A 72089-nucleotide genomic window follows, 5' to 3' on the forward strand; every position below is an offset into this window, starting at 1 on the left:
AAATTCATTGTGAACAAAATTAACTAATAAAATTACCTATCTAGTGTTTTTTATCACCATCATGTGTCTATCCATTTTTGTCATACTTCTCTCTAATCCAACTTTCTAAAAGTCATCGTAAACAAATAACATGAATAATCACGGTGAGAGCACCTAGAGGGGGGGGTGAATAGGTGATCCTGTAAAAACTTGAAACTTAATGCCACAAAATTTGATTAGGAGTTAGCACGATAAAGCCAAGTGGCTAGAGAGGAGTTCTTGCAAAACACAATAACCACAAGAAGATCAACACAGATAGGCACAGTGGTTTATCCCATGGTTCGGCCAAGTCCAACACTTGCCTACTCCACGTTGTGGCGTCCCAACGGACGAGGGTTGCACTCAACCCCTCTCAAGCGGTCCAAAGACCCACTTGAATACCACGGTGTTTTGCTTTGTTTTACTATATCCCGCTTGCGAGGAATCTCCACAACTTGGAGCCTCTCGCCCTTACAATTTTATGTTCACAAAGAAGCACGGAAGTAAGGATGGGATGAGAAACGCACACAAGACACAAAATCAGAGCACAAACACGCACACAAGTCACAACTCGAGCTCTCAACACAACCCGGAGAGTTCTCTACTCAAATGGAGCTCTAGTTGCTATCACAAAGAATCAAATGCGCGGAATTGGAGTCTTGGTGCTTAGGAATGCTTAGAGAATGCTTGGTGTTCTCCTCCATGCGCCTAGGGGTCCCTTTTATAGACCCAAGGCAGCTAAGAGCCGTTGAGAGCATTCCAGGAAGGCAATTCTTGCGTTCTGTCGACTGGCGCACCGGACAGTCCGGTGCACCACCGGACACTGTCTGGTGCGGATTTCTTTCCTGTTTTGGCGCAGCCGACCGTTGGCGTTTTGGAGCCTTTGGTGCACACCGGACAGTCCGGTGCCCCCTTCAGACCGTTGGCCCGGCCACGCGTCACGCGCGGATTGCGCGGCCAACCGTTGGCTCGGCCGACTGTTGGCTCACCGGACAGTCCGGTGAATTTTAGCCGTACGCCGCCGACGAAACCCCGAGAGCGGATTTTTCACCAGAGCCAGCCTGGCGCACCGGACACTGTCTGGTGCACCACCAAACACTGTCCGGTGCACCACCGAACAGTCCGGTGCTCCCAGACTGAACTGTCTTCGGCTGAACAAAGCCATCTCTTTTCCAAATTGATTTCTCCTGTTTCCAGTACTTAGACACAATACATTAGTCCTTAAAACAAAGTACTAAGTTTTAGAAACATACCTTTATGTTGATTTTCACTTTGTCCATCATTTGGCATAGATTAACACATGACCACTTGTGTTGGCACTCAATCACTAATATACTTAGAAATGGCCCAAGGGCACATTTCCCTTTCACACGGTGCACTAATTTATCGCATATATCTACCAAAAATCCATAGCGCACATACACATGAATTCCGAATAACAAATTCTTATATTACAATACAATAATTATAAAATTCACAAACTAAATCAAAAAGTGATTTCGAAAATACATAAAAAATATTTTGGGTCGTTTTCCACCTTGAGCTTGCTCCTGTGAAGGGGAGAGCTCGACAGGGGGGTTCGGCCGAGTGGAGGAGAGCAGAGGTTCGGCGTCAGGCGGCTCCGGCGGGGCTACGTGGTCTACGGGCTCCAGCGATGGCGTGGGCGAACTCCAGCGACGGCGACGGTGGCTCGAACGGCGAGGAGAGTGAGAGAGAGAAGGGGGCGAGCTCGGGTAGAGAGGAGGGAGAGAGGAGCTCGGCGTCGGCTTTATAGAGGAGAAGGGAGAGAGGAAGAGACGCCAGTGGAGAGAGGGAGAGGCGGCCGGGTTCTTCAAGGCGCCATTGATGGCGTCGGCATCAATGGAGGGGAGACTGGGGAGGAGAAACTGAAAGCATCTAGGCCCCTGGTTGGTTTTAGTGATTAATGACAACGTAATATTATATGTGACTAACGTGTGTTTTGCAGAGACAAATGGTAAGTTAGGTCGCATGACAGGTAGAAGTACTACAACGGTGAAAACAATCCCGGAGATAAGAACTCGAAGCGACGGCTAAAACGACGGAACAAAAGGTGAAGGTCTACGGAGTCCGAGTGTCAAGGAGATGTGGACACTCGCGATTTAGTTAGGTCTTTTATTCTCTTTTAGCCGTACTATAAAGAGGGGTTGTCGATGAGTAGTTTGACCAAGAGAGTGCTAGTGTAGTGTTGGTGCACAATCACACTCATATACAGTGCTAGGTGTCACTCTAGAACTCACACACAAGTTAGAGCGAAAACCGATTTGAAAATCAGCTGAAAAACAAGAGTTAGTGTTTCTGGCTTTGGGGCACCGGACTGTCCGGTGTGCACCGGACTGTCCGGTGCACCCTCTGCCAGGTGGGGCCAGGCTGGTCCACGGCAGAGCTTTCCCCGTCGCAGAAACCCGAGAGCGCAGCCTTCGGAGATGAATCTTAGTGGCACACCGGACACCGCACCGGACTGTCCGGTGTGCACCGGACAGTGGACTGTTCACTGTCCGGTGCGCCATGAGTCCAACGGCTCTCTGTCAGAACTAGCCGTTGGAAGTGACCGTTGGCGCACCGGTGGCGCACAGTTGGCGCACCGGTGGCGCACCGGACTGTCCGGTGCGCCATCACGCAGTAAATTGCCTGTAACGGCTAGTTGGTGGGTGAGGGCTATTTATACCCCCTCCACCCACCATATTCAATGTCTTGCACTCCACATTTATTCCAGCACATTGGTAGAGCATTGCAAGCACCAAAAGCCTAGTGAGGAGATTAGAGAATCATAATCCGCGCTTGTTCCTCATTAGCGCTAGTGAGAGCCACCTAGAGCACACACCACTTGCATTAGGCTTCTCTTGGTCAAGCGAAAGTCTACGGCTTGTTACTCTTGGTGATCGGCATCACCTAGACGGCTTGGTGGCGTTGGGAGCTCGGTGATCACCGTGAAGATCTTGTTGGTGACCCGACTCAAGTTTGTAAGCGGTCTCGAGGGATCCACCGCGCCGGAGTGGCAAAGGATCATCTCGTAGTGAGCACTTGGTTCTTGCGAGGACCAAGGGGGAGCGATACCCTTGCGCGGGTGCTCCAACGAGGACTAGTGGAGAGTGCCGACTCTTCGATACCTCGGGAAAAATTGGAGGAGTCTTCTAAACTTTGCTTTACATTCCGCACTTAATTCAAGCACTTTACATTGTGTATTTGTTTAGCAAGTATTTGAAGTATTATCTTAGCTTTGTTACATTTCTAGTATTATATTCTTAGTGCTAGTTGTTGGGGTGAAGTTGGGCTCTTGTTTAGCTCTTGCTTAGGTTTTAATTAGTGTTGATTTTTAGAAAAGCCCAATTCACCCCCCCTCTTGGGCATCGTGATCCTTTCAATTGGTATCAGAGCCTTGTTGCTCATAGATTAGCTTAACCGCTAGAGTTACGATGTCCGGTGGGGATGGACCTCCTCCCGTTTTTGATGGTGACGATTTTCCTTATTGGAAAATTCGTATGGAAGCATACTTAGAGGCTATAGACATTGGTGTCTATAAAGCCGCCACACAAGGGTTCCCCGAACCTAGAGATCCCACAAATCTTGTAGGTGATGAGTTCAATTATGAGAAATGGAATGCTAAGGCCAAAAACACCCTTTTTAGAGGCCTTTGCAAAGATGTGTTCAATAGAGTAAGGAATCATAAAAATGCTCATGATTTGTGGATGGACATTTGTGCTCTACATGAAGGAACTAGAAGTGAACGTGAGGAAAGATATCACATAGCCATGCGAAAGTTAAATTCTTTTGAAATGCTTACGAATGAAAATGCAAATGCTATGTACTCACGACTTAATATTCTTGTAGAAGAAGTCAATGGATTGGGGCTTACTCAAATCACACAACCGGATGTTGTGAGGAAGATTCTCAGTGTCCTCCCAATAGACAAATATGGACACATTGTCACTGTGCTACATCAAATGGATCTTTCAGTTACCACACCCACACAAATTTTGGGAAAGATCAATGCCCATGAAATGTACATGCACATCAACGACAAAGAAGAATCATCTTCCAAAAGAAAAGATTTGGCTCTCAAAGTAAATCATGAAAGAAAAGGAAAAGCAAAAATACAAGTTGAGGAAGAATCCTCAAGTGATGATGACCTTGATGCAAACATTGCCTTGATGGTAAGGAAGACCACCAAGATGTTGAAGAAGCTAAATAGAGAAGGCATCAAATTTGATTCAAGAAAGAAGAAGTTCTTTTCCAACAAAAAAAAGCCCATTTCTGAGATGGACTGCTACAACTGTGGTGAGCTTGGTCATCTTGCTCATCAATGCAACAAGCCCAAGAAGAACAAGTTCAAGGGCAAGAAAGAAGATGACAGTGATGATGAAAAGAAGGAAAAGAAATTCTTCAAGAGGAAGGATGGAAAGCAAAAGAGGTTTCACAAGAATGGAAAGGCATATATTGTTGGCGACTGGCTAACCGACATCGAATCATCAAGTGGGTCTTCTTCAAGTGAAGAAGAGAATGATGAAAAAGTTGCTGCCATCGCCGGGGACTTCTCTTCACCACCACCATCGCCATCATCCACTTCTCACCTATGCCTCATGGCTAGGGGTGAACGGAAGGTACAAAATGATATTAATATTGATGATGATAGTGATAGTGATAGTGATGAAGAATTTGCTTCACCTTCATATGATGAGTTAGCTGACTTACTTAAAGAATATACTCAAATCATTAGAAAGTCAAAAGCTAAATGTGATAGGTTGAAAAATGAAAATGAATCTTTAAATGCCAAGTATGACATAGTTATAAAGGCTAGTGATGAAATAAAAGAAGAAAATAAAACTATGTCATCAACTGTAAATGAGCTCACAAACTCCCTAAAAGATGCTAAGGAAAAATATGACAAATTAAATGAAGCTAATAGGGAGTTGCAAAATAGACTAGTAAAGATCAAGGAAGACTATACTCAAATTAAATTTGATCATGACAATCTTCTTGTTGAAAATGAACTTTTATCTTGCAAAACACATGAGGCTATTAACCCTGTTATTAAGCTTGATGTAGCAACCTCATGTGATGATTTGATTCAAGAAGAGCAAACTAGTCTACATGCTGAATTGACTGAAAAAGTTGAAGTCCTGACTTTAGACAACCAAAAATTGAAGAATTACTTGACTGATGCAACTACTAGAGGAAAAGTTGCTATTGAGAACAATGATTTCAACAATGAGTTGGCAGTGGATAATCAAAGGCTTAAGAATGAGGTCAAGAAACTAAAAAGTGAAAATGAACATCTTGCAACAAGTGTGCAAAAGTTCAACAAGGGTCAATACCTCCAAAATGAGCTGCTTATGAACACTGTTATGAAAAATAACAAGAGTGGTATTGGATACAATGCTTTTGTGCAAAAGAAAGCTATCACTCAATACAAGCCAAAGCAGACTCACAAGCCTATCAAATGCTTTGAGTGTGGAAATGAAGGTCATTTTGCCCACAACTGCAAAGCTAAACCACCAACTCCCTTGCCTAAGCACTCAAGACCATTTGCTTTCAATGCTCACTATGTTCTAAGAAAGGTTGCAAATGGAAAGATTAAGGTTACATTCCTAGGTCCACCAAATAAGAGTAGACCTAGACAAATCTGGGTGGCAAAGTCCTTAATTGAGAGAGTCACTGGTCCTATGCAATATAGGGCCCTCAAAACTCAAGCTTGAATTGTCTGTGAATGTAGGTGAACTACAAGACCGGTGGGAGCCATTGGGTTATTGACAGTGGATGCACACAACATATGACAGGCAACCCACGGATGTTCACCTCACTAGATGAGAATGTTGATGGTCAAGATAAAATCACATTTGGAGACAATTCAAAAGGAAAAGTGCAAGGACTTGGCAAGGTGGCAATCTCAAATGATTTATCAATATCAAATGTTCTTTTAGTTGCACCCTTGAGCTTCAATTTATTATCAGTGGGACAACTCTGTGATCTTGGACTTCAATGCTTATTCACTCCATCAGAGGTTATTGTAACAAAAATGGAGGATGAATCAATGGTATTCAAGGGATTTAGATACAACAACCTCTACTTAGTGGATTTCACTTCAGAAGATGCAGACTTAAGAACTTGCCTCTTCACCAAAGCTTCTCTTGGATGGCTTTGGCATAGGAGGCTTGCACATGTTGGGATGAGCACACTCAAGAAGGTATTAAAGAAAGATATGGTTAGAGGATTAAAGGATGTGGTATTTGAAAAAGACAAGCCATGCAGTGCATGTCAAGCTGGAAAGCAGGTTGCTAATACACATCCCACTAAAGCCTTCATGTCAACATCAAGGCCACTGGAACTACTTCATATGGATTTATTTGGACCTACAAATTATGTCAGTGCCGGTGGCAACCTCTACTGTCTAGTCATTGTTGATGACTTCTCAAGATACACTTGGGTGTTCTTTCTCCATGACAAATCTGAAGTTGCATCTATATTCAAGAAGTTTGCCAAGAAAGCACAAAATGAATTTGATTGCAAGATTAAGAAGATTAGAAGTGACAATGGCAAAGAATTTGACAACACCAACATTCATGAGTACTGTGATGAAATTGGGATCAAGCATGAAGTATCTGCCACATATACACCACAACAAAATGGAGTTGTTGAAAGGAAAAATAGGACCTTGATCACCCTTGCAAGAACAATGATTGATGAGTATAACACACCGGAGAGGTTTTGGGCCGAAGCTGTCAACACTGCTTGCTATGCATCAAACAGGCTATTTCCTCACCGGCTACTTGCGAAGACTCCTTATGAACTGCTAAATGGGAAAAAGCCAGACGTCTCTTTCTTCCGGGTGTTTGGGTGCAAATGCTACATCTACAAAAAACGCCATCATCTAGGGAAGTTTCAAAGACGTTGTGATATTGGTTTTCTTTTGGGTTATTCATTAAAGTCCAAAGCATATCGAGTATTCAACCATGCCACTGGCGTGGTAGAAGAAACATATGATGTGGAATTTGATGAGACTAATGGCTCCCAAGGAGCACTTGAAAATCTTGATGATGTAGGTGATGAGCCACTTAGGGAAGCAATGAAGAACATGCCTATTGGAGCTATCAAACCAAAAGAAGATGAAGAAGAGGTGCAAATCATTGACAGGCCTTCTTCATCAAATGTACCACAAGATGATGAAAAAGATGAGAGGCATGCAAATGAAGATACATTTGTCTCTCATGAACAAGCAAGGATACAAGCTGAAGATGTTGATGCTCCAGGATCTTCTTCCCAAGTGGTTGACAGGAGAAACTCATCACTACTTCAAGCACATCCTCAAAACCAAATCATCGGGAGTCCTTCACAAGGGGTTATTACTCGATCACATAGACATGCTAATTTTATTGAACATCACTCTTTTGTTTCTTGTGTTGAGCCTACTTGTATAGATGAGGCGCTACAGGATCCGGACTGGGTGAATGCCATGCATGAAGAACTTAACAACTTCACCCGTAACGAAGTTTGGACCCTGGAGAAGCCCCCACAAGATGCAAGAATCATTGGAACAAAGTGGGTGTTCAGAAACAAACAAGATGATCAAGGTGTGATTGTAAGAAACAAGGCAAGACTTGTCGCAAAGGGATTCTCTCAAGTTGAAGGCTTAGATTTTGGAGAGACCTTTGCCCCGGTTGCTCGACTGGAAGCCATCCGTATCCTACTTGCATATGCATCATGTTATGATATAAAACTTTATCAAATGGATGTAAAAAGTGCATTTTTAAATGGCTTCATAAATGAACTTGTATATGTTGAGCAACCGCCTGGATTTGAAGACCCTAGATATCCTAACCATGCTTACAGGTTGTCCAAGGCGCTATATGGGCTAAAGCAAGCTCCAAGGGCTTGGTATGAGCGTCTTCGCGACTTCCTCATCGAAAAGGGCTTCAAAATCGGGACCGTCGACACAACTCTCTTCACAAAGAAACATAACGGTGATATTTTCATTTGTCAAGTATATGTTGATGATATAATCTTTGGCTCGACAAATGACTATCATTGCAAGGTATTTGGTGAGTTGATGTCGAAGGAGTTCGAGATGTCAATGATTGGTGAGCTAACATACTTCCTCGGCTTTCAAGTCAAGCAAATGAAAGATGGTAACTTTCTCTCACAAGAGAAGTATACCAAAGACTTGTTGAAAAGATTCAACATGGAGAAGTGCAAACCAATCAAGACCCCCATGCCTACAAATGGACATCTCGACTTAGATGAGGGAGGTAACCCGGTTAATCAAACTCTCTACCGTTCTATGATTGGTAGTTTATTATACCTTACCGCATCTAGGCCCGATATTATGTTTAGTGTCTGCATGTGTGCTAGATTTCAATCTAATCCTAAGAAAGCTCATCTTCGCGCTGTTAAGAGAATTCTTAGGTATCTCAAGCACACCACAAGCGTTGGTCTGTGGTATCCCAAAGGAGCTACTTTTGATTTAATTGGCTATTCCGATTCGGATTATGCCGGTTGCAAAATTGATAGGAAAAGTACTTCTGGGGGATGCCATCTACTTGGTAGATCACTAGTTTCATGGACATCCAAAAAGCAAAATAGTGTTGCCTTGTCAACTGCCGAAGCGGAATACATTGCCGCAGGTGCTTGTTGTACACAGATTTTATATATGAAACAAACTCTTCTAGACTATGGCGTAGTTCTAGAAAAGGTACCTTTGTTGTGTGATAATGAGAGTGCTGTTAAAATTGCTAATAATCCTGTACAACACTCTCGCACCAAGCACATTGATATCCGTCATCACTTCCTTAGAGATCATGTTGCTAAAGGAGATATCTTTTTAGAAGGAGTGAGGTCGGAAGATCAATTAGCGGATATTTTCACTAAGCCACTTGATAAGACCCGCTTTTGCATGTTGAGGAATGAACTAAATATTCTTGATCTCAGAAATTTTATGTGAAATGTCAAATAGTGTTGTCAAGCTTGCATTGCATATTTAAATTCCTTGTATTGCATCTAGGACTTGTCTAACCTAGTTGAGATAACCGCCAACAAAGCGAGTGAAAAAGCTTAACTCAGGTCAAACCTGACAAGTCTTAGTTTTTAAGCTTTTAGCACTTAAATCCTTACTTTTCATGCAATTATTGGTTCTTGAAATATGCATGAGGTACTGCACTTAGGGGGAGTATTCAAAACTCAAATCACTCTTGAAAACCCCTAGTGCAAACCAAAATGCAAATTTCATCATTTGCCTATTTTCTCTAAAAATTATCTAGCCTATGGCGAAATATTTTGAAAAATATATGAGGGTGCCAATACCTGTCCCAACAAGTGTTATTTTGTGTGATTATAACTTGGGATTTGGTTTGGTTTAGAGTTAGATAGAAAAATTCAAAATTTTCCAAACTCTCCTCTGTCTGGGCTCACCGGACAGTCCGGTGTGCACCGGACACTGCACTGTGCAATGTCCGGTGCACCGGCAGCCGCGCGCTAAAATCCAATTTTCCTGTGCGCTGTCCGGTGGTTCACCGGACAGCTACTGTGCGCTGTCCGGTGTGCACCGGACAGGCACTGTAGACTGTCCGGTGCGCCCATCTCGCGTTTTAAAAAACGGCCTCCAGCCCGACCGAGCCAGAGACCTCTGTTATTTCTCCCAGCCACCGGTGCTCTCTGTCCAGCGGCGATTTCCTCTTCCCCCGCCGGCGATCTCCAGCCACCGGCGGCCACCGTCCCCGCTGGGCTCCGGCGACCTCGCCCGTGCTCTTCCCCTCGCTTGGTGAGCTGCTCTTCTCTCCCTCTGTCATCTCTATCTCTCTATTTCTCTGACAGTGAGGCTGTTCACCACCCCTGTGTACCAATTCCAAATCTCTGTGAAATCCAATGAAACCATGTGGCCATTTGTGTTCCTATGTGTGCCTTAAACATCCTTGCAGGTTCCTAGCTCCTTCGGGAGGGTTTTCCCGCCCCAAATACGCTTTTCACCGAAACCCTAGAACTCCGCACACCACGTGTTCGGTAAAATGCCCAAACCAGCCAAACTTGCTCCAATTGAACCCAAATTTTACAGGCACCTTCACAACACTTCCAGCAACATCCTTGCCAAATTTCACGCCAATCCGAGATCCCAGACTTAAATTTCACCAAAATTCCCGTTTTGAGCGATCGTTTCCGAGCCGAGTGCCCAAATCTCTTTTTCTTCGACTAAATTCAAACCAAGCACACACTTCACTCATATTCACCTATATAAACCTATTCGTGAAGTCTCGGCTCAATTCCATATCATTTCGTGCCTCATTTCGAATTCCAAACCTCCTATGTCACTATTTATCTGTCAAACGTCGCTTTTACGTCTTTTGACCTCTTGAACGTCCCGTCTCGTGCCATATCTCTCTGTGTATGTATTTATTCACATTTCATATGCTTATGACTATGTGACTAATACGTGCTCACCTCTTCTGTCATTTCAGTGACCTTGTGTGACCGTGTGCCGTCTCCCGTCCTCCCTGGATCGTCACCTCTCGTGTGAGCTTTCCAGGTAGACATCTCACTCTTTGCTAAATCTATCGGTCACTTTTGCTCTGTGCTTAGTCTCTCTATCTCATTTGCAGACATTAGTTCAGGATGCCGCGCACGAAGAATGCGTCGGCGTCAGGGGGTGGCGATGATGAGGACCCTCGTCGCCCCTTCAGGCAGGTGAAGGGCAAGACTGTCTATTTGGAGCAGCAGGAAGGCCGCAAGAAGCGGCGTACGGACAGAGAGGCTCGTGCAGCGGCAGCAGCTGCAGCAGCCGCTGCGCAGGCCGCACTTGGAGATCAGCCGCATGTTCCATCCGATCAGATTGCATTCCGTGCTCGTCGTCTCACCTCCCGGTCTCGCTCCTCCACTCACACCTCCGCTTCCACTCCGCCACCCACCCTGCCTGCTCTCGTCACTCCTATTGCTCCATCCACCTCCACAGCCATACCCACTACCAGCACTACGCCAGCTTCCACTGCTACCCCTGCTCCCGCTCCCGCTTCAGCTCCTCCTGTTCCTCCACCTCGATTCCGGGAGCGTGATGAGACTGAGGTCCGTCCTCTGGTTTCGGATCCTCGTCTGTTTGATCTTCAGCGTGCTACTGCAGCACGGGTACGTCGGTTCAGGTACGTACCCATGGAGTCTTGGCTACCTGCTCAGAGAGACCCAGCAGCAGGTGTTCTTTTCAGCACACGGATTCAGGAGTCATTCTTTAGAGCTCAGATGTCTGCTCAGATAGCGCTGCGAGTGCACCGCCTCTTGGATCTTCCAGCTTTTCTGCTTGCAGCCGGTGCTGAGTCTGAGGCGCATCTCACCTATCTGCCTGGCCTCCTGACCCTTCTGACTATCAGCGGCAGATATGTTGAGGAGTGGGTCCGCGTCTTCTACGCCTCTGTTTGGATTGACCCGGATCATCACTGGATGAGGTTCCGCTTTGAGCGCGAGAATGTCACGATCACTGCCAGTCAGATCCGACAGCTATTTGGATTCCCTGAGTCGACGACTCGCCTTCACAGCCTCTGCTACGGCTCTTCTGACCCTCCTCGTCGCCCTCACGGCGGTGTGGCTCCAGGGACAGCTCACGTCGCGGCTCTGTTCCGCCCGCCTTTCACAGATGGGTCGCGACGTTCTCCAGCAGACTTTACTACAGCAGCGAAGTACTTATATGAGCTCATCAGACGGACACTCCTGCCGAGGATGGGATACAGGGAGGCTACCACTCATATTCAGCTTTGGCTCCTTGGTGCCCTGGTATCCCACTCTGAGTTTGATGTTGTGGACTTTCTGATCTGTGAGATCGAGGACACCGTTCTGGATGGGATTCGTGCTCGTCGGCAGCTACCTTATGCTCACTACTTGTGCCACATCTTTGCGCAGCTGATTCAGCCACCTCGTTTTTAGAGCACTCTTGAGGCCTCACGCCTTGTATTTGGATCTTACCGTCCTGCTCCTGAGATTCCAGTGCCAGCTTCTGCTTCTGTGTTTGACACTCAGGCCGAGGATGCAGCTCTTCGAAAGTTTGACACTCAGGGTACAGCCGCTGATGATGATGATGATGATGATGATGATGATTTTGGGGTTCCTCCTCCGCCTCCGCCTCCTATGCCTCCACGCTCACATGATCATGAGGCTGGGAGTTCTCGTGCTGCCCCTGCTCCTCCTCCGGCTATGGACCCTGCTCTTGTGGCGATTCTGGCCAACCTGGCAACCGAGCAGGCCCAGTTATCCGAGACGATGCTCTCGATGTTTCAGAGCATGCAGGACAGGCAGGATGCACTTCAGCAGCAGCTCATTCAGGATAGGGCAGAGAATAGGGCATTCATGGCTCTCATGCTTCAGCATTCTGGTATCTCAGCACCTCCGGTTCAGTCTGCTCCGCCTCCTCCGCTTCACGCTCCCGTGGTGCCATCGATCTTGTCTGGACCCCCTGTTGGTACCTCTCCGCTCCGGCCGGTCACTTTGGCGTTCACCTCTCCGGTTCTCAGCTCTGTCTGTCCGCAGCCGCCAGTGCCACCAGCATCTGCTATTACCACTACCGCTGTGGCAGTATCTGTGACCGCTTCTGTTCCGGTAGCTCCTGCTGTGCGACCGCAGTCCGAGTCAGTACTAGCTCCAGCTTCTACCGCAGATCCTGGATCCGAGACTGACTCTGACCCTCCGTCGGCGTTTGCTCTGCTACCTCGACCTCGACCGGATGCGCCCCCGCCGCCTCCTCCTGCTTCAGGTGTTTAGGTTCAAGTTCCTTTTGGTGTTTGACGCCAAAGGGGGAGAGATATGAGTTGTGAGAGCTAGGGGTGTTAGAGAGTTAGTAGAGAGTCAGAGTCATTTTGATGTAATATATGTGCTTGCTACTCTCTGTACTAGCTTGATGTTTTTGGCTCACAAACTCGTCATATACTCTCGTTGCGTATGATTGACTGTGTGTATTATGTTTTCACCTTATATTATATCACCAGTCTTCTAGCTCTTGTTTCATTAATTTAACTTCACTTTTATATGAACAAGAATCTTATGATGTGTATGCGCTCACTCTTATTATCATGGTACACATTCTTTCTGTCAAAGATTACTGAGTATAACTAACCATTCTTTCTATTGACAGAATCTTCAAAACAAACTACTCTCACAAAACTTGTAGGGTTGTCATCAATCACCAAAAAGGGGGAGATTGAAAGCATCTAGGCCCCTGGTTGGTTTTAGTGATTAATGACAACGTAATATTATATGTGACTAACGTGTGTTTTGCAGAGACAAATGGTAAGTTAGGTCGCATGACAGGTAGAACTACTACAACGGTGAAAACAATCCCGGAGATAAGAACTCGAAGCGACGGCTAAAACGACGGAACAAAAGGTGAAGGTCTACGGAGTCCGAGTGTCAAGGAGATGTGGACACTCGCGATTTAGTTAGGTCTTTTATTCTCTTTTAGCCGTACTATAAAGAGGGGTTGTCGATGAGTAGTTTGACCAAGAGAGTGCTAGTGTAGTGTTGGTGCACAATCACACTCATATACAGTGCTAGGTGTCACTCTAGAACTCACACACAAGTTAGAGCGAAAACCGATTTGAAAATCAGCTGGAAAACAAGAGTTAGTGTTTCTGGCTTTGGGGCACCGGACTGTCCGGTGTGCACCGGACTGTCCGGTGCACCCTCTGCCAGGTGGGGCCAGGCTGGTCCACGGCAGAGCTTTCCCCGTCACAGAAACCCGAGAGCGCAGCCTTCGGAGATGAATCTTAGTGGCACACCGGACACCGCACCGGACTGTCCGGTGTGCACCGGACAGTGGACTGTTCACTGTCCGGTGCGCCATGAGTCCAACGGCTCTCTGTCAGAACTAGCCGTTGGAAGTGACCGTTGGCGCACCGGTGGCGCACCGGTGGCGCACCGGACTGTCCGGTGCGCCATCACGCAGTAAATTGCCTGTAACGGCTAGTTGGTGGGTGAGGGCTATTTATACCCCCTCCACCCACCATATTCAATGTCTTGCACTCCACATTTATTCCAGCACATTGGTAGAGCATTGCAAGCACCAAAAGCCTAGTGAGGAGATTAGAGAATCATAATCCGCGCTTGTTCCTCATTAGCGCTAGTGAGAGCCACCTAGAGCACACACCACTTGCATTAGGCTTCTCTTGGTCAAGCGAAAGTCTACGGCTTGTTACTCTTGGTGATCGGCATCACCTAGACGGCTTGGTGGCGTTGGGAGCTCGGTGATCACCGTGAAGATCTTGTTGGTGACCCGACTCAAGTTTGTAAGCGGTCTCGAGGGATCCACCGCGCCGGAGTGGCAAAGGATCATCTCGTAGTGAGCACTTGGTTCTTGCGAGGACCAAGGGGGAGCGATACCCTTGCGCGGGTGCTCCAACGAGGACTAGTGGAGAGTGCCGACTCTTCGATACCTCGGGAAAAATTGGAGGAGTCTTCTAAACTTTGCTTTACATTCCGCACTTAATTCAAGCACTTTACATTGTGTATTTGTTTAGCAAGTATTTGAAGTATTATCTTAGCTTTGTTACATTTCTAGTATTATATTCTTAGTGCTAGTTGTTGGGGTGAAGTTGGGCTCTTGTTTAGCTCTTGCTTAGGTTTTAATTAGTGTTGATTTTTAGAAAAGCCCAATTCACCCCCCTCTTGGGCATCGTGATCCTTTCAGAAACGACCGCTTTGAAACTCCATAACGCGAGGGGACAAACGGACGGTGCGGGTGGCTCGGTCGCGGCCTAGGTGCGGTGCGTCGGGGTCGCGCGGTCGGCTGGCGGCTTGGGCGCGACGTCCTGGGCGCGGGATGCGACGGTGGCCTGGGCGCGACTCCTGGTGGCTGCGCGGGGAAGAAGAACGGAGAGGGGCTGGGTGGGGCACACGCGTAACAGAGAGGAGGGGGGAAATAAGGGAGGCGGCGGCTGGTTAGGGCAGGGAGGGGGCGCGGCGCTTATTGGGCCCCTAGTGGGCCGTTAGGGTTAGGGTTTCCCCTTTTTTCTATTTCTTTTCTAATTTCAAAATATATTTTTAAATAACCCTAAAATCCATAATAATTATACCAAAATTATTTATAAATAAAATATTTAGTTTTGGACTACTAATTATTATATTATTTATTTGGATTTTCATTTAAGAAGAAATGCTATTAAATATCCAAAATCAATTATGAGCAATCAAAATTTATTCCAAATGCAAATAAATAGCAAACACTTGAATGAAAAATTTATTACCATATTTACCATTAATAACTAAATGCATTATTTTTAGCTAATGGTTTTTATAGTGTTACAAGCAGCTGATCAAAATGCCATGACCTCATTCCCTCTAGTACACGGTGGCGGCCACACCATTAACACATTTGGTGTAATATAGCAAGACTACAATCCCCTCTGGTATAACTAATATAATGGTGTGCATAAGCACTAAGGTGTCAGAGGTGTTCAAACCTTATCCAAACACTAGACCTAACCTAGAGCAAGCTCTATAAGCAACAGTGTAACTAACTTAAGCCTTTCCAAAAGCACCTATGCTAATCAAAGAGTGATTCCTTGAGCACTTGACTATCCAAGGCTATTGAGACGAGCCTCAACTCCATTGAAATGTTATTTAGCTCCCAAACCTCTCAAATAGCTAGTTGGGTGGTAGCCTTAAGTCCAAAATTAGTCGTTGGAAGTGACACCACAAATCCACGTACTCTACGGACACTCTGGTGCTCGCACTGGACATGATAGTGCTTGTTCATTGCAGCTAGTCATTGGAACTAAATATTGCTAGTCGTCTGAGTTGGGGCATTCGATGCTCTGGCTGGTGTTACACAAGACACATCCTATGCATTACAGTCCTCTATGGTCACTTGTCATGGTAAAGATTGCAGGGTAACAAAAGTACCAGTGGAAAGATTGATTAGGGAAGTAGGGAGTGAGTCTTGACTTTGAAGGATATACCAACCAGGTCACGACATTATGAGCCTAATGGCACAAGAATTTTTATAGAGATCCCAACCATAGAGAGCGTAATATCCTATGTCTCGTCTCTAATGGTGGAATTATATGTGAAAGGTGAGTACATGATTACAAGCCCTGAGATAGAGAGGGAAGAACTACTCAGAGAACGAAAGGTGAAGGCAAACTAAACTACTCTTGCTACTAGCTTGGATGAGCTGCTTTCAAGTCTCTTGCCTTGTGTTTAATTGTGTGAATCTAAAATTGAATGTTGTTCTACTACCCCATTTGATAGTTCAAAGGGGTAGTAGTGTTACCGTAGGATCATAAGACACAAGGATAGATAATTAGAGGGTGAATGATTGTGAAAGCTCAAAAACAATTATATCATCTCCTCCTAATTGTAAAATCAATATTTGGATAGAACTTTGTTTTGTTAGTTAAAATGAGATTGTTTAAAATCAGTAACTCTAATTGACCTAAAATTTTAACAGACTAAACTAGATAAAATTACATAACTAACCCAATTGAAATCACGTCGATCACACTTCCATATCTATAGATATAAACGAAACAAGACTATTGTGATAGAGTCTAAAGAAAATTAATCAATCCCTAGTTTCATGACTAACCAAGAACTAGAAAAAGATCAATTAATCAAATTTTATATGTAATTAACATGATGCCTTAGAAACGATCTAGATGAACCAAATCAAGAGTAATAATGGAAATTACAAAGCAATCTAGAATCAAAACTAGACATTCAAATAATTTGCAAAGAAAGAGGAATAAGATTATCACGCTAATCTTTCATAAATATCACCTTAATCACCAAGATTGTGTATAAAAAGTACTCTCTAAAAGCATCAGGTGGGTTTCTCCTCGAAATACCCAAAAGTTGTAGATTAATCTAGTTTTTGCAGATCTAATCTATGACTAAATCCTCTCTAAAACTCATCTTTAGAAAAACGAATTCAATCCAATATTTATAAGAGAAAAGAGTCCAATTTTAGCCCGATCAGCCCCTCCCTCGACCACCATGATGTTGATGGCATGTCCGCATGTTGCACTTCCTCTATCCCTAGAACCATCAAGTTTTAGAATTGTTGAAAGTTAAATTACCTTAAGTTTGATCAATCTTATAGAAAAGGGTAACAATATTTATGACACCAAATAACATGCATTATGAAAATATATTTTATGATACTTAATAATATTAACTCGGTATCAAAGATATTGATGCTCTTTTATACAAATTAAATTTGAAATAATTTGACTTACTTGTGAGTTGTGTTAAATTTTAACTCTAATGTACCTAAGTTTGGTTGGGTTGGCTTACTTGTGAGTTGTGTTGAATTTTAGCTCTAATGTACCTCAGTTTGGTTGGGAGTAAAGGATTTTATTGTTGTTATTGTAGGATAACTCTATACTTATTTGTTCTACAATAATTCGCATAATAGTTGCACAACACCTTTGTTAAAATATAATATAAGTAAATTGTTCTCATCTTTATATCAGCTTAAGCTTTCGTGTTAAATTGGTTAGTGAATGCAACTTAATATGGTAATCAGATCCAGAGGTCATGGGTTTGAACCCTGTGAGGGAAGGTGTTAGGATATAATATAAGTAAATTATCCACCTCTTATTATGAACTTAGTCTGTTGGGTTGAATTTGTCGGTACATGCAACTTAATACCATGTTTCTTAAAGCAAGTTATTTTAAAGGCGTATTAAGCTAAATATTTTAACTTTGGCTGTAGCTTTGGGAGGGGGGGTTGAGTTTTAATACATGAAAGTGTCGTCAGTCAGCTCATCTAGAAGTATAGTTTCGTAAAACTATATATTGACTATATTTTACAAATATTTTTTGTAGCAAAAAATGCATGCAAAAGTCGTTTTTTAAGACCATATCGTTGTCAAAACGTCTCGCTTTAAAAAAATTAGAGGAGTATGATCTGATAAAAAATGTTTAGACCGTGGAAGTAGCGATTAGAGAATATTGGTTAGCCTATATGATCGTATATACGACCATGTAAAACATTATTTTACATTGTAGATTGTATTATTTACGAAGTGGAGTTTAAACTAAGAGATAAAAATAAGTAAGTTGTTAAAGATAGTCTTTTAAAAGGTGAAATAAACTAATTTCTTTCTCAATCCCTTCTAACACAAGCTCATAAAGTAAGTTTAATAATATAGCCCTAGCATGCTTTATGATGTTGATATGTTATATATATCCAATTTAAAGCATACTCATATAATAATCTCACATGATATAGGTTATATATTCAATACATGATTTATTTTTTTGTCTCACAAGGCGTGTCTTGTAGTCCGTGAGCGGTCCACTTCAGCTGAGTGTTAGTGGTAGTTCGTTTTTTTCTCTCTATTTTTTTTTCAAGTCACCATAAATCATATCTATGTTACCTTATTATACTTCTTAAAAGATGTTTGGAACTACTTTTCTCTATATTCTCAAATCCCAACCAAACAGGTTCAGATTCTTGTAATTTTGCTCCAGAAAAACAAAAAGTTCTATGAACTCTACGTCTACTGTAAAACTGCTTCTTTATTGGAGGAGGGTCAAACGTACTTGTTTTTACTACGACAACGTTTCAAAATTCTCAACTGGGTACTCCGGGCCGGTGCGATGGAAAAACAAAAACAAAGCTATTAGTATAAAAGCTGACAGTAGCACGGACCGGGTGATGTGATGTGATGACACGTGGCGAAGTGTCACGTCGGTGGTGGTGCTCCGTACTGGACGACGCGACAAGGAGAGAGACCGGCAGCGGCGCCAGCCCCTGTCCTTTCACTGCCCCCACGGCCCACCTCTCTTCGCTCGCCTCGGTTGGGCCACGCACCTTCCCACGTGCAAACTGTTATTATTAAAATGAAAACGAGTTTAAGGAATGACAACAACTCTTTATTCCATATGTGATTATATGTGATTATGAGCGGCGTAAGGGCCTGTTTGTTTCAGCTTATAGATTATATAATCTAGATTATAATCTAAATTATATAATCTAGATTATAATCTAGACATATTATAATCTACATGTAGTTGTTTGGTAGTCTAGATTATACAAATGTAGATTATTCATAAAGACAGCAGTAACCTTATTTGTTTATTTGAGGTGAGGAAAGAAGGATGACATATATTGTAATTTCTATTTACATAACCATGGGTGGTGGGTCTTTTGCCAACAATAATCTCAAATAAGCTACTCTTGAGAAGATTATGAGATTATCATAATCTAAGCTTTAGATTATATAATCTGAACCCATAATCTAGGTGTTTGTTTACCTGCTGGATTATTTGCGCTGGATTATATAATCTAGAGAGATTATAATCCGAAACAAACATGGCAATCTGGATTATTTTTGGAGGATTATATAATCTGGATTATATAATCTGAGTAGTCCTGTTTGTTTACCCAGATTATTTGAGTTGTTAATAGAATTCTTTTGTATGAGGAAGACAAGAATGCCCTCTATATTTGTACTAGGTTGAAACTCATATATGAGATGAATAATGTAACAAATGTTTCTAAGTATTCATAATTTATTACATAAATAATTTGAAAAAAAATAATTCAATTGACATTGGCAAATATTGCATTAGCAATATTATCACGGAAGGCATTCATGTCACCTTCTTCATCCCCAAATTGACTAGTACTAGGCTGAGATGATGGCATTGACATATAATCTTCATCTTCATCACAACGGTCAAATTCTTTATCTGCCAAAGAACTGTCACGAATAAAATTATGAAGAGCCATACATGCATGTATTATTTTGGATTGTTTGGCCATAGGATAATTGGGTAGGTGTAACAGAATTCTCCACTTCATCTTCAAAACACCAAATGAGCGTTCAATCACATTACGCACAGATGAATGCAAATAGTTAAATGTCTCCTTTTTCCGCTAGGTCGGGGACCCGCTCGATACTCAGGTAAATGATATTTTGTTCATTTGTATGGTGCTAGATATCCAGATCGATTAGGGTATCCTGAGTCAACAAGATAATATTTACCTAAAAATACACCAACATATGAGAGTAGACCATAATAATTTATAAATTGAAATTATATAATAAACAATATGATACCTGGTGGAGGATGTGGAAAAATAGTGGCATATTTTGTTAGAGCATTATTGAACACCCTCATATCATGTGTAGAACCCGGCCATCCCGCAACAATAAAAGTGAACCTCATGTCGAAATCACATATGGCCAATACATTTTGGGTGGGATATCCATGTCGACCAACATGTTGAACCAATTTAGAGGATGGCACAACTACCCTTATATGAGTTCCATCAATTGCACCAATACAATCATTGAAATGAGGGTGAAATCGGTCGCCTAGTAATCTTTCATGGACAGTAGTAAATTGAGGATCTCTTGGCTTCACAATATCTTTTGATAGGAGAAATATGCAATTCAACACTTCTGAGAACTTTCTACTAATAGTTTCTTTTGACCTCTGAAATCTATTTTTTACTTGAACGACAGATTGAGGGGCACCAATAGTCCATAAAAACATACAAAGTGCTTCCAAAGAACACATATTTTCAGTTGTCTTCAGTCCATATGATGAAATCAACTAGTCATGCAACTTTTCAATAAGTGGTCTACTCATCCGAAACATATCATAGCAATCGTTTGGATTACTAATTGTTGTCATCACCCAATCATAGCCAGTTGAACTAGGTTTTCTTCTCACTGACTTGTTAAGAAAAGTTTCACCATAATACGTACCAAATGCATTGAGCATAGATCCAACTCTTTTCAACATTTGGCCTCGATCTCGCGCAGCTACAAAAGCCTCGTCCTCCTCCTCATCCTCATTCACATCTACATCAAGCTACAAATAATATTCATGCAAATTAAGTAATAGAAAGTACCAGAAGCCACACATAAAAATAAATATATGTTCCACACATAAACAATAAATAGATGTTCCACACATGAAAGTAAATAGATGGTCCTAACACACGAAAATAAATAGATGTTCCTAACATAAGCCATCCTTAGCGCAGTGCCTCTTCAACCATAGAAGTCTTCCTTCATTTGTTTTGAATGACTTAAATACATCCCTGTGCTCCGCCTTAACAAAAAGCTGAGTAGCCATGAAATGCTCAAGTGATCCTTCAGTTGCTCCACACTCAACAGCCCATTCCATGCATTGCTTGATTGATTCATACCTATACTCACCAAGCATTACTTTGTTTGAAATATTGCAATTGATCTCCAAAGTATTATGAATCTTATTCATGACCTTAACCATGGTATTCTTTGAGCGCTTCAGTGGGCTATTAACAACAGTAGGACTAGCTCTTTTCTTTGACTGAGTTGAGACGCCTCTCTTCGACTGAGTTGACTTGCTGCCACTAGCAAAAGGAGACGCAAATTCATCATATTGAGCATCACAGTCTGCCTCAAATGTGCCAAAATCAACTCCATCAATACCATCAACATCAGTCTCATGATTTTCCACATCATAAAATTTACCTGGAGCGCATGATGTAGATCTATCCACTGCAATATGTTCAAACATTTGTGTCATGAAATCTTCATTTTCTGGAGGGCCATTGTAACGCCCCGAATTTTTTGCAGTTGAATTTTTTCTTTCTTTACTCGCCAAAATTCGGGCGTTACCTTTTCTCTTTCTTTTTCCCCTCGCTAAACCTTGACCTTTTTCAAAGTTTAGCGGGATTCGGTTTGGAATTCCCGTATGTATAAAAACCCTAAATACTTTATGTTGTTTGATGCACCATGCCGCCCTTGCATTTTTGGTTGTTTGAAAGTGCAATCGCATTCATCTAAAAGATCGGATTTTGAGAACAAGCGGAAAATCTTTTATCTTTCTTTCTCTCTCTTTCTCTCTCCCCTTTCTCTCTCTCTCCCGCGCCCTGGGCCGACCCCGGCCGGCCCAGCCGCCCCCTGGCGCCCCCCCCTTGGGCCCAATTGGCCCAAGCCGCCCCCCCCACCTCCCCTTTTTCCCCAAACCCTCTCCCTCTCCCTCTCATTTTCTCTCATTCTCTCCCTAGCGCCGCCCCTACCCCTGCCCTAAGCCGCCGCCGCCCCTGCTCCCTACCCTAGGCCGCCGCGCCGCCCCCTGCCGCCGGCCGCCCCTCGCCGTCGATCCCCGCCGGTGAGCCCCCTCCCCCTCCTCCCTCTCCTCCCTCCCCTCTTCTCTCCCCACCCCCGCGCGCCCCCTGGCCGCGCCGGCAGCCGCCCCAGCCCCGCCGTGGCCCCTGGCCGCCGCTGGCCGGCCCTCGGCCGCGCCCAGCCGGCCCCGGCCGCCGCTGGCCCGCCCCGGCCGCTCCCCTGGCCGCCCTGGCCCGGCCGCTGGCCGCCCCCAGCCGCGCCCCGCCCGGCCGCCAGCCGCCCCTAGCCCGCGCCCCGGCCGCCTGGCCCCCTGGCCGCGCCCCCCTGTCCCGGGCCGGTTCAGCCGGCCTCGGCCCCGGCTCAGCCGCCCCCGGCCCCAGCTCGGCCGCCCCCCGCGCTCGGCCGCCCCAGCTCGGCCGCCTGCCCCCGGGCCGGTTCAACCGCCCCTAGGGCCGGTTCAACCGCCCCCCCCCTCTGTTTTTTTATTTATTTTTTATTTTATTTTATTTACTTTCTGTGATTATAATTACTGTATTTTAAGTAGGCTAATCACTGTTCATGCTATGGGAAAATAGGAAGTTTAATTTAAAATTCCGTTATGATATTGATTCACGTAGTTAATTGTTTACCCTGTGCAATGTTGATCAACTAAAAGTGATTAGGTTTCCATTAGTATATATAAATATATATAACAGAATTATTTTGTTAAAAACCAATTGTGTCATTAGTGCATAAGATTTAACCCCCTGCGAGACCCTTTCCTGTTTCTTTCTAACCATAACAAATGCGATATCGAATGTCATACTTGATGCATATTCGCTTTATTTGTTATCTTGTATGGTGTACTGTTCTTTTGTATTAAATATGTGGATGGATGTATGTATGTTTGCGCTCGCATAGAGAACGATTCGGTCGAAGAGCCCGAGGAATTCGCAGGAGAAGCCCCTGAGCAGCAGTCGGTTGGTGGAGGCAAGTGTCCTTTGACCTATCTCTGTCCTATTCATTATTTAATTCACCTCCCGCTTACACATTTATGCCTAAGGATTGACTAGCTTTTGTTATCCATGTCCTTGTTTACCTATCTGGGTTGGATTATTACTGTTTAGCTTTATGCTATTGCTCAACTCTAATCAATGAACATGATGTGGTTATCTATGATACGCTGTTTTCCCGTTCTTCTTTATGATCATACTTGTGGTTTTCAAGGGGACTCGAGCGGTTTCTCGAGTGCCTCTCCGTAAGGACCTGTTCTATGGATGACCGCCCGGGAAAACAGTGCAACCATGAGGGTGGAATGGGGTGCCCTTAGCTGAATAATTAGAGGATCCGGGATGTAGTTCACTTAGCCGTCGTGCCGTCAATGGGGCTCGGTGTATGCGGCTCGCTCTGCCAAGTTTGGGTTCGCCCCTTGGGGAGGAGTGCGGTGCATTTAGGAAACCTAACGGGTGGCTACAGTCCCGGGGAATCTTTGTAAAGGCTACGTAGTGAAACCCTGCCTATTCACCTTGGTAGTGTTTAAGGGTTTGATCGGCCCGAGGCAAGAGGGAATCACGGCTTGTGGGTAAAGTGCACAACCTCTGCAGAGTGTTATGAAACTGATATATCAGCCGTGCTCGCGGTTATGAGCGGCCAAGGGAGCTCCAGTGATTAGTGGTACTTGATCAGAGACATTGTGGTACAGGTGGTTATGAGATTGATGGTTCTGGTTATGATTATGGTATTGGTAAGTGGTATTCTTTCCGTTTGGAAAGGGTACATCGGGTTAATAACTTGGGTTAATGCTAAAACTTGGCTTTCTACTAGTAAATAATAATCTGACCAACTAAAAGCAACTGCTTGACTTATCCCCACATAAAGCTAGTCCACTACAGCCAAACAGGATACTTGCTGAGTATGTTGATGTGTACTCACCCTTGCTCTACACACCAAACCCCCCCCCCCCCCCAGGTTGTCAGCATTGCAACCACTGCTCAGGCGAAGATGAAGCTGTGGAAGGAGACTTCCAGGAGTTCCAAGACTACGACGAGTTCTAGGTGTGGGTTAGCGGCAACCCCCACTCGGCTGCCTGTGAAGGCCGCGTTATCTACGTTTCTTTTCCGCACTTTGATTTATTGTAAGAACTATATGGACGTCTCAGACGTATGATGTAATCGACTATTTCCCTTATTAATACTATTTTGAGCACTGTGTGATGATGTCCATGTTATGTAACTGCTGTGTACGTGAATAACTGATCCTGGCACGTACATGGTTCGCATTCGGTTTGCCTTCTAAAACCGGGTGTGACATAAGTGGTATCAAAGCCGTGCTGACTGTAGGACCGCTAACCTAGAGTAGAATGGTCGTTCTAAGGACTATAGACCTCTGTCTCTTCCTTGACTTTGATATCCCTTCAAAAGTTGGTCCTACTGACCAAACCTATGTTCTACTACATATTATACCTTGCTGAAAATTATGTTTTATTCTGATCCTTCATTTATTTATGATTCATTACTTGCTGGTCATATTAATTCTATTCTCACCCCTTTTGCTTGCGATGTCTTTTGTAGATGGCTCGACTTAGACACACTGCACGTAAGTCAGTCATCCCCTTCTTACCCTCCCGCCTTGCTGAGCGTCCGCTTCGCCGTCCCGTGGCCGGACAGTCCAGCCACTTGGAGAGACTACACCACCGCCTGCGTGAGGAGCAAGAACGTCGACGACAGGAGCAGCAGAGCTCTTCCTTCTCGCTCCACCAGGAGATAGAGTCTGTGAGGAGCTGCTCCCCTGTGCTTCCTCTGGAGCCGCCCCCTGCACCACCACTGGGCGCCCCAGCTTCTGGAGTAGCTGCTGGAGGAGACCCAGACGACGGAGATGGCGACGACAGCTCGAGCCACGACACCGACTTCTCTGCTAACCTTGAGCCGGAAGGATGGGTTGCTCGACCCATCACTCGCGACGCTGCTCGCGGGTGTCACTTCCACGATGCGCTCGACACCCTGCTACGTCGGGCATTTGACCGGCATACTTGGTCCGTCGAGTATCGCTGTGTGGTCTACCAGCATAGTCGCGGGGTCTACCCGGATCGCTGGGAGGCAACTTGCTTGGTGCGCTGCCCGGAGAACAGTCTCCAGGGAGCGGAGGCTTGCTCAGAGCACTATTCTATCTCTGAGCGGGACTCAGCTGAGGCAGCCATGCAAGATGCTGCACGGCGTGCGCTTTCGCACTACTGCTCGGTTTTCGGTGGGGCAGCTGATGGTCTTGACCTGAAGTATTACCCCCGCCGTTCATCTGGCAGCACAGGAGGCGTGATTGTCTCACCTGTCGGTGAGGGCAATCCTAGGTTGAGCAGCACAGTCAACCTAGCCGCCGTGCTAAACACGGAGCTGGACCATGCATTAGATGAGCTGAGTAGGGCTCGTGCTGAGATCGCCCAGCTGCGGGCTGAGCGCGCGGAACGTCGTTATCTGGATGGTGGTTCCCCCGCTCCCGTCGGGACTCAGCACCCGTACCGCTCACCTCAGCGTGGACACCAGTCTTATGGCAATCCCGCCTGCAAGACCAAGATAACTCTAGAGCCATAGATCGTTAGAGTTGGATCTTGTAATTAATACGAAATATATACGTAGAAGCTTCAGTCTTAGCGTTAGTCTCGGTCTTAGTTAGTCTTAGTTAGACAGGGTAGTTTGCTATATCCTGTGCATTTATGTTTGTCATGATGAACTATGATTGGTTTGGATCTTTGTAATGATTGTCACCAGAGTGTGGGTATCCCCTGCATTTTGGTTTACCTATTATGTTAATAAAGTTAGTTATATAGTTGGGAAAACCTTTATTCTACTTTCCTCTTTTTCTGAGAAGCTGTGTGGCCTGTGTTGGAGATCAGTGAAGATGCTCATCTGTTCAGTGCTGTTGAGGAATTCTATTCTCTTTTCTTATGCTGCAAGATTTGCCAGATCAGTTCTGATGTGTGGTTGCGTTCTGCAGATGTCAGAGAACAGGCGCAGAGGAGGAAGGCGTGCTCAGCAGGAGCAAGCCGGTCAGCAAGATGAGGCGCCCCAGCAGCAGCAGCTGCCACCCCCGCCCCCGATGTCGATTGAGCAGATGTTTCTGATGCAGACTCAGGCAGTTCAAGCCATCGGTCAGACTTTGGCCGCCATTCAGCAGCAGCAGCAGCAGCAGCAGCAAGCACCACCCCAGCCTCAGATGCCTCAGATGCCCAGAGACAAGCGTGCTGAATTCATGAGAGGTCATCCATCAACGTTCGCTCATTCTTCTGACCCTATGGACGCTGAAGATTGGCTGCGCACTGTGGAGCGGGAGTTGCATACCGCTCAGTGCGATGACAGGGAGAAAGTTCTGTATGGTCCCCGTCTGTTGAGAGGAGCAGCCCAGTCATGGTGGGAGTCTTACCTCGCCACCCATGCCAACCCCGACACCATCACCTGGGAAGAATTCAGAGGTAGCTTTCGTCAGTACCATGTGCCTGCAGGTCTGATGACAGTGAAGAAGGAGGAGTTCCTGGCCCTTAAGCAAGGGTCATCGTCTGTCAGTGAGTACCGGGACAAGTTTCTGCAATTGTCTCGCTACGCTCCCGAAGATGTCAACACCGACGCCAAGCGACAATACCGTTTTCTGAGAGGCTTGGTTGACCCTCTGCAGTATCAGCTGATGAATCACACCTTCCCAACATTCCAGCACCTGATTGACAGAGCAATCATGACAGAGAGAAAGCGCAAGGAGATGGAAGATCGTAAGCGCAAGATCAGTGGACCCCAGCCTGGAAGCAGCAGCCGTCCCCGTTTCTCAGGCAATCAACCTCAGCAGTTCAGGCAGAACCAGCGTCCACCTCAGCAGCATCAGCAGCGTCAGCAGTATCAGCAGTTCCAAAGGCAGTATCCTCAGCATCAGTACCAGAATCGTCAGAGCAATCAGTCAGGAGGAGGTCAGTTTCAGAGGCAGAATCAACAGACACCTCGTCTTCCTGCCCCAGCAAATCAGCAGAACAGTCAGGCAGCACCAGCTCAGGTTGGAAACAGGGCATGTTTCCACTGTGGAGAGCAAGGCCATTGGGTGATGCAATGTCCGAAGAAGGCAGCCCAGCAGCAGTCAGGCCCCAATGCCCCAGCAAAGCAGAATGTGTCTCAGCCTGGAGCAGGCAACCGCTCTCAGCAGCGCTATAATCATGGAAGACTGAACCACTTGGAGGCTGAAGCAGTTCAGGAGACCCCCGACATGACAGTAGGTATGTTCCCAGTCGATTCCCATATTGCAGAAGTGTTATTTGATACTGGAGCAACACATTCTTTCATTACTGCATCATGGGTAGAAGCACATAATCTTCCAATTACCACCATGTCAACCCCTATTCAAATTGACTCAGCTGGTGGTAGAATTCGAGCTGATAGCATTTGTTTGAATATAAGTGTGGAAATAAGGGGGATAGCGTTTCCCGCCAACCTTATAGTAATGGGTACTCAGGGAATAGATGTCATCCTAGGGATGAATTGGCTAGATAAGTATCAGGCAGTTATCAGTTGTGATAAAAGGACCATCAAGTTGGTGTCCCCACTAGGAGAGGAAGTGGTGACCGAGTTAGTCTTGCCTGAGCCAAAGAAAGGAAGTTGTTATCAGATGGCTGTCGATAGCAGTGAAGCAGACCCAATTGAGAGTATCAAGGTAGTGTCTGAGTTCCCGGATGTGTTTCCAAAGGACTTACCGGGTATGCCACCAGAGCGGAAAGTTGAATTTGCTATAGAGCTTCTTCCTGGAACCGCCCCTATCTCTAAGAGAGCTTACAGAATATCTGGACCAGAGTTGGTTGAGCTTAAGAAGCAGATTGATGAGCTGTCAGAGAAAGGTTACATCCGGCCAAGCACCTCGCCTTGGGCCGCCCCTGTCTTGTTTGTGGAGAAGAAAGATGGCACCAAGAGGATGTGTATCGATTATCGAGCTTTGAATGAAGTCACGATCAAGAACAAGTATCCTTTGCCCAGAATAGAAGATCTGTTCGACCAGTTGAGAGGAGCCAGTGTGTTCTCCAAGATCGATCTGAGGTCAGGTTATCATCAGCTCAGGATCCGACCTTCGGACATTCCGAAGACGGCATTCATTACCAAGTATGGTTTATATGAGTTCACAGTGATGTCTTTTGGTTTGACCAATGCACCAGCGTTCTTTATGAACTTGATGAACAGTGTATTCATGGATTATCTTGATAAGTTCGTGGTGGTATTCATTGATGACATTCTGGTTTATTCTCAAAGTGAAGAAGAGCATGCAGATCATTTGAGGATGGTATTGCAGAGATTGCGAGAGCACCAGTTGTATGCAAAGTTGAGCAAGTGTGAGTTCTGGATCAGTGAAGTCCTGTTCTTGGGTCACATAATCAACAAAGAAGGATTGGCTGTGGATCCGAAGAAAGTGGCAGACATTCTAAACTGGAAAGCGCCAACAGATGCTAGAGGAATCAAGAGCTTCATTGGAATGGCCGGATATTATCGGCGATTCATTGAAGGGTTTTCGAAGATTGCGAAACCAATGACAGCGTTGCTAGGCAACAAGGTTGAGTTCAAGTGGACCCAGAAATGCCAAGAGGCCTTTGAAGCGCTGAAAGAGAAGTTGACAACAGCGCCTGTCCTAGTCTTGCCTGATGTGCACAAGCCCTTCTCTGTGTATTGTGATGCTTGTTACACAGGTTTGGGATGCGTGTTGATGCAAGAGGGAAGAGTTGTGGCTTACTCGTCCCGACAGCTGAAGGTTCATGAGAAGAACTACCCAATCCATGATCTAGAGTTGGCAGCAGTGGTTCACGCACTGAAGACATGGAGGCACTATCTGTATGGACAGAAATGCGATGTTTACACAGACCACAAGAGTCTGAAGTACATATTCACTCAGTCGGAGTTGAACATGAGGCAACGAAGATGGTTAGAGTTGATCAAAGATTATGAGTTGGAGATCCATTACCATCCAGGAAAAGCGAACGTAGTGGCAGATGCTTTGAGCAGAAAGAGTCAAGTCAATCTGATGGTCGCTCGTCCGATGCCTTATGAGTTGGCCAAGGAGTTTGACAGGTTGAGTCTCGGATTTCTGAACAATTCGCGAGGAGTCACAGTTGAATTGGAACCTACCTTGGAGCGCGAAATCAAAGGAGCGCAGAAAAATGATGAGAAGATCAGTGAGATTCGGCGATTGATTCTAGATGGCAGAGGCAAAGACTTTCGAGAAGATGCAGAAGGTGTGGTATGGTTCAAAGACCGCTTGTGTGTTCCCAATGTCCAGTCTATTCGGGAGTTGATTCTCAAGGAAGCTCATGAGACAGCTTATTCGATTCACCCTGGCAGTGAGAAGATGTATCAGGATCTGAAGAAGAAATTCTGGTGGTACGGAATGAAAAGAGAAATCGCAGAGCATGTGGCTATGTGCGATAGTTGTCGAAGAATTAAGGCAGAACACCAGAGACCAGCTGGATTGTTGCAACCGTTGCAGATCCCTCAGTGGAAATGGGATGAAATTGGTATGGATTTCATAGTCGGATTGCCTCGCACTCGAGCCGGCTACGATTCTATTTGGGTAGTGGTGGACCGTTTGACCAAGTCAGCCCACTTCATACCTGTCAAGACCAACTACAACAGTGCAGTATTGGCAGAATTGTATATGTCTCGGATCGTTTGTCTTCATGGTGTGCCAAAGAAGATAGTGTCAGACAGAGGAACGCAGTTCACCTCTCATTTCTGGCAGCAGTTGCATGAAGCCTTGGGCACGCATCTGAATTTCAGTTCAGCTTATCACCCGCAGACAGATGGTCAGACTGAAAGAACCAATCAAATTCTTGAAGATATGTTGAGAGCCTGTGCGTTGCAAGATCAGTCCGGATGGGACAAGCGATTGCCTTATGCAGAGTTTTCCTATAACAACAGTTACCAGGCCAGTTTGAAGATGTCACCGTTTCAAGCGCTGTATGGAAGGAGTTGCAGAACTCCGTTGCAATGGGATCAGCCTGGAGAGAAGCAGGTGTTTGGGCCAGATATTTTGCTTGAAGCCGAAGAGAACATCAAGATGGTTCGAGAGAATCTGAAGATAGCGCAATCGAGGCAGCGAAGCTATGCAGACACAAGAAGAAGAGAGCTGAGTTTTGAAGTCGGAGACTTTGTCTATCTGAAAGTGTCACCGATCAGAGGAGTCAGAAGATTCGGAGTCAAAGGCAAGCTAGCACCCCGCTACATTGGTCCGTATCAAATTCTCTCAAAGCGTGGAGAAGTGGCTTATCAGCTCAGCCTGCCAGAGAATTTGTCTGCTGTGCATGATGTCTTTCATGTGTCTCAGTTGAAGAAGTGTTTGCGTGTGCCAGAAGAGCAGTTGCCAGTGGAAGGTCTTGAAGTCCAGGAGGACTTGACCTATATTGAGAAGCCAGCTCAGATCCTTGAGGTTGCAGATAGAGTCACCCGAAGGAAGACCATTAGAATGTGCAAAGTCAGATGGAATCACCACTCTGAGGAAGAAGCAACCTGGGAGCGTGAAGATGATCTAGTGGCTAAGTACCCAGAGCTCTTTGCTAGCCAGCCCTGAATCTCGAGGGCAAGATTCTTTTAAGGGGGATAGGTTTGTAACGCCCCGAATTTTTTGCAGTTGAATTTTTTCTTTCTTTACTCGCCAAAATTCGGGCGTTACCTTTTCTCTTTCTTTTTCCCCTCGCTAAACCTTGACCTTTTTCAAAGTTTAGCGGGATTCGGTTTGGAATTCCCGTATGTATAAAAACCCTAAATACTTTATGTTGTTTGATGCACCATGCCGCCCTTGCATTTTTGGTTGTTTGAAAGTGCAATCGCATTCATCTAAAAGATCGGATTTCGAGAACAAGCGGAAAATCTTTTATCTTTCTTTCTCTCTCTTTCTCTCTCCCCTTTCTCTCTCTCTCCCGCGCCCTGGGCCGACCCCGGCCGGCCCAGCCGCCCCCTGGCGCCCCCCCCCTTGGGCCCAATTGGCCCAAGCCGCCCCCCACCTCCCCTTTTTCCCCAAACCCTCTCCCTCTCCCTCTCATTTTCTCTCATTCTCTCCCTAGCGCCGCCCCTACCCCTGCCCTAAGCCGCCGCCGCCCCTGCCCCCTACCCTAGGCCGCCGCGCCGCCCCCTGCCGCCGGCCGCCCCTCGCCGTCGATCCCCGCCGGTGAGCCCCCTCCCCCTCCTCCCTCTCCTCCCTCCCCTCTTCTCTCCCCACCCCCGCGCGCCCCCTGGCCGCGCCGGCAGCCGCCCCAGCCCCGCCGTGGCCCCTGGCCGCCGCTGGCCGGCCCTCGGCCGCGCCCAGCCGGCCCCGGCCGCCGCTGGCCCGCCCCGGCCGCTCCCCTGGCCGCCCTGGCCCGGCCGCTGGCCGCCCCCAGCCGCGCCCCGCCCGGCCGCCAGCCGCCCCTAGCCCGCGCCCCGGCCGCCTGGCCCCCTGGCCGCGCCCCCCTGTCCCGGGCCGGTTCAGCCGGCCTCGGCCCCGGCTCAGCCGCCCCCGGCCCCAGCTCGGCCGCCCCCCGCGCTCGGCCGCCCCAGCTCGGCCGCCTGCCCCCGGGCCGGTTCAACCGCCCCTAGGGCCGGTTCAACCGCCACCCCCCTCTGTTTTTTTATTTATTTTTTATTTTATTTTATTTACTTTCTGTGATTATAATTACTGTATTTTAAGTAGGCTAATCACTGTTCATGCTATGGGAAAATAGGAAGTTTAATTTAAAATTCCGTTATGATATTGATTCACGTAGTTAATTGTTTACCCTGTGCAATGTTGATCAACTAAAAGTGATTAGGTTTCCATTAGTATATATAAATATATATAACAGAATTATTTTGTTAAAAACCAATTGTGTCATTAGTGCATAAGATTTAACCCCCTGCGAGACCCTTTCCTGTTTCTTTCTAACCATAACAAATGCGATATCGAATGTCATACTTGATGCATATTCGCTTTATTTGTTATCTTGTATGGTGTACTGTTCTTTTGTATTAAATATGTGGATGGATGTATGTATGTTTGCGCTCGCATAGAGAACGATTCGGTCGAAGAGCCCGAGGAATTCGCAGGAGAAGCCCCTGAGCAGCAGTCGGTTGGTGGAGGCAAGTGTCCTTTGACCTATCTCTGTCCTATTCATTATTTAATTCACCTCCCGCTTACACATTTATGCCTAAGGATTGACTAGCTTTTGTTATCCATGTCCTTGTTTACCTATCTGGGTTGGATTATTACTGTTTAGCTTTATGCTATTGCTCAACTCTAATCAATGAACATGATGTGGTTATCTATGATACGTTGTTTTCCCGTTCTTCTTTATGATCATACTTGTGGTTTTCAAGGGGACTCGAGCGGTTTCTCGAGTGCCTCTCCGTAAGGACCTGTTCTATGGATGACCGCCCGGGAAAACAGTGCAACCATGAGGGTGGAATGGGGTGCCCTTAGCTGAATAATTAGAGGATCCGGGATGTAGTTCACTTAGCCGTCGTGCCGTCAATGGGGCTCGGTGTATGCGGCTCGCTCTGCCAAGTTTGGGTTCGCCCCTTGGGGAGGAGTGCGGTGCATTTAGGAAACCTAACGGGTGGCTACAGTCCCGGGGAATCTTTGTAAAGGCTACGTAGTGAAACCCTGCCTATTCACCTTGGTAGTGTTTAAGGGTTTGATCGGCCCGAGGCAAGAGGGAATCACGGCTTGTGGGTAAAGTGCACAACCTCTGCAGAGTGTTATGAAACTGATATATCAGCCGTGCTCGCGGTTATGAGCGGCCAAGGGAGCTCCAGTGATTAGTGGTACTTGATCAGAGACATTGTGGTACAGGTGGTTATGAGATTGATGGTTCTGGTTATGATTATGGTATTGGTAAGTGGTATTCTTTCCGTTTGGAAAGGGTACATCGGGTTAATAACTTGGGTTAATGCTAAAACTTGGCTTTCTACTAGTAAATAATAATCTGACCAACTAAAAGCAACTGCTTGACTTATCCCCACATAAAGCTAGTCCACTACAGCCAAACAGGATACTTGCTGAGTATGTTGATGTGTACTCACCCTTGCTCTACACACCAAACCCCCCCCCCCCCCAGGTTGTCAGCATTGCAACCACTGCTCAGGCGAAGATGAAGCTGTGGAAGGAGACTTCCAGGAGTTCCAAGACTACGACGAGTTCTAGGTGTGGGTTAGCGGCAACCCCCAGTCGACTGCCTGTGAAGGCCGCGTTATCTACGTTTCTTTTCCGCACTTTGATTTATTGTAAGAACTATATGGACGTCTCAGACGTATGATGTAATCGACTATTTCCCTTATTAATACTATTTTGAGCACTGTGTGATGATGTCCATGTTATGTAACTGCTGTGTACGTGAATAACTGATCCTGGCACGTACATGGTTCGCATTCGGTTTGCCTTCTAAAACCGGGTGTGACAGCCATATTTCAGTTTCTTCCAATCAGGATGCCTCTGCATAACAATTACAATATTTAGTACTACATCATAGATGAAAGAAATTAAAACAAGTACAATATAACTTTAACTAATATGTTATTACCTTTGTATTTTTCTTCCAGTATTCATCACTTGCAATCACAGTCCCTAGCTTAGAATCCCATCCAAGTCATGTATCTTTGTTTAGACCAAGCCAAAAACTGTAAAGCCCTTTCAGTAAATCCCACTTATTCTTCAATTGAGTTTTGCTGTGAAGCAAACCAGTTCTTTGTCGATACTTAGCACAAATATTTTTATACGCTGCAGTAGTTAGTGTTCCATTTGGTCTGTTACCAGCTTCAACCTCTTCAACACATATTTCACAAAAAGTTCTAGTATTCATGGATGACCAATCTGCCTTGTCATATTTCTCCTTCTATACGAAAATATATGTACAAGCATATCACATATGAACATTACAAATGTCTACTAATTAGCAATGGCCATGTGTTAGAAAATTACTCATCGAATTATTTGCAGTAATTTCAGCTTCAACTTCAATTGGTTCATCATCTTCCCGACCTTGAGCATTTAAATCGATGTCAATACCAACACTTCGGCCACCACGAATGCTCCTTCCGGCACTCCTACTACCGCGTATCACACAACTAGTGCCACGACCGGCACTACGCCCTACCAGTGTAAATCCTGCGCCACGACGACCTGCCGTCATGGAACCACGTACCATGGTTGGTCTGCCTCGTTCAGGTGACGTAACATCACCAACTCCTGATTCAATGTCTGCTGGTTCCGACGGAGGATCCATCACCACGACGATGGCGCGGAGGCTTCTAGCGGCGGGATCCTGTGCCGGGCGCGGGACGCGTCCCCGTCGACCGCGCGGAGGCTTCTGGCGGCGGGATCCTGTGCCGGGCGGGAATCTGCTGCGCGCGGGACGCGTCGGAGTGCCAGGCGACGGGATCCTGTGCCAGGCGGCGGAGGCTTCTAGCGGCGGGATTCGGTAGATTATAATGGCAATGGTGGGTAATTTCTAGGAAACTTGAAAGGGTAGTGGGGAAGTGGGAAAAAAATAATATGAAATAAGCACCTCCTCACTTGCTTATGGATTATCATAATCCAAGGGGTTAGATTATATAATCTGGGCAAATAAGTTGGACTGTTTGTTTGCCTCTTAGGATTATTTAATCGAGAATATATAATCTGGGGGGGTAAACAAACAGGCCCTAAGTCAAATGGCAGTGCCTTGACAGAATAATTGTCGCACCTCTTGGAAAATTGATCACATGTCTTTTTTCTAACACTCTCCCTTGATCAATTTCAACTTCATTTGATCATTCTTTAGCTGTTCTTCCAAAATATCATTCTCTTTAAAACCCTGTGAGAAAAATAAGGAGTATACCATTTTTTGGATTATGAGTAAAACTCACATTGACTTCCAAAAGAAAAAAATATGTCTGTAATCAACATTCCTAAAATCCTCCATGGGAAAGAATAAATGATGAAGCATATAGCTTAGTTGATATTATCTCGTTAAAAACTTTGGATGAGAAAACCTCAACAAGGCAAAACTCATAAAAAGAAAAGAGTGTAATATGATGGTTCAAAAGAGGCATCACGGAGAATTACTCCCCCTGATCCTTGCAAGTCTTTAAGTCTTCTCATACCAATTCTCTCAACACATTTCTGAAATATGGAGTATAGTAGAGATTTTGTGAATAAATCAGCAAGATTATCACAAGACTTTGTCTGCAAGATGTTTATATCTACATTTTTCTGAAGTTCATGGGGATAAAACAGTTTAGGAGCAATATGTTTATTAATGTTGCTCTTGATATAACATGTTTCCATCTGAACAACACAAGTTGAATTATCCTCATAGATAATAGTTGGTGATTCAATTGAACCAATACCACAAGTTGTGAATATATGGTTCACCATTCTACGAAACCGTACACACTCACGCGATGCTTCAAAAATGCAATTATTTCAGAATGGTTAGTGGACACAGTCACCAATGTCTATTTAGAAGACTTTCATGAAATGGCAGTTCCACCTTGTAAAAAGACAAATCTTGTTATCTAACATTGTGGGGATCAAATAAATAGCCAGCATTAGTATACCCAATTAAACTAGGATCATCATTCCTTTTGTAAAAGAGTCCTAAATCCTTTATGTCATTTAGATATTGAAAAATATTCTTAATACCAACCCAATAGCATTTGGTAGGAATAGAACAATATCTTGCTAGCAAATTTACTGCAAAAGCAATATCCGGCTGGGTATTGTTAGCAAGGTACATTAATGCACCAACGACACTAAAATATGGGAACTCTGGTCCCAATATCTTCTCCTTATCATCACTTGGTCTGAATGGATCTTTCTCTAAGTCTAGAGATCTGACCACCATATGGGTCTTTGAAGGATAAGACATATTCATATTGAATTTTTCCAATATCTTTTGGGTATATGTACTTTGATGTACAAGGATTTAAGAAGGTAAATGCTCAAGTTGAAGACCTAAGCAAAATTTGGTTTTACCCAAATCCTTCATCTCAAATTCTGTCGTCAAATGATGACGCGCTTCATCCATATCAAGTTTATTTACTATGATGTTAAGATCATCAACATAAACTAATATGACACAACATCCCACCTTGGATCTTTTGATGAAGACACACGTGCAATCATCATTTTTTTGTATCCCTTGCGTAGAAGGAATTCACTCAATCGGTTGTACCACATTCTGCCCGATTGTTTTATGTCATACAATGACTTCTGCAACTTTATGCAATGCATGTTGTGTTTTGCCTTTGGATCGGGTACATCTATTCCATCTGGAACTTTCATGTATATATCAGAATCCAGTGACCCATAGAGATATGTGGTCACTATGTCCATCAACTGCATAGATAAACGATTTGTACTGCCAATGATATTAAATATCAAAAAGTTATTGCACTCATAACTGGTGAATAAGTTTTGTTGAAATCAACACCAGGTCTTTGTGTAAACCCTTGTGCTACTAGCCTTGCTTTGTATCTCACTATCTCACCATTTTCATTTCATTTTCGAATGAAAACCCACTTGTATCCCACAGGGAAGATACCACGTGGTGTAGGCATTACAACCGTGAAAACTTCTCTTTTGTAAAGCGAGGCTAACTCCGCTTCAGTTGCATCCTTCCACTTGATACAATCCAAGCACTTTGTGAACTCATCCATGGTCTTAGGATCTATATCATTCTGAAGGTCCTCAGCAATTTTCTCAGAGAAATATATGTCGACAATGGTAGCTTTTCTATCATAGGTTTCACCAGTTTCAACATAGTTGACGACAATCTCATCTCCCTTTAAAGACTCATTAGGATTTCCCAAATTGATGTGTCTAGGGTTTTCCGATGTCCCAGCTTTGGCAATGTGCACATCCAAGCTAGGTCGTGGAACATAACAATCCACTGGATACAGTGTATCCTCTTGGTGTCTGCCTGCATTCACTAGTTTTCTTTACTTCTTAGCAACATAATAACACTTAGTCACCATACTTCTCCTCTTCGGGAGTTAGTGGTTTTATTCGGTACTTCCACTCTTTCTGGTGCATTGCTAGCAGGAATGAAAGGTTTTGTGATACCTTTATAATTAGTGAATGCATCTGGCAGTTCATTTGCAAGCCTCTGCAAATGTATAATCTTTTGAACATGTAGTTCAGTTTCTGTAGTACGTGGATCAGTACCTGGAACACCTTGAGTATTCCAATTTATTTCACTGCATTCATTTTGGTACTTAAAGTCTCCCCTAATGCTGGTAAATGTTCCTCATCAAAAATAGAATCAGCAAACCAGGCCATAAATAGATCCCCTATCAAGGGTTCTAAGTACTTTATGATCGACGAAGATTGAAACCCCACATAGATCTCCACTTTCCTGTGTGGGACCAAGGTTGTTCTTTGAGGTGGTGAGATTGGGATGTATACACAACATCCATGTCACACCCGGATTTAAGGGGCAAACCCAAGCGCAAATCAAATGTGTGCTAGGATCAAGTCTCACACATATGACTCAGGGTACAGAAACGAATGCCACCTCATTAATATATAAAGGAGTTCTATACAAAATAGTTAAATAATTATATGATACGAAGACAATGATCCAGCAACCCAAAGTTGACTGGGAGACGACGGCCTAGACCACTCACGAACTCATCACAACATCCTTCGTGCGCCTCATCCTCTGGTACTGAAAGGGAAATGGGCTTAATTATTTCCTATAATCGATTTTGGTGGTTGACGTCCATCACAAACCATGTGAACTAATTAGTTTGCTTAGATGTCATTTATCTCAGTTGCATAAGGTTCTGAAAAGGAAATGTGCCCTTGGGCCATTTCTATAAATGTTTTGGTGATTAGATGTCCAATACATATTGTTTTGAGGTTATATGTGCCAAATGATAAAGAAGTTAAAATCAAGAATCAAGGTATGTTTCTAGCCTTGGTGAATTGTTTTTGATACTAACGTATTTCCCTAAGTGCTAGAAACAGTATCAAAGCAAATGAAAATGGAGCGGAGAAGTTTGGCTCAGTCTAGCCAAACCTGCAACAGCCTTCGGTGCACTGAACTATCCGGTGGTGCAGGCTGGTTCAGCAGCAAAGTCGCTGCTCTCGAGAATCGGCGAGGGCGACGTGGCTAAAAATCACCGGACTATCCGGTGGTGCACCGGAGTGTCCAGTGAGCCATGAGCGCCCACGCTCAATGCTCGACGATGAACTCGTCGCTCTCGGGAATTCACCGAGGGCGCCACGCCTAAAATTCACCGGACTGTCCGGTGTGCACCGGACTATTCGGTGAGCCAACGACGCCCGTGACCAACGGTCGGCAGCGCGATCAACAGGCGACACGTGGCCCTAGCCAACGGTCACTTCGTCGCACCGGACTGTCCGGTGCGCCAAGGGGACCGAGGGCGCAATGGTCGGCTTCGCTAGAAAAGGAAGGAGATCGGGCACCAGACAAGGACTGTTCATGTCCGGTGGTGCACCGAATAGGCCAGTGCGCCACCCGACAGAAGGCAAGAATTGCCTTCCAAATGGAACTCCAACGGCTCCTAGCTGCCTTGGGGCTATAAAAGGGACCCCTAGGCGCATGGAGCACTACACCAAGCATCCATTGAACATTCTAAGACGCCTAGACTCCGCAACCACGCAATCGGATCATCGTGTTTGAGATTTGAGCACCTTTTGAGTTGTAAACTCCCTGCGCCGTGTTTGTGTGCTCACGTCTTGACTTGTGTGCGTGTGCTTGCTGTGATTCTTGCGTGTGTTCCTTTCCCTCCCTTACTCTTGTGCTTTTGTGTGATCAACTTTGTAAGGGTGATAGGCTCCAACTTGTGGATATTCCTCACAAACAGGAAAACAACAATAAGTAAGAAAATTGTGGTATTCAAGTTGATAATTGGATCACTTGAAAGGGGTTGAGTGCAACCTGAAAGGGAAATGGCCCCATTTCTATAATGTTTTGGTGATTAAGTGTCCAACACATAGTAAGTGAGTAGCTATGTGCCAAACAAGCAAGAAGTGCAAATCATGTAACAAGGTACGTTTCTAGCCTTAGTCATTGTTTTAAGTACTAACATATTTTGTTTTAGTGCTAGAAACAGGAAGAAAAGAAATCGAAAAGACTTGGCTCGGTGAAGCCAAAACTCAGCTCAGTTTGGCACACCGGACTGTCCGGTGCGCCAGGCTAGTCTCCGGTGAAAAGGCCGCTCTTGGGAAAAGTTTGGCGGCGTACGACTATATTTCATCGGACTGTCCGGTGGTGCACCGGACTATCCGGTGAGCCAACGGTCGCTAGCGCAACGGTCGGCCGCGCAATCCGTGGGTGACACGTGGCCCGCACCAACGGTCGGCATGGGGCACCGGACAGTGTCCGATGCGCCAATGGGCTCGAAACTGCAACGGTCGGGTGCGCCAGAAAAGGAAGGAGATCGCGCACCGGACAGCTACAGTGACTGTCCGGTGGTGCACCGGACTGTCCGGTGCACCACCCGACAGAAGGCAAGTTTGGCCTTCCTTGTTGGCCTCCAACGGCTCCTAGCTGCCTTGGGGCTATAAAAGGGACCCCTAGGCGCATGGAGGAGACACATAAGCATTCACTAAGCATTCTAAGGCATCCAGACTTGTTCCCGCGCATTCGTTTCATTGTGTTAGAGATTTGAGCTCTATTCGAGTCAAGGACTCCCTGTGTTGTCATTTGAGCTCAAGTCTTCTCTTGTGTGCGTGGGTGTGCTGTGATTTATGTCTTGTGTGTGTTGCTCATCCCAACCTTACTCCATGCTTTCATTGTGATCTTTGTTGTAAGGGCGAGAGACTCCAATTTTGTGGAGATTCCTCGCAAACGGGAATAATCATCTAAAGGAAAAACTGTGGTATTCAAGTTAATCATCGGATCACTTGAAAGGGGTTGAGTGCAACCCTCGTCCATTAGGACGCCACAATGTGGAAGTAGGCAAGTGTTACTTGGCCGAACCACGGGATAAAAATCGTGTGTCTTGTGTTGATCTCTCTATGATTATTTGTGTTCACAAGAACCCGCTTCAAGTTATTTAGCCGTACTAACACTCACAACTAAGTTTTGTGGCTATTAGTGTTTGAATTTTACAGGATCACCTATTCACCCCCCCTCTACGTGCTCTCAATTGGTATCAGAGCCGTACTCTTCACGTAAGGGACTAATCGCCCGAAGAGATGGATCCTAAGGGTAAGGGGATGGTGATTAATGACAAGGAGAAGGAGTCCCTCCTAAATGAGCCATGAGACGACAAGCCTACCGACTCAGGCTCAAGTCACAAGAAGAGGGATGGGAAGAAGAAGAGGCGCATCAAGAAAATCATCTACTACGACAGCGATGCCTCTTCATCTTCACCAAGAGACAACGATGACGACGACCCTTCATCGAAAAAGAAAATAGTTAATCAAAATTATTCATTTGATTATTCTTGTATTCCATTCAATTCCAATGCTCATTTGCTATCAATTCCACTTGGGAAACCTCAACACTTTGATGGAGAAGACTACTCGTTTTGGAGTCACAAAATGCGTAGTCACTTATTTTCTCTCCATCCTAGTATTTGGGAGATTGTTGAAAACGTAATGCATTTTGATAGTACTGACAATCCCTTTTTCATAAATGATCAAATCCATAAGAATGCACAAGCTACCATTGTTTTGCTAGCATCTTTGTGCAGGGATGAATACAACAAGGTGAGCGGCTTGGACAACGCCAAGCAAATCTAGGATACCCTCAAGATATCTCATGAGGGAAACGACGCCACCATGATCACCAAAATGGAGTTGGTGGAAGGCGAGCTAGGGAGATTTGCGATGATCAGGGGAGAGGAGCCAACGCAAACCTACAATAGGCTCAAGACCCTAGTCAACAAGATTAGGAGCTATGGAAGCACAAGATGGACGGACCACAACGTCGTTCGACTCATGCTCAGGTCCTTTATTGTAATTGACCCCCATCTTGTAAACCTTATTCGTGAAAATCCCAGGTACACCAAAATGATGCCCGAGGAGATTCTTGGAAAATTCGTGAGTGGGCGCATGATGGTGAAAGAAGCACGATATGTAGACGACGCGCTTAATGGTCCACTACCCGTCTACGAGCCACAACCCGTTGCTCTCAAAGCAACAAGCAGCAGGGAGGCGCTACCAAGCAAGGTGGCACAAGTTGAGGCTGCCGGGCTAAACGAAGATGAGATGGCCCTAAACATCAAGCGCTTCAAGACCGCATTGAAAGGACGCAAGGAGTACCCCAACAAGAACAAAGCAAGGGGAAAGCGCTCCTGTTTCAAATGCGGTAAGACTGATCATTTCATAACTCAATGCCCCGATAATGATAATGACCAGGAATAAGAAAAGTATGGGAAGAAAGAGAAGAAGAAGAGCTACAGGAAGGCAAAGGGTGAGGCGCACCTTGGAAAGGAATGAGACTCGGACTGCTCCTCTTCCGACTCTGATGACGAAGGACTCGCTGCCACGGCCTTCAACAAGTCTTCTCTCTTCCCCAACGAAAGCCATACATGTCTTATGGCCAAGGAGAAAAAGGTACGTATTTGGGACACTCCCAAGTATACTTCTTCTAGTGATGAAGAGTCATCTCATGATGAAGTAGACTATACTTATTTATTTAAGGGTTTAGATAGAGCTAAAGTAGATAAAATCAATGAGTTAATTGATGATCTAAATGAAAAAGATAGATTGATAGAAAGGCAAGAGGATATTTTGTATGAGGAACATGACAAATTTGTTAGTGTTCAAAAGTCTCTTGCCTTAGAACTTAAAAGAAATGAAATTTTGTCTTCCGAATTGTCTGCCTATCAGGAATCTGTCTCTAGTTTAAAGAATTTGAATGATGAATTAAATGTTAAGCTAGAGGAGGCAAATGCAACTAGATCCTGTGTAGAACATGTAGCTATTTGCAATAGATGCAAGGACTTTGATGTTAATTCTTGTGATGAACACCTTATTTCTATTGCTAAACTAAATGATGAGGTGGCAAGTCTTAATGCTCAACTTAAGACTTGCAAAATTGATTTTGATAAGTTAAAATTTGCTAGGGATGCCTACACTATTGGTAGACACCCCTCTATTAAGGATGGACTTGGTTTTCGAAAGGAAACCAAGAACTTAACAAGCCAAAAGGCTCCCGTTCTCAACAAGGAGAAAGGGAAGGCTCCTATGGCTAATAGTTCTCAAAAGTGTCATGCCTACATTTATGATAGAAAATTTTCTAGGAATGCTCATAGGAGTTATGATCATGATGTTTTTAATTCACATGTTATGTTTGCCTCTAGCTCTACTTTTGTTCATGATAGAAGTAGGCCTAGGAGAAATCATGTTGTGCATCATATGCCTAGGAAAGTGTGTAATGAATCCACTATCATTTACCATGCTTGCAATACTTCATTTGTGCTTTTATGTAAGAATGAAAAAGTAGTTGCTAGAAAGTTGGAATCCAAATGCAAGGGAGACAAGACTTGTATTTGGGTTCCAAAGGCTATTGTAACTAACGTTGTAGGACTCAACAAGAGTTGGGTACCTAAAACCCAAGCATAAATTGTCTTGCAGGTTTATGCATCCGGGGGCTCAAGCTAGATTATCGACAGCGGATGCACAAACCACATGACGGGGGAGAAGAAGATGTTCACCTCCTACGTCAATAACAAGGATTCCCAAGATACGAAGGCAAGGTCAAAGGTTTGGGAAAGATAGCCATCACAAGCGAGCACTCTATTTCCAATGTATTTTTAGTAGAGTCTTTAGGGTACAACCTCCTGTCTGTAAGTCAATTGTGCCACATGGGCTACAATTGTTTGTTTACAAATGTTGATGTTTCTGTCTTTAGAAGGATTGATGGTTCATTAGCGTTTAAGGGTGTATTAGACGGCAAACTCTACTTAGTTGATTTTTCGAAAGAGGAGGTTGATCTAGATGCATGCTTAATAGCTAAGACTAGTATGGGCTTGCTGTGGCATCGCCGTCTAGCACATGTTGGGATGAAGAACCTTCATAAACTTCTAAAGGGAGAACATGTGTTAGGACTAACCAATGTATGTTTCGAAAAAGATAGACCTTGTGCAGCTTGTCAGGCAGGGAAACAGATGGGAAGCACTCATCACAGCAAGAATGTGATGACAACATCAAGACCACTGGAGCTTCTTCACATGGACCTCTTCGGACCCGTCGCCTACCTTAGCATCGGGGGAAGTAAGTATGGTCTTGTAATTGTTGATGACTTTTCCCGCTTCACTTGGGTGTTCTTTTTGCAGGATAAATCAGAAACCCAAGGGACCCTAAAGCGCTTTCTAAGGAGGGCTCAAAACGAATTTGAGCTAAAAGTGAAAAAGATAAAGAGCAACAACGGGTCCGAGTTCAAGAACCTACAAGTTAGGGAGTATCTTGAGGAGGAAGGCGTCAAGCACGAGTTCTCAGCTCCCTACACACCACAGCAAAATGGTGTGGTAGAGAGGAAGAACAGGACGCTTATCGACATGGTGAGGACGATGCTTGGAGAGTTCAAGATGCCCGAGCGGTTTTGGTCGGAAGCTGTGAACACAGCTTGCCACGCCATAAACCGGCTCTATCTATATCGCCTCCTCAAGAAGACCTCGTACGAACTTCTTACCGGTAACAAACCCAACGTCTCTTACTTTCGTGTATTTGGGAGCAAATGTTACATTCTAGTGAAGAAAGTTAGAAATTCTAAATTTGCTCCCAAGGCTGTAGAAGGGTTTTTACTAGGGTATGACTCAAATACAAAGGCGAATAGGGTCTTCAACAAATCATCGGGTTTGGTTGAAGTCTCTAGCGACGTTGTATTTGATGAGACTAATGGCTCTCCAAGAGAGCAAGTTGATCTTGATGACATAGATGAAGATGATGTTCCGATGGCTGCAATGCGCACGATGGCGATAGGTGATGTGCGACCTTAGGAACAACAAGAGCAAGATCAGCCATCTTCCTCTATAATGGTGTATCCCCCAACTCAAGATGATGAACATGATCATCAAGAAGAGGCGCGTGATCAAGGGGGAGCACAAGAAGAACAAGTTATGGAGGAAGAAGCACCACGGGACCCTCCAACTCAAGTCCGAGCAACGATCCAAAGAAATCACCCCGTCGATCAGATTCTGGGTGACATAAGCAAGGGAGTAACGACTCACTCAAGATTAGCTAATTTTTGTGAGCATTACTCGTTTGTCAATTCTATTGAGCCTTTTAGGGTAGAAGAGGCCTTGCAGGATCCGGATTGGGTGTTGGCCATGCAGGAAGAGCTCAACAACTTCAAGAGGAATGAAGTTTGGAGCCTGGTGCCACGTCCAAAGCAAAATATTGTGGGAACCAAGTGGGTGTTCCGCAACAAGCAAGACGAGCACGGGGTGGTGACAAGAAACAAGGCTCGACTTGTGGCAAAAGGTTATGCCCAAGTCGCAGGTTTGGATTTCGAGGAGACTTTTGCTCCTGTGGCTAGGCTAGAGTCTATCCGAATATTATTAGCCTATGCCGCTCACCACTCTTTCAGGTTGTTTCAAATGGATGTGAAGAGTGCTTTCCTCAATGGGCCAATCCAGGAGGAGGTGTACGTGGAACAACCCCCTGGCTTTGAGGATGACAGGTATCCCGACCATGTGTTCAAACTCTCTAAGGCGCTCTATGAACTTAAGCAAGCCCCAAGAGCATGGTATGAATGCCTTAGAGATTTCTTAATTGCTAATGCTTTCAAGGTTGGGAAAGCCGATCCCACTCTTCTCACTAAGACTTGTGATGGTGATCTTTTTGTGTGCCAAATTTATGTCAATGACATAATATTTGGTTCTACTAACCAAAAGTCTTGTGAGGAGTTTAGCAGGGTGATGACTCAAAAATTTGAGATGTCAATGATGGGCGAGTTGAACTACTTCCTCGGATTCCAAGTGAAGCAACTCAAGGACGGCACCTTCATCTCCCAAACGAAGTACACTCAAGATCTTCTCAAGCGGTTTGGGATGAAGGACGCCAAGCCCGCGAAGACAACGATGGGAACCGACGGGCATGTCGACCTCAACACAGGAGGTAAGTCTGTTGATCAAAAGGCATACCGGTCTATGATAAGGTCATTACTATATTTATGTGCTAGTAGACCGGATATTATGCTTATTGTATGCATGTGTGCTAGATATCAATCCGACCCTAGGGAATGTCACCTTGTGGCCATTAAGTGAATTCTTAGATATTTAGTTTCTACGCCTTGCTTCGGGATCTGGTATCCAAAGGGGTCTACCTTTGACTTGATTGGATATTCAGACTCCGATTATGCTGGATGAAAGGTTCATAGGAAGAGTACATCAAGGATGTGCCAATTCCTAGGAAGGTCCCTCGTGTCTTGGAGTTCAAAGAAACAAACCTCCGTAGCCCTATCCATCGCTGAGGCCGAGTATGTTGCCGCGGGACAGTGTTGTGCACAACTACTTTGGATGAGGCAAACCCTTAGGGACTTTGGCTACAATCTGAGCAAAGTCCCACTCCTATGTGACAATGAGAGTGCAATCCGCATGGCGGATAATCCTATTGAACACAGCCGCACTAAGCACATAGACATCCGACATCACTTTCTGAGAGACCACCAGCAAAAGGGAGATATCGAGGTGTACCACATTAGCACCGAGAACCAGCTAGCCGATATCTTTACCAAGCCGTTAGATGAGAAAACCTTTTGCAGGTTGCGTAGTGAGCTAAATGTCTTAGATTCGCGTAACTTGGATTGATCTATAGCATACATGTGTTTTATGCCTTTGATCATGTTACTTTATGCATTTATGTGATTTATGGTGCTCAAGTTGTGCAAGGGATCCCCGGACCTCACAAGTCCATGCGTGAATGATCCACATATTTAGGGGGAGATGTGCTACAACTTGACCCTTTGAGACTAACCTTTGTGTTTGAGTATACTTGATTTAGTCTCAAAGGTGAATTGAAAGGGAAAGGTGAACTTGGACCATGCAAAGACTTCCACTACACTCCGGTATTAGTGTACTCACTTCTAAGTTCATATGCTCCCATTGCCTTTTCGCTCTTAATTAACATTTTTTGTGAGGCAATGGGGTTATTGGGCCAAGAATGATCCTGTTTTGGTGATTAATGCCAAAGGGGGAGAAATTAAGGACAAAGCAAATGGATCAGCTACCACTTGTGTATTTTGAAAACAATAGAGTTAGAACTTTTGATTTGTCCAAAATACTCTTATTGCAAAATTCAGTCTCTTGTGGGGAGAATTTATGATTATGGGAAAAGGGGGAGTTTTTGGCACTTGATCAATTTCACTCTTAGATTATCTCTCTTTATGCCCAAACAAGCGTGTTTGACTTAGAGATAGGAAAATGAATTGATTTGCAAAAACAAACCAAGTAGTGGCAAAGAGCGATCCAAATATGCCAAATTATAGTCAAAAACAATTTGGTTCTCAATTGCATCGATGTTGCATGTTCTGTGTTGCTTTTTGATGTGTTGGCATAAATCACCAAAAAGGGGGAGATTGAAAGGGAAATGTGCCCTTGGGCCATTTCTATAATGTTTTGGTGATTAAGTATCCAACACATAGTAAGTGAGTAGCTATGTGCCAAACAAGCAAGAAGTGCAAATCATGTAACAAGGTACGTTTCTAGCCTTAGTCATTGTTTTAAGTACTAACATATTTTGTCTAATTGCTAGAAACAGGAAGAAAAGAAACCGAAAAGACTTGGCTCGGTGAAGCCAAAACTCAGCCTAGTCTGGCACACCGGACTGTCCGGTGGTGCACCAGACAGTGTCCGGTGCGCAAGACTGGTCTCCGGTGAAAAGGCCGCTCTCAGGAAAACTTTGGCAGTGTACGTTTATAATTCACCGGACTGTCCGGTGGTGCACCGGACTGTCCGGTGAGCCAATGGTTGCTAGTGCAACGGTCGGCCGCTCAAACCGTGGGCGATGTGTGGCCCGCACCAACAGTCGGCAGGGGGCACCGGACTGTCCGGTGTGCACCGGACTGTCCGGTGCGCCAACGGGCCCGAAGCTGCAACGGTCGGATGCACCAAAAAAGGAAGGAGATCGCGCACCGGACAGCTACAGTGACTGTCCGGTGGTGCACTGGACTGTCCGGTGCACCACCTGACAGAAGGCAAGTTTGGCCATCCTTGTTGGCCTCCAACGGCTCCTAGCTGCCTTGGGGCTATAAAAGAGATCCCTATGCGCATGGAGGAGACACATAAGCATTCACTAAGCATCCTAATGCATCCAGACTCTGTTCCCGCGCATTTGTTTCGTTGTGTTAGAGATTTGAGCTCTATTCGAGTCGAGGACTCCCTGTGTTGTCATTTGAGCTCAAGTCTTATCTTGTGTGAGTGGGTGTGCTGCGATTTGTGTCTTGTGTGTGTTGCTCATCCCAACCTTACTCCGTGCTTTCATTGTGATCTTTGTTGTAAGGGCGAGAGACTCCAATTTTGTGAAGATTCCTCGCAAATGGGAATAATCATCTAAAGGAAAAACTGTGGTATTCAAGTTGATCATCGGATCACTTGAAAGGGGTTTAGTGAAACCCTCGTCCATTGGGACGCCACAACGTGGAAGTAGGCAAGTGTTACTTGGCCGAACCACGGGATAAAAATCATGTGTCTTGTGTTGATCTCTCTGTGATTATTTGTGTTCACAAGAACCCGCTCCAAGTTATTTAGCCGTACTAACACTCACAACTAAGTATTGTGGCTATTAGTATTTGAATTTTACAGGATCACCTATTCACCTCCCCTCTAGGTGCTCTCACAACCCTCGTCCATTGGGATGCCACAACGTGGAAGTAGGCAAGTGTTATACTTGGCCGAACCACGGGATAAAAACATCATGTCTCTTGTGTCGCTTTTCTCTATGATTGATTTCTTCTCAAGAGCTCTCTCTATAGCAATTTGGTTTAATCTAACTAACATTTTATAAACCGAGTTTGTGCTATTAGTGTTGAATTTTGCAGGAGCACCTATTCACCCCCTCTCTAGGTGCTCTCACGTTCAACACAAACCAAGAAAGAATTTCAGTTGGGGACTCAAATAAATTTGGAGCTAAGACTTGAGAGTGTGCTGCAATTGGGGCACCGAACAGTGTCCGGTGCCCCAGGCCGAGCTTCACTCGAACTAGCCACTCTCAGGTTTTCCTAGGGCGCGCTCCGCTATAATTCACCAGACTGTCCCATGTGCACCGGACATGTCCAATGAGTAAACGGAGCAACGGTCACTGCACGCAATGGTCGACTGCAAAAGTAAACAGTGAAGTGAACAGTGCATGGTCAGAAGTAAGAGCAGCAAGTCAGAACGCACCGGACATGTCCGGATGCCACTAGACTGTCCGGTGCAGCTACAGGACAAAAGGGTTCCAACGGTCAACCGCTCCAAACCCCAACAGGTGTGCTGACATGGCATGCACCGGGCAATGAACAGTACCTGTCCGGTGCACTACTGGACTGTCCAGTGTGCCCATTGACAGCAAAACCAGTCAACGGCTAGGAAGTGGTTGGAGGTTATAAATACCCCCAACCACCTCCTTCAATGGCATCCAAGTTTTCTGAACTCAACATTCAATACAAGAGCAATAGCATTCACTCCAAGACACATTCGAAAGATCAAATCCTCTCCAAGCCTCAAAATCAACTCAATTGCTTAGTGGCTTGAGAGAGGGTGTTTTGTGTTCTTTTTGTTGCTCTTGTTACTTGGATTGCTTTCTCCTTCCCATTCCCTTTTCTTTAAGTGCTTTTGTAAAGCTTGCAAGAGACACCAAAGTGTGTAGTGATCCTTGCTGGGTCTTAGTGACCCAAGTGAAGGCTCATCCGGTCTAAGTGACCGTTTGAGAGAGGAAAGGGTTGAAATAGACCCGGCCTTTGTGGCCTCCTCTACGGGGACTAGGTTCTTTGGATCCGAAGCTCGGTAAAACAAATCACCGTGTTCACTTGTGTTGATTTCCACTTGATTTGTTTTCATCTCTCCTCTCTCTAAAGTTTCCTTGCTAATATTGATCTGAGTTTGCTCCCGAAGTTATCCGCATCAATTTGAGCAACTCATAGGAAGAGAAACAATCTTTCGCACTCCGATTTAATTCTAACACTAACCCCGGCCTTAGTGCAAGTTTAAATTTATAAATTTCAGGTTTTGCCTATTTCACCCCCCCCTCTAGGAGACTTTCTGGTACTTGCTCTTGACCTAGGGGGATGTGAGTACAACAAGGGTGAGCTCACACAACAAGTTTTGGGGAATAATGTGCATGAACTCACCAAATGTGGGAGCTCATGTGAAGTGTAAGGCTTACGAAAGGAGATGGTTAAAGCTGAGCATTACTTTTAAAGTTGGTCAAAATTTTATTAGCAGTTACTAGGTGTAAGTAGATACCAACCCAATGAAGTAAGAGATCACAATTAATAATAACACCCACAATGCAATGCAAATGACAAATTGAGTTGAATTCCATAAGTTAATCATGTGAGTGTTCGAGCCATTCATGACCGTGAGCACGGCTGATATACCAGTTTTACACTTTGCAAAGGTTGCACATCTTTACCCACAAGTCGTGTTACTGAAAAGGAAATGTGCCCTTGGGCCATTTCTATAAATGTTTTGGTGATTAGATGCCCAACGCATATTGTTTTAGTTCATATGTGCTAAATGTCAAGGAAGTGCAAATCAAGAATCAAGGTATGTCTCAAGCCTTAGTAAATTGTCTTTTTGGATACTAACATATGTCTTTTTGGATACTAACATATTGTCTAGTTAGCCAACGGCGCCCATGGCCAACAGTCGGTAGCGTGATCAACGGGCGACAGGTGGCCGAGCCAACGGTCACTTGGTCGCACCGGACTGTCCGGTGTGCACCGGACAGTGTCCGGTGCACACTAGACAGTCCGGTGCGACCAAGTGTCAGGTGTACACTGGACAGTCCGGTGCGACCAAGTGACCGTTGGCTCGGCCACCTGTCGCCCGTTGATCATGCTACCGACCGTTGGCCACGGGCACCGTTGGCTAACCGGACAGTCCGGTACACACCGGACAGTCCAGTGAATTTTAGTCGCGGCGTCCTCGGCGAATTCCCGAGAGTGACGAGTTCGTCGCTGAGCATTGAGCTCGGGCACGGATGGCTCACCGGACAGTCCGGTGCACCATCGGATAGTCCAGTGATTTATAGCCACGTCGCCCCCACCGGTTCCCGAGAGCAGTGACTTCACTGTCGATCCAGCCTGTGCACCGGACACTGTCCGGTGCACCACAGGCTAATGCAATTCTTGGCTAGACTTAGCCAACCTTCTCCAATCCATTTTCTTTTGATTGGGCAAGATCCCTAGTACTTAAGAGACATATGTTAGTATCCAAAAAGACAATTTACTAAGGCTTGAGACATACCTTGATTCTTGATTTGCACTTCCTTAACATTTAGCACATATGAACTAAAACAATATGTGTTGGGCATCTAATCACCAAAACATTTATAGAAATGGCCCAAGGGCACATTTCCTTTTCAGTAACACGACTTGTGGGTAAAGATGTGCAACCTTTGCAAAGTGTAAAATTGGTATATCAGTCGTGCTCACGGTCATGAATGGTGTTGGAACTTGCTCTCGGTCGCAAGGAGGCCAACAAGAGTGAATAGTGATGACAACAGGGTTACGTGCTAGAAGGCAATAGCTCTGTTAATCTGGCCTCCCACGGGCACTGTGCAGGGGTATTTATAGGTACCTGAGCGCCCAGCGCCTTGTGCTAAGGACGCATGTGCCCTCAGCTACCTAGGTTATCCCCAGAATATTCCCATAAAGCGGGGTTACAGACTGTAATTGCAGGGATGCCTTTACAAATTAGGCCCGTAACGCGCGGCGGCCACGCAGGGCCCGTTACAATGGGCCGGATCGCACGTGGGCCTCTGAGCTGGACGAGGCCGCACTGTGGGATGACTTCGTCGCCGGTCTTCGTCTGGTGCCGATCAAGCGAAGGGTGTCCCTGCCTGTTTTGCCTCTGTCAGACCAGCGGCTGCAGCGAAGACTTCGAGCGAAGGGTGGCGTCTTTGCCTTCGCCCCAACATTTGCCCTCCGAGGGACCAGTTCGACAAAGTCACCTAGTGCCGAAGACGTCGCTAGATGGTGGAGACGCTGCCCTCGCTCGAAGTGGTTCCGCGGGGGTTTTTGATGTGACCGTTGAATGACGGTGTACTGTTGGATTGCGGGTTTCCCGAAGCGCCGCGCCCTGTTGGATTGCGGGTTTCCCGAAGAGCCGCGCCCTGCCTATAAAAGGGGGCGGGGGTCGGCGCTTTTTGAACTTCACTTTCCGCGCTCCGTGAAAACCCTAGCCGCCCGCCGTCTTGTTGCTCGTTTGCCTGCCGTGCTCTTGTTCGTCGGAGATCTGGCTTGAGTGAAGCAGACCGCCCGCCGCCGCCAACGGTACGTAGCGATGCCGACCTCCTCTTCTTCCGCTGCCGCTACGCCACCGGCCGATTCCTCGCCGCCGGCCACCGCCTCGTCTGAGGAGACGCTGAGTAGTTTGATGGCGGAGGAGTTGCGCGCCGGCGATTCTGTTGATTTTGGCGTGTCGCGGATGTCGTCGGTCCGCGTGCAAGATATGCAACGGTTGGGTTACTTCGGCGGCGGAGTTGCTCGTGCCCCGGGGACGGAGGAAGTCCCCGAGCCGGAGGGCGAGTTGGTTGTTTTCGAGGCGTTCTTCGCCGCCGGTCTCCGCTTGCCTGCGCACCGATTTGTTGGCGAAGTCCTACGCAGGTTCAATGTTCAGATACATCAGCTGACACCGAATGCCGTGGTGGCTCTGTCGAAGTATGTCTGGGCGACGACTTCGTACGGCGGACAGCCATCGGTCGAGGTTTTTGCGAAGTATTATTGTTTGCACTGGCAGAAGAGGATGATTGGGGACGAAGTTGCTCAGTTTGGGTCCTGCACATTCACGCCGAAGACCGGCAAGACCACGATGCAGGTGGTCGAGTTGGTTCCTTGCGCCCGCAACAAGTGGGGCAACTGGAATGAATTTTGGTTTTACGTTGCTGAGGGTACCGTCGAAGGCCATGAGGGACTCCCCGTGTCCGAGATGTGTTCTCATTTTTACTCAGCGTACCCGCCCTTTGAAGTGGCAGAGGAGGATGTGGACGAAGGGGCCCTTCGGTGCGCCGCCGGCCTGAGCAGTGGGCGCGATTTGGTTGAAGAGTTTGTCACGTACGGGGTATGGCCCTTGGCGCATGGCTGGGCGTTGGGCGAAGTGTGCCCTCGCCAGATGCCTTTTCACGGTGGAAGGGTGGTGCGAAGTCCTGCCTTCGCACTGAATCTGCAAAACCGCGACCCGGCCGCCTTTGTGCGTGAGGCGGAGGATGGGGCGGTGCGGCTCGTTGGACGTTACGTGCCGAGGACAGAGGGCCAGCGCAGCTTTGATATCCGCGGGTCGAATGACCGTTTGAACAGGGTTTTTGAATTAAATCAATTGCCGTATGACGGCTATCCTGGTCAAGACGACGTGGACCGTCGTGGGAAGAAGCCGGTGGTGGAGACTGGAGACGACCCTGCGCCGGCGGCCGCCCCATCCTCTAAAAAGAGAAAATTAGGTACTGCTATGGGAGGACTTGGGGTTTCTGATAGTTTTGCTAGAGAGTTGATGAGGACGTGCGCGGCCCTGGGGGGAAGGATGTCTTCGCTCGAGCTCCGGGAGTCTTCGGCTCGGATGCTGAGGGTTACCGGGGGTTGCTGGCCTAGGAATGTTCCTATCCCCCGCGCGGCTGGCGAGGACTTTTTTACATCTTGCATGGTTCGTGAATGGAGAGTTTTTCCTTACGGGCGGAATATTGCTGCTGTTGTGTCGGCAGTGATGGACAAGGACCGCCAGGAAGCAGCACAAAAGCGCCAGGCGGTCGTCAGGCTCGTTGAAGCTAGGCCGAAGAGGCAGCGAGGGTCTGCGAAGGCTGCGGCCCCCGGCGGAGGCAAGCCGCCGCTGGCGGCGAAGTCGGGTGCCCCTACGTCTAGCAAAGCGCCGGAGGCGACGGCAGGCGCCGGGGGCTCAAAATCGACGAAGGCGGTGCCGCCGTCCAGCAGAGTGTTGGAGGTCGCGAAGGCGGCCCGAGGGTTGCCGTCGGCGGGCAAGCGTGTCGCCGACTTCACCACCAATATTAGTGTGGAGGACTATCTTGGTGGTAAGTCGTTGGCTCCTCTCTTTTTATTATTATTATTATTATTTATTCGTCGGCACGTCGCAGGGTCGGACGAAGGCCAGCTTGCTATAGTTGTGCCTGCTGTGGCGACAACGACGGCTGCCGTAGCGCCGAAGGCGAAGGGCGAGGCTCTTAGCGCCGGAGGCGAGGTGGCGGCCCTCGCGGCTGTCAGGGATGAGGCGGGCGCTGCGTCCCGCCGGCTGAAGGAGGTGGTGGAGTCGCTAAGTCAGGTCCGCTGAGCCAGACTTCGCTCTTTTTTTTGCCGGGGGTGCGGTCTTATGTGTGTTGTGTAGGTGGCTGACTTCGCCAACCGCACGGCGTCGGGGGCCCTCACGGCAGTTGTGTCTGCCGAGGTCGAGAGACTTCGGACACAACATGCTGACGCCGTCCGAGAGAAGTCGGCCGCCGACAGCAAGTGCCGCAAGCTGGCGGACAAGGTGGCCACGCTGGAGGGAGAGAAGGCTGACCTCCGGCGCCAATTGGCGGGGGAGAGGAGGGAGACCAACGAGGCCCTCGTCAAGGCGCAGGCTGCACAGGCGGAGGCCAATCTGGCACGGGCGGAGGGCAATCTTGCCAGGGAGCGCGCCGAGCAGCTGCAGGAGCGGCATATCGCCCTGGAGAGCCGCGTGGAGCGGGCCGAGGCCGCGACGCGCGCGGAGGCCGAACGGACGCGCACACAGCTGATGGATACATATCGTGAGCTGGGTGCGCGGACCAGTGACTTCGAAGTGCCGGACCGAGAGCCCGGATTTCGCTGTCTGGAATGGGTGCAGGAGGAGCTGCAGGCCCTCCCCACTGTCGTGGAGGGGTTTATGTCGTACGCCTCCCTGATCACCTGCGAGGGGGCGATGAACGCGCTCTCCCGCGAAGGGTGCCGGCACTTCGAGGTCTTCGACCAGGCCGATGAAGATTTTGAGCGAGATATCTATAAGGTTGAAGACCCCATAGTGAAGGAATCCGCCGGGGCCATCTACGACCGGATGTGGGGTCCGCACGGTCGCGAGGTGGTCAGGGAGCGGGCAGAGACGGCGAGGGCTCAGGTAACGTTTTCGTTTGTTTGACGTTTGTTGGATGTGGGCTGTGCGTGTGTTTGCTGAATTTTGTGTGTTTTGTCTTAGGCGGCGCGTGGCGAGCGGGTGGACGACTTCGAGGCGTTGAACAGCGTGCTGCCTGACCCGAAGCCGACCCCGGCGGAGGCCGTGTCTGGGGTCGCCCTGGAGCCAACCCCGGAGGCTGCGGAAGACGCACCGGAAGCCCCCGCATCCGCTGCGGCCGGCGAAGACCTGCCCCCAAAGGTGGCCGAAGGCGCGCTTGATGCCCCCGCAGTTGCTGCGCCGAGTGCTGAAGGTCCCACGGCGGTGGCGGCGGAAACAACAGCGGGAGCAACGGCAGAGCCAATGGCGGAGGCTCCCGCAACGTCAGGGCCTTCGCAGGTGGCATAGTGGGTGTAGAGGGTTGGGGAATTTTGGATATGTTGCTGAATTTTGGTTGCTGCGCAGGTTCAAGATTTTGGGCCTGCGCACGCAATCGCTACTACTAAATTTTTGGCGGCTTCGACCGCGGAAGGTGGTAATGAATGTGGTGGATCTGCATCTGAGTTTTTTGATTTTGCTGACTCTGGGAGCTCGGTTGAGTGGACTGAGGAGTCGTCGGAGGAGGACTTGGACTACTTTGCGGCCTTGGATGTGGCTGCGGCGGAGGCTTCGCCACATGCCGCGGACGCACAAGATGTGCCAGGTCCTAGCACCGGGCGCCGACGACGAAGGGCGGTTGCAAAGCGTAGGTTAGTGGGGAGGAGGGGGCTCGGCTTCGTGTGAGTAGGGCTGGTCGGCAGGAACTGTTGTCTTTGCCGGCCGCCGCGAGTACAGGTGAAGGGGAACTGCAAAGTCTTTTTGCGGGTGAGGAGCTTAGGATAATGTTATTTAATTATAGGGATATGGGAATTGTTCCTAAGGTTGAGCCGATGTAGAGTGTGGCGCCCTCGCTTGTATATATGTAAAGTCTTGTATGATGAAGTTGTGTGCCCTCGCTTGTCTGTGCCTGCGAAGGCGTTGTGTACTTTGTCTGGTGTGTTTTGTTATGCTGTGCTGGTGCGATTATAGTCTGTCTTGGTGCGGACGGTTCGATATTGTCGTTTCTGCTTTTGTTGTGCTAGTCCGGTTGCACCCTTAGGTGTCTTCTGCACGGACAGTCTTCGCGGTAGACTTCGGTTTTTTCGCACTTGTTGTGCTAGTCCGGCTGCACCCTTAGGCGACTTCTGCGTGGATAGTCCTCGCGGTGGACTTCGGTTTTTTCGCACTTGTTGTGCTAGTCCGGCTGCACCCTTAGGCGACTTCTGCGCGGATAGTCCTCGCGGTGGACTTCGGTTTTTTCGCACTTGTTGTGCTAGTCCGGCTGCACCCTTAGGCGACTTCTGCGTGGATAGCCCTCGCGGTGGACTTCGGTTTTTTTCGCACTTGTTGTGCTAGTCCGGCTGCACCCTTAGGTGACTTCTGCGCGGATAGTCCTCGCGGTGGACTTCGGTTTTTTCGCACTTGTTGTGCTAGTCCGGCTGCACCCTTAGGCGACTTCTGCGCGGATCTGTCGCACGCGAGGGTGGCTAGCGCTTAGCCTCGCGGTGACCTCGAATTGGTTGAATGTCGAAGACCGTCGTCGCGGTCTTTTTTCGACGCATGTTTTTGCGGGGGCTTTTTCACGCATATATTACATGGCTCCGCCTCGTTAAAAACCTCACCCCCCGGGAGGAAAAGAGTGCGGGCCGGTACAAGATTGTTTTTGGCGAATTACAAGGGCGAAATCAGCCCTGATGAGTCAAACAAAAAATTTGCAGAGGTTGTCGATGTTCCAGGAGTGCTCCAGGTCCTCGTCGTTTGGCGTTGTGAGCCTGTAAGCGCTGGGGGAAGCTTTTGTCTTGACTATAAAGGGGCCCTCCCACTTGGGCTCCAGTTTGCCCTTGGACTCCGTCCGAGCTGTTCGGACGAGTACGAGGTCCCCTTCGCTGAACTCCCTCAGGATGACTCTGTGGTCGCGCCATGCTTTGGTCTGGGCTTGGTATTTGTTTAGGGCCTGTAGGGCGAAGACTCGGTCTCCGTCGATGAGATCCTTTGAAGTTGGCTCGTCCACGTCGGGGACGGCTGACGGAACTGTTCGCGGGGACCCATGCTTTATTTCTTGCGGGGTCATGGCCTCCGATCCGTATAGAAGGCGGAAGGGAGTAAACCCAGTTGCTCTGCACTCAGTCGTGTTTAGTGCCCAGACTGCCTCAGGTAACAAATCGGTCCATCTGCCCTTTTTTTCATCAAGGAGCATCTTCTTGACAGATGTGAATATTTTCCCATTGGCGCGTTCCACGACCCCGTTGGACTGCGGATGATAAACTGAAGCGAAGGCAAGCTTGGTGCCGATGGAGAAACAAAAATCCTTGAAGTCTTGGCTGTCAAACTGCTTGCCGTTGTCAACTGTTAGTTCAGACGGTACTCCGAAGCGGCAAACAATGTTTTGCCAGAAGAATTTTTGGGTAGTCTTTGACGTTATTGTAGAAACAGCCCTCGCCTCGATCCATTTGGTGAAGTATTCGACGGCGACGAATGCGAATTTAAGGTTCCCCTGAGCGGTGGGCAGGGGCCCGACAATGTCCAGGCCCCAGCGCTGGAGAGGCCATGTATGGGCGATCAGCTTTGTATACTGCGAGGGGCTGCCTGACCGAGGAGAAAACTTCTGGCAGGCTTCGCAGGACCTTGAGACCTGATTTGCGGCGCAGATCATTGCGGTCCAGTAAAAACCCTGGCGGATCACCTTGGCAGCTAAGGCCCTTGGCCCTGCGTGCGAGCCGCACGTGCCACTGTGGACTTCACGTAGGATCTGCATGCCTTCGGTTTCGGTGACGCACTTAAGCATTGGCTGACTGACCCCTTTCTTGTAGAGTTGGCCTTCAATCAGTGCGAAGTCCCGGCTTCGATGTCTGAGGCGCTTGGCCTCGCTGACGTCGGTTGGATGATAGTACCCTTGCAGGAACAGGGTTATTGGTGCCCGCCAGTCCTCGGTCATGATTAGGTTGACTATGCGGTGGCCCTCGCTGTCATTAGTTATTTGGAGCCCTTCGGGGCTCCGGACGGCTGGCGTGCCGATGATGTGAAAGAACACGTCGGAGGGCAAGGACTCGCCCCTGGCGGCGGCCTTGGCCAATGCGTCGGCCTCCTCGTTCTTGGCCCTATCCACATGCTGCAAGGTGAACCCCTTGAATTGTCTCTCGAGGCTTCGGATGGCCGCGAGGTATTGCATGAGTGCGGGGTCCTTTGCTGCGTAGTCTTTCTCGACCTGGCCGACAACTATCTTGGAGTCTGTTTTGATGATACAGGTGGTGACTCCGAGGGCCCTTAGCTTGCGGAGGCCGAGGATGACTGCTTCATATTCTGCTATATTGTTTGTGCATCTGTCGGATTCCAGAGCGAAGCTGAGGCATGCTGCATATATGTGCTTGACCCCGGCTGGTGAGGTGATGACTGCAGCGGCGCCTGCCCCCGCATGGCACCATGCGCCGTCGCAATGGATAGTCCAAACCTTCTCTGTGGATGGGTCTGGTTGTGTTATTGGCCTAGTCCAGTCGACGACGAAGTCTGCCAGGACTTGTGACTTGATGGCTGTCCTGGGCTCGAAGCTGATGTGGTAGCCGGATAGTTCGGCTGCCCACTTGGCAATCCTCACCGATGCCTCTGGGTTTCTAAATAATTCACCGAGTCCCCTGTCTGAGGTGACTCGGACCTTGAATGCTTCAAAGTAGTGGCGCAGTTTGCGCGAAGACATAACGACTGCGTAAGCAATCTTCTCCAGCTCTGTCATGTTGCACTTGGACGGTGTCAGTACCTCGGAGACATAGTAAACAGGGCACTGCCTGACCACGCCCTCAACTGTCTGCTCCTGCACTAGTGCCGCGCTGACAGCGTGCGGCGAAGCCGCGACGTAGAGCAATAGGGGGAGCGAGGAGTCGGGGCTTGTGAGGATGGCCAGCTCCGATAGGTACTGTTTTAGTGAGGCAAAGGCCGCTGCCTGCTCCGGTCCCCAGGCGAAGTCCTTTGCACCGCGGAGTGTTTTGAGGAAGGGGAGACTTCGCTCGGCGGACCTGGAGATGAATCTGTTGAGAGCGGCCAATCTGCTTGTCAGACGCTGGACGTCCCTGACGGACTGCGGAGGCGACATGTCTACGATGGCCTGGATCTTGGTTGGGTTGGCCTCGATGCCGCGGCGTGATACCAGGTAGCCCAATATTTTGCCCTGGCGAACGCCGAAGACGCACTTTTCCGGGTTTAGGCGGAGTCGTGCGTCTCGCATGTTCGCGAATGTCTCGGCGAGGTCGGCGAGATGGTCCTCCTTGTTCTTGCTGGCGACGACGATGTCGTCCACATATGTAAATATATTTCTGCCAACCTGCCCTTCGAGTACTGTTTTGGTGAGTCTGGAGAACGTGGACCCGGCGTTCTTGAGTCCCTCCGGCATTCTGATGAAGCAATATGTGCCGAAGGGTGTTATAAAGCTGGTGCTAGCCTTGTCTTCCTCCTTCATGTATATCTGGTGGTAACCGGAGAAGCAGTCGAGGAGTGACATGACCTCGCATCCGGCCGCGCTATCGACTATTTTGTCGATCCGCGGCAACGGGAAATTGTCCTTTGGGCAGGCCTTGTTGAGACTGGTGAAGTCTATGCACATTCGCCATTTCCCGCTTTTTTTCTGCACCATTACAACATTGGAGAGCCAGGTGGGGTAAGCCACTGGCTCGATGAATTTAGCCTCTAGGAGGCGGTGCACCTCCGCCTTGGCGGCCTCTGTCTTTTCGTCGGACATTTTGCGAAGCCTCTGCTTTTTTGGTCGCACCGAAGGGTCAATTACCAAGCTGTGCTCAATTATGGATCGGCTGACTCCGACCAGGTCGAGGGCGGACCAGGCGAAGACATCTTTATTCTTGGACAGGCAGCAGAGGAGTTTCTCTTCTTCATGCGAGGTGAGGTCTTCGCTGATAGTGACTATCTGCTTGGGCGTGGCCTGATCGAGGGGGACAGTCTTGGTCCCGTCTTGGCTCTGCAGCTGTGCCTTGTCGTGCTGTTTATCGGTTGGGCTGGCGGGCGCAGGGACCTCGCGCTGGGCCGTGAGGCAGTGCACGTTCCTCTGACCGGGCACGAAGTCCCGCTCTATGTTGCGCGCCATCTGCTGGTTGCCGTAGACCGTAATGGCGCCTAGCGGACCTGGTATCTTCATACATAGGTACAGTCCGTGGATGGCGGCTTCGAACTTATTGATGGAGCCCCGGCCCATGATGGCGTTGTATGGATATACCATATCCACGATATCGAAAGTCACTTGCTCACTTCGGGCATTGGGTGCTACACTGAAGGAGAGGGGCAACTCTATTTTGCCGACGGGAAAGGTGCCCTTGCCGCCGAAGCCATACAACGGGTTGTCCGAAGGCTTGAGCAGGCTGTGGCTTATACCCATGCGGTCGAAGGCGTGGAGGAAGGTGATGTCCGTCTGACTGTCGTTGTCGACTAGGACTTTGTGTAGGTCCCAGCCTGCCACGCTGCAATTGATAACCATAGCGTCGATGTGGGGGGCGCTGCGCAGGTCAACGTCTCGTGCGTCGAAGGTTAGCGGTATGTGGGACCACTTTGTCTGCACGACTGGGCCAGTGACGGCGACATGGTTGATGCTGCGGTAGTGGTCCCGTTTCTGCCGCTTGGTGTCGAAGTCAGTGCTGGACCCCCCAGTTATCATGTGAATGACTCCGCGATATGGTTGATCGGCGAAGTCTTCCTGCTTTGGGGCATGGGGGATGTTTTGATGTTGCTGGTGTGGTGGTGGGGGTGGAGGAGGTACGATTTGTACTTCCTGATGGTGTTGGTAAGCGTGGTGCGGTGGATGCGGGGCGGGAGCGTGGATATATGGTGGAGGGGGTTGCTGGTAATTGTGCGCGACAATTCTAGGGTTGTCGGCTGGCTACGCCCGTGCCATTCTGTCTCTGGTGGCCTTCGTTTCGGGGCAGTCTTTGGTTTGGTGGTCACAGTCTTCGCCATGGAAAAGGCAGTAGAATCGGCGCGGCGGCTGCGCACGCCCTCGGCCCCTACCACGAGTTCCATTTCCGCGGCCCTGGGGGGGATATTCCTGGCGACGAGGGGGGTCAGCAGCGGGATGCTGGTTGGCGATGTTGTGCACTTGCTGCTGACTGCGGCTGTCTCGACTGGAGTCTGGCTGCGGAGTCCTCGTCCACGTGCGGCTGGACTGTGGGGCGTCTTTGGGTTTCCGCTGTGACTCAACCTTGCGCTGGTGGAGCTCTTCGGATTTGGAATATTTTTCAAAGAGCTGACATAGCTCCTGGAGGTTCTTGGGCGCATCTCTGATACAGTGGCTGTAGAGGACACCGGCACGAAGGCCACTAATGGCGTAGTGGATAGCGATCTGATCATCAACTGAGGGCAGCTGTGACTTGAGTGTTAAAAATTTGCGGTAATACTCCCGTAGAGTCTCCTTTTCCAGCTGCTTGCAAAGCGAGAGCTCGGCCAAGGCGTCGGTGTCTGGGCGGTACCCTTGGAAGTTGAGCAGGAACTTGTCCCTGAGACTTCTCCAGGAATCAATAGACAGCGGAGGCAATCTGGTGAACCAGGTGAGAGCTGGGCCCTCTAGGGCGATGATGAAAGACTTCGCCATTATGGCGTCGTCCCCTTCGGCGGATGCAACGGCGACCTGATAACTCATTATGTATTGCGCCGGGTCGGTGCTTCCGTTGTACTTGGGATAGGTCCCTGCTCGGAAGTTAGCTGGCCAAGGCGTCACTTGCAGGTGTGGCGCCAGGGGACTTCGCTCGTCGAGATAGTTGACCCCTTGGAATGGCGCGGCGTGCTGGAAGGTGTAGTCGCGCTGGGGGAAGCGCGGGTCTTCCGGTTGTGCTTGGTGTTGCAGGGGTGGCCCATGCTGCAGGCCGAGGTGGCCCTCGTGGGTGTCTTCGAGTTGTGCGCGCTGCTGGAGGGGTGGCCCATGTAGGTCAAGGTGGCCTTCGCGCTGCATCAGCGCGATCTCGCGCTCGAGGTCTTGGGCCTTCTGCTCTTCGTCGCGTATCATTTGCCGTACTTTGGCTAGTGCGGACACACGCTGGCGCTTGGCCTCCAGTATCTCTTTCTGCCTCTGGAGATTGCGGTTCTTGAGGCGCAGGGCGCGCAGCTGTAGCTGTTCTTCCGCTGAGACGCCGAGGACTTCCCCATCCTCGGTGAGGTCCGTGCCTTCCAGTGGGGCAAAGCCTGGGGGTGGCTGCGATTGTCCTTCAGGGCCGCAGGTGCGGAAAGTGTCGTCTTCGCAGGTGCGTGGAACATTGTCTTCAGTGGCCTCTTGGTGGGTGGATTGGGTGAGGGCGAGGGCCTTGCCCTTTCTTGCGGCGAGCAGTGCTGCCTTCGCAGCCTCATCAGCCTTCGGGTTAGCTCTCTTGGGTGCCATCGCGGGTGGTTTTCTCGTAGCACGAACGGTGGGCGCCAAATGTTGGAACTTGCTCTCGGTCGCAAGGAGGCCAACAAGAGTGAATAGTGATGACAACAGGGTTACGTGCTAGAAGGCAATAGCTCTGTTAATCTGGCCTCCCACGGGCACTGTGCAGGGGTATTTATAGGTACCTGAGCGCCCAGCGCCTTGTGCTAAGGACGCATGTGCCCTCAGCTACCTAGGTTATCCCTAGAATATTCCCATAAAGCGGGGTTACAGACTGTAATTATAGGGATGCCTTTACAAATTAGGCCCGTAACGCGCGGCGGCCACGCAGGGCCCGTTACAATGGGCCGGATCGCACGTGGGCCTCTGAGCTGGACGAGGCCGCACTGTGGGATGACTTCGTCGCCGGTCTTCGTCTGGTGCCGATCAAGCGAAGGGTGTCCCTGCCTGTTTTGCCTCTGTCAGACCAGCGGCTGCAGCGAAGACTTCGAGCGAAGGGTGGCGTCTTTGCCTTCGCCCCAACAAATGGCTCGGACACTCACATGATTAACTTATGGAATTCAACTCAATTTGTCATTTGCATTGCAGTGTGGGTGTTATTATTAATTGTGATCTCTTACTTCATTGGGTTGGTATCTACTTACACCTAGTAACTGCTAATAAAATTTTGACCAACTTTAAAAGTAATGCTCAGCTTTAACCATCTCCTTTCGTAAGCCTTACACTTCACATCAGCTCCCACATTTGGTGAGTTCATGCACATTATTCCCCACAACTTGTTGTGTGAGCTCACCCTTGCTGTACTCACATCCCCCTAGGTCAAGAGCAAGTACCTAAAAGTCGCCTAGACAGGGGGGTGAAATAGGCGAAACCTGAAATTTATAAAGTTAAGCTTGCACTAAGGCCGGGTTAGCGTTAGAATTAAATCAGAGTGCGAAAGATTGTTTCTCTTGCTATGAGTTGCTCAAATTGATGCGGATAACTTTGGGAGCAAACTCAAATCAATATTAGCAAAGAAACTTTAGAGAGAGGAAAGATGAAAACAAATCAAGTGGAAATCAACACAAGTGAACACAGTGATTTGTTTTACCGAGCTTCGGTTCCAAAGAACCTAGTCCCCGTAGAGGAGGCCACAAAGGCCGGGTCTATTTCAACCCTTTCCTCTCTCAAACGGTCACTTAGACCGGATGAGCCTTCTCCTTAATCACTTGGGTCACTAAGACTCAGCAAGGATCACCACACACTTAGGTGTCTCTTGCAAGCTTTACAAAAGCACTTAAAGAAAAGAGAATGGGAAGGAGAAAGCAATCCAAGCAACAAGAGCAACAAAAAGAACACAAAACACCCTCTCTCAAGCCACTAAACAATTGAGTTGATTTTGAGGCTTGGAGAGGATTTGATCTTTCGAATGTGTCTTGGAGTGAATGCTATTGCTCTTGTATTGAATGTTGAGTTCAGAAAACTTGGATGCCATTGAAGGAGGTGGTTGGGGGTATTTATGGCCTCCAACTACTTCCTAGCCGTTGACTGGTTTTGCTATCAATGGGCACACCGGATAGTCCGGTAGTGCACCGGACAGGTACTATTCACTGCCCGGTGCATGCCATGTCAGCACACCTGTTGGGGTTTGGAGCGGTTGACCGTTGGAACCCTTTGTCCTGTAGCTGCACCGGACAGTCTAGTGGCATCCGGACATGTCCGGTGCGTTCTGACTTGCTGCTCTTACTTCTAACCATGCACTGTTCACTTCACTGTTTACTTTTGCAGTCGACCATTGCGTGCAGTGACCGTTGCTCCGTTGACTCATCGGACATGTCCGGTGCACACCAAACAGTCCGGTGAATTATAGCGGAGCGCGCCCTAGGAAAACCTGAGAGTGGCTAGTTCGAGTGAAGCTCGGCCTGGCGCACCGGGCACTGTTCGGTGCCCCACTTGCAGCACACTCTCAAGTCTTAGCTCCAAATTTATTTGAGTCCCCAACTGAAATTCTTTCTTGGTTTGTGTTGAACGTGAGAGCACCTAGAGAGGGGGTGAATAGGTCTCCTGCAAAATTCAACACTAATAGCACAAACTCGGTTTATAAAATGTTAGTTAGATTAAACCAAATTGCTATAGAGAGAGCTCTTGAGAAGAAATCAATCATAGAGAAAAGCGACACAAGAGACATGATGTTTTTATCCCGTGGTTCGGCCAAGTATAACACTTGCCTACTTTCACGTTGTGGCGTCCCAATGGACGAGGGTTGTGAGAGCACCAAGAGGGGGGTGAATAGGTGATCCTGTAAAATTCAAACACTAATAGCCACAAAACTTAGTTGTGAGTGTTAGTACGGCTAAATAACTTGAAGCGGGTTCTTGTGAACACAAATAATCACAGAGAGATCAACACAAGACACACTAGTTCCACTAGTTCGAGAATACCCACTACGGTTTCAGGACGAATGAAGCATAGGAATCCCTCGTTCGAACTGCCATTGCAGTTGTTGGTCCTTGTTCTCGAATGCTATACACCAAGAACAAAGCAACACAATTGTTAATGGATAAGGACCTTCTCCCTTCGAGACATTATCTCCCTTGAGACATAATGATCCTCGGACGAAGGTCATGAAGGGTATACCTTCATCATCTCGATAAATGAATATAAATGAGGAAACTTATAACACATAAGAATGTAAATAATAGCAACGTAGAAATAGATTATTTACATTCTCATTTCATTTTATAAACATGAATAAATGCTCATAATATTTACATTTCATTGATACCTTCGGCTTGACAGAAGGTGAGAATGTGAGAGACGCGGGAGCAATTACCATGCAGCATGAATAGTACGGTGTTATTGTTCATCTATTTATAGGCGCGGGACGCAGCCCGGGCAAAATTACATTCATGTCCCTGACATTTACTGTTAACCATAAGGCAAGCTATCAAGGGCTAAGTAGTCTTCTCTCCTTTAGGTCGGTTCCATTTTTCACCAAAGTTATCATGCTAAGCCGAAGGTCCTTCAGCCACAGCTTCGGCGCTCGTTCACCCTTCCTTTAGATTGCACCTTCATACCACTCACACCTTCATCTCAAAGTTGAAGCCTCCTGTAACAGTCTTTGTTATACTAAAAAACGTTAGTTAAGCTTTTAGAGGACCTTCAGAAGAGGAAGGCCCCCAACAGCAGCAGTTTGACCCGAGAACCTCTCGACACTCTAGGAGTGATGCCTCCCCGCTTGCCCCTTTCAGGTAAGGTAACCTCTCCCTAGCTTTCCTAATTACTTGGCCAAGGGTGTCCCATTCCACCCTTGTGGTAGCACTGTTTTCCTGGGTGGTTCTTCATGTTTCAGTTAACATGATGATCTTATCATGAACAATAATTAAAACAATAACATAATTAGATCATGATCATAATAAAACATTAAATTTCTAAAACCAGGTAGAGCAATAGCAAATCTACCCAATACTTCATATGTTTGCAAGGTGTGGGATAAACAATACTAGGGAAACCTATTAGGTCCCATCAAATTAACCTAAGCATGTCAGAGTGATTAATAGGAACATTATTAGGTAAAGAAGAGTGATCAAGGGCACAACTTGCCTGTGACTCGAGATTCTAGGTACTAAGTTGGTCTTCAAGTGACTTGTAACCTCGCTACTACTCATAGCAATACATACAAATAAGCAAGAAGTACATAAAAATAACAGTACACCAAACATGACAACAAACAGTGAAAGAATATTCTACGCGCTGCTACGAGATCGTAGGTTCGAGAATTACTAAATTCGGAGTTACAATTATAAAGTTGTGCTTTTCCGAAGGATTAAGTGTCTACTATAAAACAAATGAGGTACAAGATTTTAACCATAGGTTCTATGGTAATATTAAGTTACTAGATGATAAACAATATTAATTGAGAGCACCTAGAGGGGGGGTGAATAGGTGATCCTATAAAAATCAAATACTTGTAGCCACAAAACTTGGTTAAGTGTTAGCACAATGGAAACAAGTGGCTAGGGACCGAGCTCTTGTGAAACACAATGGACACAAAGAAAACAAGCACAAGAGACACGGTAATTTATCCCGTGGTTCGGCCAAGTACAACACTTGCCTACTCCACGTTGTGGCGTCCCAATGGACGAGGGTTGCACTCAACCCCTCTCAAGTGATCCAATGATCGACTTGAATACCACGGTGTTGTTCTTTCTTATACTTTCTCCCGTTTGCGAGGAATCTCCACAACTTGGAGCCTCTCGCCCTTACAATTGATGATCACAAAGAAGCACGGAAGTAAGGGTGGGAAGAGCAACACACACAAGACTCAAAGCACGAGCACAATCACGCACACAAGCCACAACTTGAGCTCTCAACACAATGCGAGGAGTTCTCTACTCAAATAGAGCTCAAGTCATTATCACAAAGAATCAAATGCGCGAGAATGGAGTCTTGGTGCTTAGAGATGATCAAAGAATGCTTGAGTGACTCCTCCATGCGCCTAGGGGTCCCTTTTATAGCCCCAAGGAAGCTAGGAGCCGTTGGAACCCAACATGGAAGGCAATTCTTGCCTTCTGTCGGGTGGCGCACCGGACAGTCCGGTGCACCACCGGACAGTCCGGTGCACCACCGGACAGCCACTGTAGCATGTCCGGTGCGGATATCCTTCCATTCCTGGCGTAGCCGACCGTTGGATCTTCGGGCTAGTTGGCGCACCGGACACTGTCCGGTGCACACCGGACAGTCCGGTGCCCCCAGCCGACCGTTGGTGTGGGCCACGCGTCGCACCCGGATTGCGCGGCCGACCGTTGCGCTGGCGGCCGTTGGCTCACCGGACAGTCCGGTGAATTATAGCCGTACGCCGCCGACGAATTCCTGAGAGTGGCCAGTTCGCCAGAAGCCAGCCTGGTGCACCACCGGACAGTCCGGTGTGCCAGACTGCGCTGAGTCTTGGCTGCTCCAGTCAAGTCTTTTCCTTTTTCTCTTTTCTCTGATTCTAGCACTTAGTCAAATATATTAGTACACAAAAACCAATGTACTAAGTCTAGAATCATACCTTCTTGTTTATTTACACTTCATTCATCATTTGGCACATAATTTCTCACTCAATATGTGTTGGGCACTTAATCACCAAAATATACTAGAAATGGCCCAAGGGCACATTTCCCTTTCAATCTCCCCCTTTTTGGTGATTTATGCCAATACATCAAAAAGCAACAGATAGAAGTGCAACACCAATTGCAATTTAGAACAAAAATAGTCTTTGCCAAGATTTGACATATTTGGAACGTTCTTCGCCACCACTTGGTTTGTTTTTGCAAATCAAATTCATTTTCCTGTCTCTAAGTTAAACACACATGTTTAGACACAAGGAGAAATAATCCAAGAGTAAAAATGATTAGGAGCCAAAAACTCCCCCTTTCTCCCATAATCAAATATTCTCCCCACAAGAGACCAAATTTTGATAGTAAGAGTTATTTTAATAAATCAAAAGTTCTACTCTACTCTTTTTTCAAAAATTTCACAAGTGGTAGCTGATCCATTTGATTTGGCCTTATTTCCCCCCCCCCCCCCCCTTGGCATTAAGCACCAAAACAGGATCAATTGTGGCCCTTAAACCCCATTGCCTCACCAAAATCGTCAATTAAGAGTAAAAAGGCAATAAGAGCATAGAGATGAACTTGGAGTAAATTACCCTCTCATCGCAGTGAAGTGGAAGTCTTGCATGGTCCAAGTTCACCTTTCCCTTTCAATCCACCTTTGAGACTAAATTAAGTAAACTCAAGCACACGGTTAGTCTCAAAGGGTCAAGTTGTAGCACATCTCCCCCTAAATATGTGCATCCCTCACACATGGACTTTTGAGGTCCGGGGATTGCTTGCACAACTTGAGCACCATAAACAACAAGATGCATAAAGGAACATGATCAAAGACATAAAACACATGTATGCTATAGATCAATCCAAGTTACGAGAATCTAAGACATTTAGCTTACTACGCAGCCAGCAAAATGTCTTCTCATCTAAAGGCTAGGTAAAGATATCGGCTAGCTGGTTCTCGGTGCTAACATAAAACACTTCGATATCTCCCTTTTGCTGGTGGTCTCTCAAAAAGTGATACCGGATGTCTATGTGCTTTGTGCGGCTGTGTTCAACAGGATTGTCCGCCATGCGGATTGCACTCTCATTATCACATAGGAGTGGAACTTTGCTCAGATTGTAGCCAAAGTCCCGGAGGGTTTGCCTCATCCAAAGTAGTTGCACGCAACACTGTCCTACGGCAACATACTCGGCCTCAGCGGTGGATAGGGCAACGGAAGTTTGTTTCTTAGAACTCCAAGACACCAGGGACCTTCCTAGGAATTGGTACGTCCCTGATGTACTCTTCCTATCAACCTTGCATCCAGCATAATCGGAGTCTAGATATCCAATTAAGTCAAAGGTACACCCCTTTGGATACCAGATCCCGAAGCAAGGCGTAGCAACTAAATATCTAAGAATTCGCTTAACGGCCACAAGGTGACACTCCCTTGGGTCGGATTGAAATCTAGCACACATGCATACGCTAAGCATAATATCCGGTCTACTAGCACATAAATAAAGTAGTGATCCTATCATAGACCGGTATGCCTTTTGATCAACGGACTTACCTCTTTTGTTGAGGTCGACGTGTCCGTCAGTTCCCATTGGTGTCTTTGCGGGCTTGGCGTCCTTCATCCCAAACCGTTTGAGCAAATCTTGCGTGTACTTCGTTTGAGAGATGAAGGTTCCGTCCTTGAGTTGCTTCACTTGGAACCCAAGGAAGTAGTTCAACTCGCCCATCATAGACATCTCGAATTTCTGTGTCATCACCCTGCTAAACTCTTCACAGGACTTTTGGTTAGTAGAACCAAATATTATGTCATCGACATAAATTTGGCACACAAATAAGTCACCATCACATGTCTTAGTGAAAAGAGTTGGATCGGCTTTCCCAACCTTGAAGGCATTAGCAATTAGAAAATCTCTAAGGCATTCATACCATGCTCTTGGGGCTTGCTTAAGTCCATAGAGCGCCTTAGAGAGCTTACACACGTGGTCGGGGTACCGTTCATCCTCAAAGCCAGGGGGTTGCTCTATGTACACCTCCTCCTTGATTGGCCCGTTGAGGAAAGCGCTCTTCACATCCATTTGGAACAACCTGAAGGAATGGTGAGTGGCATAGGCTAATAGAATGCGAATAGACTCTAGCCTAGCCACAGGAGAAAAAGTCTCCTCGAAATCCAAACTTGCGACTTGGGCATAACCTTTTGCCACAAGTCGAGCCTTGTTCCTTGTCACCACTCCGTGCTCGTCCTGTTTGTTGCAGAACACCCACTTGGTTCCCACAACGTTTTGCTTGGGACGTGGCACCAGGGTCCAAACATCATTTCGCTTGAAGTTGTTGAGCTCTTCCTACATGGCCAACACCCAGTCCGGATCTAGCAAGGCCTCTTCTACCCTGAAAGGCTCAATAGAAGAGACAAACGAGTAATGCTCACAAAAATTAACTAATCTAGAGCGAGTAGTTACTCCCTTGCTTATATCACCCAAAATCTGGTCGACGGGATGATTCCTTTGAATCGTCGCTCAAACTAGAGTGGGAGGGGCCTATGGGGCTTCTTCCTCCATAACTTGATCTTCTTGTGCTCCCCCTTGATCACACGCCTCTTCTTGATAAACCTGTTCATCATCTTGAGCTGGGGGGTGCACAATTGTTGAGGAAGAAGGTTGATCTTGCTCTTTTTGTTCCTGTGGTCGCACATCTTCAATCGCCATGGTGCGTATTGCTGTCGTTGGAACATCATCTTCATCTACATCATCAAGATCAACTTGCTCTCTTAGAGAGCCATTAGTCTCATCAAATACAACGTCGCTAGAGACTTCAACCAAACCCGATGATTTGTTGAAGACCCTATACGCCTTTGTATTTGAGTCATAACCTAACAAAAACCCTTCTACAGCTTTGGGAGCAAATTTGGAATTCCTACCTTTCTTCACTAGAATGTAACATTTACTCCCAAATACACGAAAATATGAAACGTTGGGTTTGTTACCAGTTAGAAGTCCATACGACGTCTTCTTGAGGAGGCGATGAAGGTAGACCCGGTTTATGGCGTGGCAAGCTGTGTTCACAGCTTCCGACCAAAACCATTTGGGCGTCTTGAATTCACCAAGCATCGTCCTCACCATGTCTATAAGCGTCATGTTCTTCCTCTCTACCACACCGTTTTGTTGTGGTGTGTAGGGAGCGGAGAACTCGTGCTTGATTCCTTCCTCCTCAAGGTACTCCTCCACTTGAAGATTCTTGAACTCAGACCCGTTGTCGCTCCTTATCTTTTTCACCTTGAACTCAAATTCGTTTTGAGCTCTCCTTAGGAAGTGTTTTAGGGTCCCTTGGGTTTCTGTTTTATCCTGCAAAAAGAATACCCAAGTGAAGCGGGAAAAATCATCAACAATAACAAGACCATACTTACTTCCCCCGATGCTGAGGTAGGCGACGGGTCCGAAGAGGTCCATGTGAAGTAGCTCCAAAGGTCTTGATGTGGTCATCACATTCTTTCTATGATGAGAACTTCCCACCTGTTTACCTGCTTGACAAGCTGCACAAGGTCTATCTTTTTCGAAAGTTACATTGGTTAGACCTAACACATGTTCTCCCTTTAGAAGTTTATGAAGGTTCTTCATCCCAACATGTGCTAGACGGCGATGCCACAGCCAGCCCATGCTAGTCTTAGCGATTAAGCATGCATCTAGAATAGCCTCCTCCTTCGAAAAATCAACTAAATAGAGTTTGTCGTCTAGTACACCCTTAAAAGCTAATGAACCATCACTCCTTCTAATGACAGACACATCTACATTGGTAAATAAGCAATTGTAACCCATATTACATAGTTGACTAATGGACAACAAGTTATACCCGAGCGATTCAACTAAGAACACATTAGATATGGAATGCTCAGATGAAATAGCTATCTTTCCTATACCTTTAACCTTGCCTTGGTTCCCATCTCCAAAGATGATCGAATCCTGGGAATCTTTGCTCTTGACGTAGGAAGAGAACATCTTCTTCTCCCCCGTCATGTGGTTTGTGCATCCGCTGTCGATAATCCAGCTTGAGCCCCCGGATGCATAAACCTGCAAGGCAAATTAGGCTTGGGTCTTAGGTACCCAACTCTTGTTGGGTCCTACAAGGTTAGTTACAATATCTTTTGGGACCCAAATGCAAGTCTTATCTCCCTTGCATTTGGCCCCCAACTTCCTAGCAACCACTTTCTTATTTTTACATGAAAGTACAAAATTAGTGTTGCAGGTATGAAAAACAGTAGCAGATTCATTAGGCATTTTCTTAGGCACATGATGAATAACATTTCCCTTCCTAGGCCTACTTCTATCATGCACATAAGTAGAACTTGAAGCAATCATAGCATGTGAATCATAAGCACCATAACTTCTGTTATAATGAGTATTCCTAGAAACTTTTCTATCTTAAATGAACGCATGATTCTTTTGAATGCAACTAGCCATAGGGGCCTTCCCTTTTTCCTTGTTGAAAATGGGAGCCCTTTGGCTTGTTAAGTTTTTGGCTTCCTTCTTAAAGCCAAGCCCATCCTTAATTGAGGGGTGTCTACCAACAGTGTAGGCATCCCTAGCAAATTTTAATTTATCAAAATCACTTTTGCAAGTATTAAGTTGAGCATTAAGACTTTCTACTTCATCATTTAATTTAGAAATAAAAATTAAATGTTCATCACAAGCATCAACATTAAAATCCTTGCATCTATTGCAAATTACAACATTCTCTACACAAGAACTAGATTTGTTAACTACCTCTAGCTTGGCATTCAAATCAACATTAATACTCTTCAAGCTAGCCACAGTTTCATTACAAGTAGATAACTCAGAAGATAGTAATTCATTTCTCTTTATTTCTAAGGCAAGAGACTTTTGAACACTAACAAACTTGTCATGTTTCTCATACAGAATGTCTTCTTGCCTCTCTAGTAGTCTATCTTTCTCATTTAATGCATCAATCAATTCATTAATTTTATCTACTTTTGATCTATCTAAACCCTTAAATAATTCAGTGTAGTCTACTTCATCATCACTAGATTCATCATCGCTTGAAGTAGTATACTTAGGAGTTTCACGAACGCTTACCTTTTTCTCCTTTTCCATGAGGTAGGTGTGGCATTCGTTGGGGAAGAGAAAGGACTTGTTGAAGGCTGAGGCAGCGAGTCCTTCGTCGTCGGAATCAGAAGATGAGCAGTCCGAGTCCCATTCCTTTCCGATGTGTGCCTCGCCCTTTGCCTTCCTATAGCTCTTTTGCTTCTCTTTCTCCCCCCCCTTTCCTTGTTCCTGGTCACTAGATTTATCGGGACAATTTGCTATAAAATGACCAGTCTTACCGCACTTGAAGCAGGAGCGCTTT

At 47.0% G+C, this 72089-nt stretch overlaps 1 pseudogene; it reads right to left on the bottom strand.

The window, feature by feature from the left end:
• Positions 1 to 20895: 20895 nt before the first annotated feature.
• On the bottom strand, positions 20896 to 34206 carry LOC109940376 (L10-interacting MYB domain-containing protein-like; annotated as a pseudogene).
• Positions 34207 to 72089: the final 37883 nt, after the last annotated feature.

Source organism: Zea mays, chromosome 6 (assembly GCF_902167145.1).
Source record: "Zea mays cultivar B73 chromosome 6, Zm-B73-REFERENCE-NAM-5.0, whole genome shotgun sequence".
NCBI lineage: Eukaryota > Viridiplantae > Streptophyta > Magnoliopsida > Poales > Poaceae > Zea > Zea mays.